Raw genomic sequence first — 72,089 nt, forward strand, 5'->3', positions numbered from 1 at the left:
AGAAGTGGGGAATAGATTTTGTTGGGCCCCTAACCATGACTGCCTGCAAAAAGAAGTATCTTCTGGTAGCCACTTAGTATGTCACTAAGTGGGCTGAAGCTATTGCCCTCCCCGCTGCAAATGGTAAGGCAGTTGCAAATTTCATATTTGAACGTATCTGCACAAGGTTTGGGACACCCATGGAAATAGTATCTGACCATGGGAGTCCATTCTTAAATGAAGCAGTGGAGTTGCTCATGGATCGCATGGGTATTGATCATCGCACTTCTAGCATCTATCATCCAGCATCCACAGGACAAACGGAGCAAACCAATGGCCTCCTTTGTAAAACCATGGGGAAAATGGTCACAGGGAATAGGAGCCAATGGTATCAGAAGAACACCAAAGCCTTGTGGGCTTACATCACCCATAAAACGTCTACATGTCACACTCCTTTTGAGTTGGTGTACGGTATTGAGGCAGTTTTACCACTAGAGATAGAGATTCCGGCCTTGAGATTGGCACGAGAATAGAGGATGATAGAAGATGAACAAGTATAGAAGCTACATGTGCCATATGGCAAGAAGGTCATCAACAAGCATTATCTCAAGCCCTTCTTTGTTTGTGATGGTCCCAGACATGGAAATGCTGTGCATTCCCTGCCTGGGGGGGGGGAACTGTTATGGATAAATTTAACCAAGGTAAAAGGAATAAATATATGTGTGTGCTTGTATGTGTGGCAATAGTATAATAAAATATGGTGTGCATAAGGCCCAGGGTTGAGGTGGTAGGGCATGACCATGTGCCACCCTTCCATGTAAGAGGATCTATAAGGGGTGTTGTACATAATCCATGGTAGTTATATTATAAAATGTTAAGGTGGCATGGTTCCTCCATGTGCCAGCCCTCCACCTAGGCGGTCCCATGCCTACATTTAGTGAGACATGGACCAAGGACCATGGGAGAAGTAATATAAAATAGGTGGAGATGGATATTATATTGGATTATTCCCTCCATGTAGTATAGGCCCATGTGGGGGGGGGTGTAGATAGTCCAAGAATGCAAGTTAAATAATGGGGAAAGTAGGATGAGGTGGCAAGATTCCTTGTGCCAAACCCCTCCACTTGTCCTCCTAGATGATTGAATGTATTATAAAATTGGAAAGAGACCAGGGGAGTATCTTAGACTTGGGATATGGGGGTTGATATATATGGAAAAATGAGGCCAAGGGTTGTCGCACACAATTGAGAGTGCGTAACCGCCTAGCTCACATGGGAGACTTTTCCACACACACCATGCACTTGGGAGGATGCATTTATTAGGAGAGACCTCCTCTCTTGGCTATAAAAGGAGGGGGCTATTCCTTGGTTGGACATGCTCATTCTTGTAAACCCACCTAGCTAGTACTTTGATTTCTTCCCCCCATCTTTCCTTTCAAATAAAGCATGACCCTCCTCCCTTGATGTCTCCATCTTTACGTTCCTTGTCCCATCATGTACATGCTCCTCTTCCCCCTCTCCCTTCCCCCTTGTAGCGTAGTCCCTCTCTTCATTCCCACCCAGCCTAGGGTCTTTTCCTATGCTAATAGGGTGCAGGTTTTGCTTATTGTGGATGTTTTTAGTTTGTCGGACGAGGGGGCTTACTAAATGCTACAATGGGAAAATTTATTTGCAGGGCAAAGAGGATGAGTAGAAACGTATGTGTGTGGGAAGAAGCCCGAATTGGTCTCTATGATATACGAATTGGAGGTGGTCAAGCCTTATTTGGCCAAGTTGACTAAAGGTGGTGCGTATTTGTTTTTTATTATGAGGCTTTCCGCTTTCATAGCTTAAGTCCTGGTTGGCATTTGAATGCGATCTTTTGAGTGATGCTTATTCGGTCTTATTTTGGGAAAGGGCTTCTTTTTGCTTGATGTAAGTCTAAAGAGATTAGAGATCTGCTTGAGTTATTGGCTTACTTTTGTTGGGGCATTGGTCGTGGATTTTCCATGGGATCATGTTTTCTCGATTGATGGATTTTAATACCATGAATGTCAATTTGGGTCAAATTTCAAGGCCTGCCGAGGTGGCTGCAAGGAGCTCTAGAGCATTTGGCCTTATCCTTGGGAAGGTCTTGCGTATTCCTCCCTCTACTAGAACTATGGTGGAAATAGAAAGGGCTTTGATTCTTTGGGAGAAGTCAATTGAAAAGCCGGACCTTGTCGATATTTATTTGTCGAATGTAATGATCTATATGCAAGTTGTTGGATTTGGTCCATTCTTAGACTTGTTTTGCTTGCAAGAAGGAAGGGAGGTTTTCTTGGGCAAGTTGCCAAATCGATTGTGTCGCCCAAGTTGGTACTAGCTAATAAAGACTAGATGTTGAAGGTGGAAATAGTAGCTTCTTGGGTTATGTTGTTCACTCATGCATGTAGAGAATTATGTTGCTATGGAGAAGCTAGCCCTTGCTCCTCCAACTAAGGGTGAAGGGTTGTGCAATGAGATAGAGGATCCTACTAGTAGTAGAGAAAAGTATCAAAACTCATTGATAGAGAAGTTTCATCTAAGTTGCAAAGTGAGGAAGGATGGACAAAAGTAATTAGAAAAGGTGGCCAAGGGAGGCATAACCAAAAGATGCCCTAGGGGGGGGGAAACAAAAAACTTGAATGCCAAAGGTAAAGACACGGTGCATAAAATGCCAAGCATGAAGAAAAAGTGAGATGGACAATCACCATGCTTCAACCAATTTTGCTTGCATAAGAAGGAATGGATGTGGATTAAATATGTTCTTGTGGGTGCATCATGTATCGAGCAAGTAATATCTCCCCCCAACACCCCCCCCCACACACATAGGTCATGTACGAAGGACACAACCGTCCTTGGCCTATGGTGAGAGGCAGCAAGGGTCTTCTCAAAGGAATCGAATGTGGGAAGCCAACTCGAGTGGGTGAACATCCAAACCGCCGTGATGGGAGATCCCACTCACCACGCTCTCAGTCACTTGTCCATTCATGGTGGCATGCTACCTTGGATGGGCGAGTAGTCCGGTAGGGTCCATGGCTAGGGTCAAACACACGCACCCTCCCAACACACACACTAGGACACCAAGCCTAAGTAAGGAAGGCTGGATTCACACCACCTGGCAAAAGATGGTGTGAAGGGCTGCCACCCAAGTTGGCCCAATAGGAGGGCTTTGGAAGATTTGTGTCTGGCCCATAAAGGCCACTCCATGGCCAACTCTCCAATTGCTACATGATTGGCCCATTCCCTCTCCTCCGACCGCCACACCAATCACATGCTCAGCTTGATGAATCCTAGGTGGTTCAAACCACCATGCTTAGTGGCCATCTCCAATTCTTATCCTCTGTGTGTGTATAGTCTCATCTTGGCCAACAATTTTGCCGCTCTTGGCGAGCAGACTTATTGGTTATGGGCGTAACTCTTGTCGTTTGGGTGTGTTGATGTGAATTCCTAGGATCGACGTCTGATGATCTAGTGAGAGCCCTGCCATGTGGCCTAGTCTCATTCCCGCCAAGTTTATGCGGCTAGTGGCGAGGAGACTTGTTGTGGACCGATGTGTGATGTGACCCCATGAGGACCCCATGAGGGCCGGGCCTTGTTGAAGCCTATTTGAATGGACACATCCCCTTCACTACTAGAGAGTGTGTGTTCAGCTGAAGCTATGGAACCTGAATTCCTCATTTCTCCAAACTGCTTAATCCCTCAGTGACGCACTCTTTTTCGTTCTGCATCACTTGCCCTTCTTCTTCAGCCTTGCATCCGACCGCTCTTCACCCAGTACAGATTGGCCTAGCCCGCCACGAAGATGGGTGTCGTTAGCCTTCGATTGGCAAGGTTTGGGCGTAAGAACGCGCCTTTCTATCGGATTCACGCTGCTGACAGCCGAAGCCCTCGTGATGGCAAATTTTTAGAGAGACTTGGATTTTACAACCCCCGTCCAGGTCAGCCTATTGATATCAGAAATCTCATCTGTTTAATGGGTCAAAAGGACAGAAGTTGATGGGGCAAAAGGTTTAAACTGAGCGTGTTATATTTGACGTTTTATTCTCTAACATCGTACGTTCTTTGCAACGACTGAAATGAAATATCTGTCCTTACCTAGGAGTCTTGCTTAAATTATCCCTTTGTAGGAATATGGTGACTGTCCCGGCAACGGAACCACTGAAACCAGCCTTCAATAAGCAAAAGGGCAGTGATCTTCTTCTACTTAGTCATAAACTTCATAAATAGCCACAATGCAAGCTTCAGTCAGTTCAACCACTTAGCACAACTTAGAAACAAACTTCAACAACAACAAAGGTGAGGCTAGAATGCCCCTGCTCAATGAAAATAGTACACATTGCACCCATTGGCCCCAAATGCCTTGGCGCTCCTTGGCGCTCCTTACTTTAAATATAGTGTACTATAGTTAGGAAGATCTTTGGTGTCTCTCATGCTTGAGTTCTTCTTTTGCATTCATCTATTTTTTACATAGGAAGTCCCCACATGTTACACTGGTATCAGAGCAACATGGTTCCTTCTGATGTGAACAAGTTTGGAGGGACTCATGGCAACAAAGCTCAATAATGGGGACTTAGGCAACAGAGGGAGCATGTTGGGAATATTATATAATTTTGTATTTTGCATCTACCCCGGACTAGTGGTAGTACCATACTCCATTAGCTTCTCCCTCCCTTCCTTCATCGCATATCGGGCTGGCTCCTGTCTTCACCCATGTGCGTTTACACCTTGCGGCAAGGTAGGGGGTAATTTTTTCTTTGATAGTCATTATTGTAGTAGTTGATGGGTCTATTAGTCTTCCATTATGGCCCCATAAGCATAGTAGCTTTCATGTGAGAATTCAGGAGCGTGATCATCTCCTTGAGCAGAATCGGCTCCTTTCTAAGCAGCTCGAGCTTTTGCACGAGCAGGAAAAGAAGACAAAGGAGAATGCAACGACATTGGACCATTTCCAGCTTTTGTTGGAACAACAACACATCGGGCTAGATGTTGTGTCAACTTGGCACATTGGAGATCCAAGCAGGTGAAACTGAGAGCAATTGCTCTTACAGCATCAGCAGTTTCTCACAGCCTAACTCACAGCCTAACTCACAGTTCCTCCCAATCTACAGCAGCTACGGGTGTGAGTCCTGTAGACAATATCCACCCATCTTCCACATCTTCTTTTCTACTATGAAGCTTTAGTTGCAATCCAATGATATTGCACTAAGTTAAACTATCCAAGACTATGGTCACTAGGAAGGATATTCTCCTCTTGTGATTTCTCGCGCTGTCCATCACCTGCTTAGGAGTCTTCCACCCCTGAGCACAGTGTAGTGGACTATCCTCCCGCAGTACCCACCAACGGTTTTGAAGCAATTTATACATTGGCTTTGCTTGGGTCTACCAGTCCAAGGATTCAGTTTCCACAGTAGCTGCATACAGTTCCTCAGGGTCTTTTGCCCATGGAGTTGTTGCAACCATTTACGCAGCTAGCTCCCCAGGGGTCTTCCATCCCTTGGGCCAGAGCTCAGTCAGCACGCTTTGATGATGAGCCTCTTGGGTCTATCACTTATGGGGATCATCCAATTCAGCAGCTTATTCTCTTGGTGTTCCCTTCGGAGGGGATCATTCAGTCAATATGGTTAGTTTGGATGGGCTTTTTACTCGTCTAGGAGCTTGACTATGTCCAGTTAGTGCAATCCTATACTGTCCCCTTCTGAATTACAGCAACCATTTGAACATGAAACCCTAGGGCACTCCATGGAATCCACTCTCGTGTCAGTATCAACAGCCACACACATGGAAGATTCCAAGCATTCCATGCTTTCCTTCACCTTCACAAAGGTCTGCGACTCCCCGTCAACTGGCATCTCAATGTTAGACATCATCACGGTGTCGGCATATTTGACCTCAGTAACACATGGAGATGTCACCAAGAACAATTCTTCGATTGCCACATTAGCTTCGGCTTTAGTTTTGTGTCACCATCTGAATGTGAGTCGGACTACTCCTTGTTTTTCTGATCCGCCTTCTTCTTTCTACAATCCTTTGTAAAATGGCGTGGCGTGTCACAATAGAAGCACTTCTTCTTCTGCTTCCTCTTCTTGGAAGTATCCTCGTCATCTCCAAAGTCATCCTTCTTGGGCTTGCCATGGTTAGGCTTGCCCTTTCCTTTGCCAACAACGCCTTATCATCGTTGTCGTTGTTGTAGAGCTTCTTCCTAGCTTCTTCCTGGAGCAATAATGGACCCAACTCCTCAAAAGTCAGAGATTTGGTCCTCTGTCATGTTGTCATAGTCCTAATGAAACTTTTGAAACTCCGAGGTAGCCTCCTCAGTACCATCAAGGCCAACTGGCACAAGTCCACCTTTTGACCAACCGATGCTAGTTGGTCCCTTACCACCTTGACCTTCTTCAAGTGGTCATGTTATGAATCTCCTTTATCCATATCCAATTTGTAGAGCTGATGGTGAAGAAGCAAGATCCGAGATGTTGTTTGTCTCATACAGATCTTTCAAAATGGCCCACGCCTCTACTGACGTGTCGGTCATCTGGATGTGAGGAAGCACAGAGTCCGCTGTAGTCCCTATGATCAGTGCCAGGGCATGGGCATCTCTATCTTCCCAAGCTTCGGGCTCCTCTCCATCTACTGGTATGAGTATCTTCCCCTTGTTGTCCACCACATCCTCCGGATTTGCCTCCGTTCCCGTTGTTAGTTTCCATAGCCACTGAATGACTTTGGATCTTCACCTTCTAGATTGGGAGTGCTAAAGCCTAAAAACCCAAAAATGGTGGCAAAGAGAGTAAAACAGCATGGCAATATTCCATTCAGGTATGTGTGTCCTAGTGGATGGACTAACCAAGATGGTATAGCTTATCCCAACAACTAAAAGTGTTGAGCTTGCACACACTGCTTGATTTGGCAATCGGTGTTTCTGAAAGCTTGATACTACCCTAAGTATAAACTTAGGGAATCATCACGAATTAGATTATCAAATGAAACGAACCAATGAAAATATGGAAGATCTGCTTTGTGACGTTACCAAGACAAAAGTGATGGTAATAAAGACTGTACAGCCAGAGGTTATGCCTGTTATCGTGTGTAGAGAGAAGCCAATTGAAGTGGTAAGCACTTTCAAATATTTGGCCATTGACATCCCATCCTAACGATGGCTGGAGCAAAATGCATTTTAGCCAGATGGGAAAAATACTATGAGTTTGAAAACATGTGCGAAAGAAGTGATACAAGAAGATGGGAGATTCGGACGATACTCTTTGATGCACTTGTTGTACAAACTGCGTTATACGGGGTAGAAGCATGGGGAGACAGTATGTTCGATTCTACATGGAATGACACGAGGAAAATACAAAAAATGTTTCTGCACTACCATCTGGGTATTAAGTCCACAACCCTTTACTCAATGGTGCTCTTGGAAACTGGAAGAAGGCCATTGGAAATTACAGCAATGGAACGGGTGTCAATACCTCACAAGGATAAGGAATTGGACTTTTATACAATCATATGATCTCTCTCTCTCTCTCTCTCTCTCTCTCTCTCTCTCTCTCTCTCTCATGACGACACTTGACTATGCATTGAAACGATATGAAGCAACCTCAATCATAGACGGTTTCTGTGTGGGAACCCGGTTGCCTGACTCGGACCATAAGCCACTGCATATTAGCATATGAGTTCACTCCAGCATCAAAAGGTTGCACAACACGGATACAACTCATTAGTCTTTCAAGATGAACCCGGATAAAAGGGAAGAATATGCGGGTAAGCTTGAAAACTTTTGAAGAGAACAGCCACAATTGCCTAGTGCTAGAGAAACATGGGTACACATACGAGATGCCATGTATACAGCAGCCAGTCGGACAATGGGCAAACTGGTAAGAGTAAGAAGAACACAAAAGTAGCTGCATAACACATGGTTTGATGCTGAGAGTAAAAGAGCTCGAAAGAGACTAATGAACCTGCCTGAAATGTGTCGTGAATGGTCCGATGCCCAAAAAAATAAAAGATTTGGGTACACAATAAGAGGAAATATTATGATATAGATAAGGAGACAAGGGAAAGGGATGTACTAAACTATACAGCCCAAGAGAGCATGGACGAATATAAAAGGGAGAGACGCATGGATATAGTAGAGGATTTTACAATAGAAGAGCTTTTGGCCTACATTAAGCAGCTGTACACTCATACAAATGCTCTACCCATGGCCACAATTAGACAGAAGCATGTAACACAGGAAGTCATCACCTCTAAAGAAGCAATGTACGCATTAAAGAAACTTTGGAATGGCAAAGCATAAGATGCATCACACATATGTTCAGAAATGCTGAAATGGGGTGGTCCCAATGCAAGAGCATGGATACTTAGAAGGCTTAACCAAGCGATAATCGAAGGACTCCCTAGAGATTAGCAAGCAAATTGGATCAAAGCATTCCACAAGGGAGGGGACAAAAAGCATCTCACTAATGACTGCGAAATCATGGTCAGGTGCAGTATGGCAAAACTCTTGGGTAGTGTGATGGAACATAAAATCAGCACTTGGGCTGGAAAAGCAGGCAAAAGGCCAACTGGACAGGCTGGTTTCAGACCCAAAGACAATACAATCGATCATCTTGTTACGCTTAGGGTCGTAAATGGAAGAAAGCGAACTATGAGGGGCTGCCCTATTGTGTTGCTTTGTGAATTAAAAAAAAACATGTGACACTGTACCCGAAGATAAACTCTGGGCGAGAATGGAACAAATTGGAGTACCAGCACCATTAAGGGTGGCAGTAACCGAACTATACCAGAAAGTATGGTGCCAGCAAGGTTAGCTGTGTGATGGATTGCCTTGATGTCTTTTGTAAAGCTTCAGGATCTTTAATTAATCATTCCAAAACAGGGTATAATACTCTCAATGGCAAGGAACAAGGGGTTCTTTAGCAGTTGGGATGTCTTAAAATTCAAAAGGGTGCAGTATTTAGACTCAACAAATAAATGAAAAATATCCTCCATGGAGTCCAGACATCTCTGACATTTGACATCTCCCTTTCCTATTCTGAATCCTCTAGCATTAGTCCAAACTGCTTTATGGAGAATAAACGAAGTAAGACAAGACATCTTCTCTGGAACGCTTTTAACCCAAATTCTGTTAAACCTGGCATACCAAACAGCTCTATCATCCTTCAATTTCCATCTAACGTTGAGGGTCCTGAAGAGATCATCCATGTCAACAATAGGAGTTGGTATTGGAAGTATGGAAGAACATCCTACCCAACTGTATGCATACACAAGACAAAGCCTCCTTTCTAGCTAATTTCTCCCTTCCATAGGTCCAACCTTCCCATGACCAGTCCCTGATTTTTATTGATGAGGGAAAATTTCCTTCTAATTTCCTGCCATGTCTTCCATCTGAAGAGTTCTGTAATCCACAATTGTCTCCAAGATTGAATCCCCTTCTTCAAAAGACCAGCTGCCACAATAAACTGTTCATCTGTCAGTATGCAACATCTGAATATTGTTGAAAACCATACCCAGTCAATGACCATGAAAGCCCCTTTACCAGAGAATTGTATAAAAGCTTTTATATCTTCAAAAGCACCCCACATAGACTTCCACAGTGAGCTTGCTTTGGCCTTGCAGGATTCAGGGTTGAATATAGCTGAAGTAAGAGGATAATTTCTCCGTTTGGGAGCCCTACAGGATCTGATGTGTCTCATATTTCTCAATAAGAGCTGAGCCCAGTCAATTTCTGGATGTAGTAGAGCTTTGATTATCCAAGCAGCTGAAGGTTTTTTGGCAGCAGTTGAAATATCTATCACACCTAGCCCCCCTTCTCCCTGGGCTTAATACAATAACTCCATCTTACCTTAGAGATTTGGTTATTTCCTCCCCACAAAAATGATCTACACAATCTGATAGATCTGTCAAGCCCAGTTTTAGATGGAGACCAGAAAGAAAGATAAAATATAGCTATAGGGTAAAGACAGTGGTTGAGTATCAATCTCCTTCCAGCCAAGTCTCAAGACACAAACGCTACTGTTTTATCTCTGATGATCATTCAAAGTTGCCTAACTTCATGCAGAGGAGAACTACCACAGCTGGTCCTTCAACTCAGGTTCCCTCTGCTGCTGCTGGCCCCTCTACTCAGCCTCCTTCTGATGGCCTCTTCACTTAGGTTTCCTCTGCTTCTGCTGGTCCCGCAGCCCAGTTTCTTTCTGTTATTGCTGGTCCTTATACTCAGATTCTCTCTGCTGCCCCTTCAACTCAGTATCCCTGTGCTGCTGTTGATCCCCCTACCCAGCCTCATTCTGTTGGCCTCTTCACTCAGTCTCCCTCTACTGCTTTTGGTCCCTGCACTCAGATTCCCTCCGCTGGCTTCTCCACTCAGATACTTTCTGCTGATTCTGTCCCTTCCTTTCAGACTCGGAGACTTGCTGATGCTGTCTTACCTGATCAGCTACAGGGTATGGATGAGATGTCTATTGACCCTATCCAGGGTGTTTCTGCTGCTCCTGCTAGAAATTTTTCTGAGGTTATTGCTGCTCCTGCTGATGCTACAGCACACACAACCGACTCCAATGAGGAATCTACTAGCTTCGTTTTACATGTTTGAGAAGCATCTCTCAATATATATTGACGAATCTACTTGTGTTGGTTTATATCACTCTTGTGGTAAGAGAGGAAGTTCATTTGTGAACAACACTCCATTTTTGGATGAGCTTTGAAGATGTACAAAGATGTTTTGAATTCATATAATCACTCTTTTTCTGCCCACAAAAAACAAAGTACTCTCATGGATAAGACACTACAAACACAAGCTGTTACATTTTTACAGTTATTAGACCTTGTAATGACATGGCAATGCCATGGCCCACATGGCAAATTTTATTGACCCATTGTAATCATAAGCTGCCCTAGCTGAGGTTAATTGATGTCATATTTTAAAAGTGGTTCAGAAGCGATATCATTGAGTACGCTAAATTTAAGCATTAATCCATAACACTCTTCCTTAATGCTGAATTGGATATCTTGCAGACCCAGCATTTCTCTGTACTATTCAAATTTCCTGCCACCGAAGGGCTTTATAAAAATATCACCAACCTGCTTAGTGTGATATAAAATCTCATGTGATGCAATATTTTTCCTGATGAAATGAAAGTCCATCTCAATGTGCTTTGTTGAAACACACGACTTTTTGTCAACATTAACACTCAATGATGTGTCCATACAAGTATGCCAAAGGACATGGAGGAAGCAAATTGATATATGAATAATGCCCCATGCATGGGAATAAGCCAAGTACAATGCGTTGCCCTCAGAACACTCCACATCTGCAGCCTGAGGGCTGCTTAAGACTGGCATGCTTCAGCTTCTCTGGCATCTCCCTTCTTTTGCTCGGGCCTGTCTAAGGGTTGTATGGCTTCTGAATGGGAGTACAAGGGCTCAAGGTCTCCATCTGTAGTGGAGGAGAGCTTGTCTGTCCCCCTCCTTCCTGCTGGCCAACCAGCCTCCTAGACAGGTCGAATAGGGTCTGTAAAGGATCTGACAAGGTCTGGTATCCCAGACCCAACCTGGGTCTATGACTGTAACATGGAGAAATCCTATTCACTCTTTCTCCTGCTCACCACTACCTGAATGCACAGAATACTTTGATAGCATAGTGGCACATTGATAGAATGTTCAAGCCGATCATACTTGATTTATCAAGCAATCAATCAAATACCTACACCAAAGCACAAGTGGAACTGTGAAGTGAGTGTGACACTGTTGAGGGAGGAATATAAAAGGGACCCCCAAAGAGAGAATAAATAACTGAATCTTTGTATGCCCAATAGGGCTTAATCCTCACTGAAGAGCTGGAACTGAGGACTGCTATGGGGCATCCCTATCTGCTGCTGTACTGGACTGAATCGGGCTAGGGAACACTAAGAAGGGCCTGAAGAGGCTGCCAGACTGCTGCAGCTCTCCTGCCTTGATCCTGGCCCATAGAACTGCTCTTGGCTGAAGGCTGAAGCTTTGAAGGAGCTCTCAAGGTGGATGATGAATGGGCTGTCTTATATAGGCTTTCAGAGCAGACTGGACGACCCCGTCAACGCCAACCGTTGACCTGGTTGTCTGGTCAATGTCAACCGTTCAAAAGTCAACGTTGATAAAAAGTCAACACATTGCCTTTGGACAAAAAAGTCAACTCTGCATTTTTGGACCTGTGCTAGCATGTCATGGGCTGTGGATGCCTGTGACATCCCCTTTTGCTGAAATTAGAACTAGGGTATGAAAAAGGCCTCCCAATATGCTGAAAGGAGCTGTCTCACTGTGAGTTACCTAGCTTGTGAATCTTGATCTGATGGAGCTGAATACTTGTGTTACGCTCTAGCCGAGGTAGCATGACCTCGGAAGAATCAGTCGACATTTCCCTTAAGGATCTACGTTTGTAATATATTTGTTTGCGCTTCATGTAAATGATCGGGAGGGAATTAATGTCAAGGTCCTAGGTGAGGGCTGATAGCACCAGACTAGGTGGATCTAAGGCTAAGGGCCTAATGCAAGCAATGTGCCTAGGGGCAAAGGAAATTAAAGTGTCCCAAGAGAGGGGTGAAAAGATGCATTAGGAAAGGCCCTATGATGATGACATGTGGCATCTAGATCCATCTAGGGAGATGGGGCTTGTTGGAGTTAGTGAGTGAAGGAGAATGTACCTTCACGTGATTTCGACTTCTCTGAGAGCTCTCACGCTCTAGCGAGGATTTGGCTGGGAGGAAATTCTGTGGTGCTACTCTCGTGATTCTGCTGTAGTAGTAGGAAGTTTGTATCATTTGGTATCAGAGCAAAGGTTTGGCTGCCTTTCTCATGGAGCCACGATCAGAAGATCGATGAAAGCTTATGCTTATGCCTCGCGATGCCCAACTGTGGACAGTCCTTAAAAAAAATCATGAAATGGTTCTTCCCTCGGTGATCGGTGCAGAGTGTGAGTAGGACTCGAATAATTCTGACCTGGGATAGATGCAATTGCCAGGCAATGCACAAATGAGGCAAGATGCGAAAAGTTTCCAATCTTTTAACGGTCGACCGGAAGGCGACTGCACTAGAACAAAAGCACAGAATATGATCCAAGCGACACCAGCAACATTGCAAAGCACCTGCGGGAAGATTGCTGCGATGTCTCGAAGCTGAAAATCACTAGGGATGGAGAAGCGAGGAGCGTACAATGACCATTACAAATCTGCAAACGCCAGAGCAGCGTTATGACTGTATGGTGGCTCGATAGCGAATTAGCCCGTGGATTGATGAAACAGATAGCGAATTAGTCCTTGCATGTGCGACAATTAGAAGCCACGTGTTTTCTGGTTCGGTCGATGAAAAAAAAGAAAAAGGATTGTTTGTGGTTACGTAACTAGCCCGTAGGCTGAGACAGATTCCGAACAGAGAGTAACGCTTTGGCAGAAGAAGCAATAGATCGTATCACTTGGTATCCAGGGAGTTACCTGGAGGCTGCAGGCTTCGGCACATCTGCGCTACGTGAAGACTCCAGGGGTTGCAGATTTTGCGAGTGTTGATATCCGGCGTTGTGATCTGGCACAGTATCAAATCGGGTGGTAGGAGCGAACAACCAGGGAGCTTTCTTTGGCATTCGTCAATTTTGTGTTTTTTTTCCCGACCTTAGTCTTTGTTGATGCTCCGCTTGCATGAAGAGGTTCTTGTGAATATTTAGTCTACATGAAGGTTCGATGCCATAACAGGGTACATAGCAGACTTGGGATTTTTTTGACTTCTTCAAATTCCGGTGGGCGATCTGGGAGACTATGCTTGTGCATATGCCTTTGTGATAAAGTCAGTTTGTTTGCAGGAATTTCCCTAGTATAGGAAAGGCGGTATTTTATGCTTGTGTCAAATGCTTAGTCAGTGTGCATGTGGGATTGCAGGTATTCCCTAGAATAGGGAATTGTGTCAGAGTGCCAGCATACTGAATTTTGTTAGTTTTTGTAAATACAGTGTTCTAGCGGTGTTTAAAAAAAAAAAAAAAGAAAAGAAGAAAGAAAACCAAAACACCCATTGACCTGAATGGAAGCAGAAGAAGGAGCTTCCAGGATGGACCTTGTAGAGTCAGGAGTCCGGCCAACCCAGCAGGTGTCGCGCCCAGTAGCTCACACCTTATATGGCAGGATTGCATTACTTGAGGATGCCTTGCAGCAATTATTAGTGCAACAGTTACAGGCAAATGCAGGACAGTTTGAACTTAGAAGAGTGATACACAGTATGTCTGCCAGACCTTCTCGAGAGGAGAAAGGAAAGGTTCCAATGGAACCGGAGTCTAGTGTCCCTACGGTCGAGTCTAGGAAGGCCAAAGTACCCAATATTGCCAATTATAGGCCGGAAAAGTATTCTGGTCGGATGAATGACCGTAGTTCTGATGTCATTGAGACCTAGTTACACAAATGGGACAAGGCGTTCGCCATTTGTGAAATCAGAAATGATATCAAGAAGATCCGCGAGGCCACCCACATGTTTAGCGAGGCTGCGGATTGGTGGTGGATTAAACAACAGAAAGATGGTATTGCATCCACTACCTGGGAGGGGTTTAAAAGAGAATTCAGAAAACACTTCTTACCTCCTGACGAAGCATCCCGAGCTTGGGATCAATATAGAAACCTTTGTCAGAGAAATTTGTCAGTGGCATAATACACTGATAAGTTTCGAGAGAGCATAATGAAGGTTGATGAACCCCTACTTTAATCAATCCAGGTGAAAGATTTCATATTTGGATTGAATGATCGGATTAAAATGGAAGTTCGGGCTAAGTATGCGAACACGTTGGATGATGCAATAGCCATAGCCGTGAACTATGAAGATGCCAAGGGCAGCAGGCCAAGTGGGTTTGTGCAGGTCGGAACCCAGTATGGGTACTAGAAGAAATCTGGGTTTAAGAAGAAGTGGATTAGTAAAGGGAGTGGTTCTCAGCCGAGTGGTCAAGCCAAGCAGGCGAAACCAGCTGAAACTCCTAAATCAAGTACCACCATTGGAGTGAAGAGGAAAGTAACACCAATGGCAGCCCGGGCTTGCTCAAAGTCTCCCTTAAACCCAGAGCAAAGAGAAAAAGCGAGGAGAGAAGGCTTGTGTTTTGGTTGCCTTCAGCCTCATTAGTGGAAAGATTGTCCACGAAATAAGGATCATCGGATGGTTGAGATGGTAGTCTCAGAATGCGACGTGGAAATGGAGGGAAGTCCCAGAGCGGAACAGATGCAGATTCAGCTAGCGGAATCTTCTCAGAGGTCAGTACCTTGTTTGTTATGTGTGTCTGTTGCTAAGCTAGTAACGAGTGCACTTGATAACATCCTGTCTAAGCCCGCAGCAACGGGATATACAGCCTTTAATGATACAGAGTTAATTAAGATGAAAGGGCAAGTGGCCAATCATGATGTCATTGTGTTGTTTGACTCGGTGTCAACGTACAATGGGATTGTAGGCCATCTTTTGATGGTTCTAGTGATGCCCTATAGGCCATGATATGTGCCTTGTAAGCGTAAGTGTAGGCACTTATAGTGTTAGTGCCTTCTATGCCACATAGGACACTTAGTCCCATGTGACACCTAGGACACTTAGTCCTAGGCCTAGATACAAGTACTTTGTACTTGTGTTTAGGAACCTTATCTATCAATCTAAGTTTGACGTGACTTCTCTTCGACTCGTGTTGTACCTGCACTCTCACTCTCTCCCTTCGTTTCGCATCTATGGTGGTATCAGAGTAGGTTTTGCTCGTCTTCCAGCTCTACTCAGCCCCCGAGTCCTCCATTGCTCTTTGGGAAGTCTGCTGCCCTACTGGTCAACATATCTTCAGCACCTGCAGTTTTTCGAGGTCACTTGTTCCGTACTGCATACAGTACCTTAGCCGTACAGCCCGTACATGAACATGTACATCGCCGTCGCCGTACAACTGCGCGTCACTGTACTGTGCATCGTTGTACCGTACTGCATCGCCGCATTACACGTCCATACTGCACGTTGCCGTACTCCATCGTCGTACATCTCCTTCACTGTACCTGCGCATCGCCGTACAACGTACGGCCGTACAACCGTACACTCGTTCTCGAACTGGCCGTACAGCCGTACACTGTGCTTGAGCTGTCCGTACAGCTGGTACTTCCCTCGATATTGCAGTACAAGTTTTGCAGGATATTGAGTCAGATTTGCAGGACATTGGGTCACATTTGCGAGATTCCAGCAAAATTTGGGGCTTTCCCACATTTGCTCTCTTTTTGGCCTATTTGCCCTAAATAAATTTGGGGCTTTTGCCAAATTTGCTGTTTTTTGCATCAGATTTGCATACATTGGGTCACATTTGCAAAAATTTCAGCAAAATTTGGGCTTTTTTGAATTTGCCCTCTTTTTGGCCTATTTGCCCTCAATAAATTTGGGGCTTTTGCCAAATTTTCTGTTTTTGCAGTGAACATTGCCTGTCACAGTCACATTTGGGTCAGATCTGCATTTGCCCTTTGATTTGGGTCAGAAATTTGCAGATATTTGCTGTCATTTTTGGGACAGCCAGCTTTTTGCATTGATAGCCTTGAGGCTTTTGGGTTTTCAGGTCTTTTACAGGTTATCACACTTGCTATGGCTGGGAACAATCAAGATTTATTTGGAGTTCTTCGTGAAGATGATAAGTTGGATGGCACCAATTATCCGATGTGGTCTTATCTCATGAAACATATTCTTGTTGCAAAGCATTTGTGGAATATTGTTTCTAGGGCTGATCTGAGGCCAGCCAATGCTACAGTGGTTGTTTCTACTGTTGGTCCTTCTGCAGGTGGTACTCCTCCTGATGCCTCTTCCTCTAGCACTCCTGCTGCTGCTCTTCCAACTCAAGAATAGTCTAGATGGGATGCAAGAGATGCAAATGCACATTCATGCATTGCTTTATCATGCAAGAGAATCATTATTCCACACATCTGTTCTTGCAGGACAGCAAAGGATGCTTGGGATAAATTGGCTTCTCTATATCAGATTCGCAATGAAGCTCGTGTTGCATATTTGAGAAGGCAATTACAGGAAGTGAATATGAATGAAGGTGAGTCAATGGATGCATATTTGACAAAGGTCAAGGACCTCATGGAACAGCTTGCCAACATTGATGAAGTGGTGCCAAATTCACAGCTTGTCAGTACTACATTGAATGGACTACCAGATACATATCAAGGGTTTGCTACAACCCTTCGATTAGTGGCCATGGGTAATCCAGACCACTATTCTTTTGATCAGCTAGTTACTTTGCTTTTGCAGGAAGAGCAAAGTAGAGCTAACAGACAAGCCATTATTCCTGATCATGCATTTGCTTCACAGCAGACAGGGAGAGGCAAGGCTTCCAAGGCTATGGGCAAGCCGAAATTTGCGCACAGCAGCTGCAATTCCTCTACGCATAGCAGCTGCAATTCCTCCCATGCATCTAAAAATACAGCAGATAAGGGAAAGAAGAAAAGATGCAACTATTGTCGCAAGCCTGGACATGACATTTCAGAATGTAGGAAGCGCATTGCTTCGGAGAAAAAGAAAGCAGGATTGACAGTTAATGCCTCACATGCCATTGAATTCCATGAGCCAGCAGATGCTTCACATGCACATGCTCTTCAGGATGATTGGGCATGGGCTGTCCATTGCTCATTTGATTCCTCCAAAGCTGATGCACTCTTTACTGCTAATGATGCTCAGTCCTGGTACTTTGATAGTGGAGCTTCCAAGCATGTCACATCTTGCAGACAGTTGTTTCATTCTCTAGCTGATGCACCTCGAGGGGGGACTGTTACATGTGCCAATAATGCTTCATATGCTGTAAAAGGAGTTGGAGATGTGCAGCTCACATCCATTTCCAGCCATCCTGTCACTCGACAAATGTTCTTTTTGTGCCTGGAATTGAAGTCAACTTGATTCAATTTCAGCAATTGCTACTTCAGGTTTCAGAGTAATTTTTGATGGCTACAGATGCCTAGTATATGATCTTCATGATGACAATGCCATAGCTCTAACTGGCACTTTGCAAAAAGGGCTTTATCACCTTGATCATCATTCAATTGCACTTTGTACTGAAGCATTGGCTATTTCAGATTCACAGCTTGCTGAAACTCATCTTTGGCATGAGAGAATGGGCCATCTCAATTATAGAGCTCTTGCAAAGCTACATTCACAGCAGATGGCAAATGATGTACCTTAGACTCACATAGTTTCTAAACATGTGTGTGAGGGTTGTCTTTTGGGTAAGATGCATCGATTTCCTTTTCAAAAGAATTGTCCAAAACTCTCACAAAGGAAATTGCAGCTAGTACACAGTGATGTCTGTGGCCCAATGAGGACAAATGCCATTAGAGGATACAAGTATTTCATGACTCTCATTGATGATTTCACAAGGTATTGCTGGGTATATCCTTTAAAGGCCAAATCTGAAGTTTTCTTATGTTTCAGAGATGGCTGAATATGGTTGAGAATGAATCAGGATGCAAGCTTGTCACCCTCAACACAGATAGGGGGGGTGAGTATATGTCAAAGGAGTTTGATGCATTTCTATCCTCACGGGGCATTATTCACTCATGCACTACTCCTTACACTCCTCAGCAGAATTCTGTTTCTCAAAGGAAAAACAGGTCCACAATGGAGATGGCCAGATGCATGCTTAAGGTCAAGTCTTTGCCCAATAAATTTTGGCTTGATGCAGTAGTGTGTGCCAACTATGTGCCGAATAGATCACCTACACGGGCATTAAAGACTATTACACCTTATGAAGCATGGAAAGGCAGGAAGCCTTCACTTTCACACATGAAAACGATGTGTCATTGCCATTGCAGCCCATCATCATTGGCAAGTGCACCAACTTGACATCAAGACTGCCTTTCTTCATGGGGATCTGCAGGAAGAAGTCTATGTCACACAACCTCCTGGCTTTGAGGTTGTTAATTCTGAAAATAAGGTGCTTAGAAAAGCCCTTTATGGTTTGAAGCAGGCACCCAGGGCATGGTATGCCAAAATTCATGCACACTTACTATCCCTTGGTTTTCAGAATAGTCCCACAGAACCCACTCTTTATTTCCGTGGGAGTGGATCTGATTTTTTAGTGCTGGTTTTATATGTGGATGATATGCTTATCACGGGCCCAGATACTCAGCAAATTGCAGCTTTCAAGGCTGATTTGCAGCAGATTTTTGACATGTCAGACATGGGACAGCTCCATTATTATTTAGGCATTCAGTTTGCTCATGTTGAGGGGGGTATCATGATGTCTCAGTCCAAGTATATTGGACAGCTCCTTGATCGTTTTCAGTTTGAGGATTGCAAGCCAATCTCTACTCCAGTGGACCCTGGCTTCAAATTCTCAACTCATGATGGGAGCCCACCATGTGATATCACTTTTTATCAGCAGGCTGTTGGATGCCTTATTTATTTATGTCACACCAGACCTGACTTGAAGTAGGCAATATCTCAGCTCAGCAGATTCATGCACATGCCCAGTTCACAACATTGGCAGGCAGTGAAGAGAGTCTTCAGATATCTCAGAGGCACTCAGGATTTAGCCCTCTTCTATGGTGATCAGGGTTCACTTACCATGCATGCTTACACGGATAGTGATTGGGCAAGATGTTCCGACACCAGAGTGTCACATACTGGCAATTGTTTTTTGCTTGGCAATTCATGTATTTCTTGGCTTAGCAAGAAGCAAGTGAGAGTTGCCACGTCTAGTTGTGAGGCTGGGTACAGGGCAGCCTTCACCGCTATAGTAGAGTGTGTTTGGCTTTGACAGTTACTTACAGATCTTGGTATTTGCCAGACATCCTCCACTATTGTCTACACTGACAGCCAGAGTGCTTTGGCCATTGCGCGTAACCCAGTGTTTCATGCGCGTACCAAGCATATTGAAGTTCACTATCATTATGTTCGGGAGCGGTTGTCAGCAGGAGACATAGAGTTGTCCTATCTTCCCACAGAGGACAACATCGCAGATATGTTTACAAAGGCACTTCCTCGTCTCAAGTTCGAAGTCTTCCGACAGGCTTTACACTTGGTTCCCTTTGTTACATGATCTGACATTCCTTGTACATTCATAGGTGGCTATATCCTTTTGGATGAACATGTGCCACCATGACCAGAAACTACCAGGTATTCTGAGACGTTTCCAGAGTACTTCAGCCCATCTTATGGAGGGGGGTTTGTAGGCCATCTTTTGGTGATTCTAGTGATGCCCTATAGGCCATGGTATGTGCCTTGTAAGCATAAGTGTAGGCACTTATAGTGTTAGTGCCTTCTATGCCACATAGGACACTTAGTCCTATGTGACACCTAGGACACTTAGTTCTAGGCCTAGATACAAGTACTTTGTACTTGTGTTTAGGAACCTTATCTATTAATCTAAGTTTGACGTGACTTCTCTTCGACTCGTCCTGTACCTGCACTCTCACTCTCTCTCTTCGTTTCGCATCTACAGTGATTAACTCCAAGCTCGTGAAGAGGCTGAAGTTAAAGACTAGCCCATTTGACTATGCGTATACAGTCAGGATGGCAGATGGAAGTTCAACTGAAGTATGGGACTAAAGGGTTACCCAATTGGAGCTTCGTATTCAGGACTATGCTGAGAAGCTTGATTTTGAAATGACTAAGCTTGCTCATGCAGATATAGCCTTGGTATGGCGTGGCATTCTAGGAAGAATCCAACCATTGATTGGAAAAAGCACGTATATCAATTCAAGATGAATGATGTGCTTTATGTCTTACAAGGTGAGAAAGATGTATCTCAGGGACCGTTGGTTTCCGTGATGGAAATCCGAAAAGCTGAATAAGAGTTTTTATTCCTTTATACAGCATTGGTAGAGCCGGTTGATGATTCTTCGGCTAGCACTGATGTTGCGCAAAGTGGTGAGATGGCCAAGCTGGCTAATCTAATAGCAGAGGAGTTCTCTGAATGTTTTAGGGATGAGTTATCTTATGGGTTACCTCTAGAGCGGAATGTTCAGCATAAGATTGAACTGATCCCGGGGGCAAAACCTGTAAATAGACCTTCCTATAGAATGAGTTTTACTGAAGAGGCGGAGGTGCGTAGACAACTGAAAGAATACCTCAAGTTGGGGCAGATTTAACCAAGTTTCTCACCTTTTGCTTCGCCAGTGATATTAAAGAAGAAAAAGGATGATATGTTTCGCCTCTGTATAGATTACAGAGCATTGAATAATATCACTGCTAAGCACATGTATCCGATGGCTCGGATTGATGATTTGCTAGATGCATTACATGGAGCCATGATTTTCGGCAAGATAGATCTCAAGTGTGGCTACCATGAGATCCGGATTAGAGCCGAGGATGTGTATAAAACCGCTTTCAGAAGTAGGTTTGGTCATTATGAATTTTTGGTAATGCCCTTTGGACTTACCAATGCTCCTGCTACATTCGTCATGCTTATGAACGATTTACTACGTCCGTATATCGAAAAGTTTGTAGTACATTTTATTGACGATATTCTAGTGTTCAGTAAAAGTATTACTGAGCATCGTGAACACTTAAGAATAGTGTTCAGTACTTTGAGGAAAGCCAGTTTTTATGTAAATAAAAAGAAAACTATACTGTGTATGGTTAGGCTTGAATATTTAGGATTCATAATTACTCCAGAGGGGATAGAAATGGATCCAAAGAAAGTGGCTGCAATACTGACTTGGCCAATCCCTCAGAGTCTGACCGCTTTGCGATCATTCTTGGGATTTGTCCAATTTTATAGAAGGCATATCAAAGGATATTCCGAAATAGTATCGCCATTGACTGATCTGACCTCAGATAAAGTACCTTTTATATGGGGACGGAGTCAACAAGAAAGTTTTAACACCATAAAACAAGTTGTGGTCACAGGACCGGTGTTAAAAATAGTTGATCCCCAGAAACCGTTGTTCCTGGAAACCGATGCAAGTGGCATTGCGGTAGGAGCAATTCTCCTTCAAGAGGGAAGGCCAATAGCCTTTGAAAGCAAGAAGCTTTCTCCCTCTCAAAGGAATTGGCCAACTCATGAATTGGAGTTGTATGCTGTTATCCATGCTTTGAAAACATGGAGGCATTATTTGTACGGTTCAGAGTTTTATGTGGATGTGGATCATGATACTCTGAAACATTTTTGTAAACAGTGTGACTTGAGGGGCCGCCAAGCTAGGTGGGCAGAGCTCATGCAGGAGTTTAATTTGATGATTTGGTACCGAAGAGGGAAGGATAATGAGGTTGCTGATGCGTTGTCTCGCATTATGCACAATATGAGTTTTATGGTATTAGAGAGTGCTCTAATGACCGAGATTAGAGAAACTCAAAAGGTGGACGAATTTGTCCAGAGCTTATGGCCTAAAGCTCATGTGTTTAGACCCGGGAAAGAAAAGGATGACCTGGCATCCAGAAAAGGCCAAACATATGCAAGATATACCATAAGGGATGGTATGCTAAAAAGAAATGGCAAGGTAGTAGTACCTAGTCAGAATGATCTCAGGCAGAGTGTCATTCGACAATGCCATGATAGCCCATGTGCAGGATATCCAGGAGTCGAGAAGACATATGATCTCGTGAAGCGAGATTTCTTTTGGCCAAAGATGAAAAAGCATATTCATGATTATGTGACACGGTGTTTTTCGTGTCAGGTAAGCAAGGCTGAGCGGATGAAGCCACCCGGACTTTTACAACCCTTGGATATACCACTAAGTAAGTGGGAGAGCATTTCCATGGACTTTATTGTAGGACTGCCTACGACACAAGGTGGTTATGATTCTATCCTTGTGGTGGTTGATCGTCTAACCAAGATGGCTCACTTCATTCCGACTAGAGAGTCTGTTAGTGCCCCGCAAGTGGCGGATTTGTTTATTAGACATATATTTCGTCTGCATGGATTGCCTAGATCCATAGTGTGAGACAGAGATGTCAGATTTACCGGTCATTTTTGGACAGCGGTATTTGAGACACTAAGGACTGAGTTGGGAATGAGTAGTGGGGATCATCTTGAAATGGATGGTCAGACGGAGAGAGTCAATCAGATTTTAGAGGATATGCTGAGGGCATATGTGTCATTGAGGCAACATACGTGGGACAAGTGATTGCCATTATTAGAGTTTGCGTACAATGATAGAAAGCATTCCTCTACGGAGTTTAGTCCGTTTGAATTGAATTATGGCTATAGACCAGCAAATCCAACTACAGTTGGAATACCTCAGAGAGTGCCTAGTGCCGCGAACTTTGTGGTTCAGATGCGGGAGATGCTAGCACTTGCGAGAGCTAATATCCGACAGGCTATGGATAGAGCCAAGGCGTATGCGGATGAAAACCGGTCTATAAGAGAATTTAAGGAAGGAGAAAAAGTTTTTCTCAGAGTTCCTTTGCACTTGAAGTCGTTAACTTCAGGAGAGTGTGCTAAGTTATCACCTCGATACTGTGGGCCGTGGTTAATTCTAAAGAGAATAGGCAAGGTAGCCTATAAATTAGAATTGCCACAGGGTTGCAAGGTGCACCCGGTTTTTCATGTTTCTCGTTTAAAGAAATTTTTGCATACTGGTGACTCACTAATCGAAGGTGTGGTTTTGTTTCAGGAGATAGAGGATAATGCAAGGCGCAAACCAACAAGAATTCTAGACCGAGGAACAATGCAAGTGCGAAATCAGAAGATATCCACGGTGTTGGTTGCATGGCATGGTCAGCCTCTATCAGAAGCTACCTGGGAATCCGTATACCCGTTGCAGAGAGTGTTCCCAGACTTTATCATCGAGGACGCTGATGTCTAAAGAGGGAAGGAATGTTACGCTCTAGCCGAGGTAGCATGACCTCGGAAAAATCAGTCGACATTTCCCTTAAGGATCTACGTTTGTAATATATTTGTTTGCGCTTCATGTAAATGATTGGGAGGGAATTAATGTCAAGGTCCTAGGTGAGGGTTGATAGCACCAGACTAGGTGGATCTAAGGCTAAGGGCCTAATGCAAGCAATGTGCCTAGGGGTAAAGGAAATTGAAGTGTCCCAAGAGAGGGGTGAAAAGATGCATTAGGAAAGGCCCTATGATGATGACATGTGGCATCTAGATCCATCTAGGGAGATGGGGCTTGTTGGAGTTAGTGAGAGAAGGAGAATGTACCTTCATGTGAATTTTCGGATTTCGATTTGTGTGAGAGCTCTCACGCTCTAGCGAGGATTTGGCTAGGAGGAAATTCTGTGGTGCTACTCCCGTGATTCTACTGTAGTAGTAGGAAGTTTGTATCAACTTGGTTCATGAATCCTGATCTGACGGAAGTGAATCCCAAGCTCTTCCGGTAAGGATACTTCTTCCGGGATGATGATGAGGGAAGGTTAACCATATTGGTGATAGGGACTGAGGAAGACTCGTTGTGAGAAAAACATCCTTGTCCTACTGTAGTCCTGACTCGAGCCCTTTGAACTACCAAAATCAAAGGTCGTGGGCAGAATATCCCTAAGCCAAGAGATAAACTTGGACCCATGGCCTGGGATCTTGATATCCAAGCTGTGGTTCTAATAATCAATCGAACTTCAAATTGATGCCACTATTGTGTCCCCAAGATGATATCCATTGCCTGAGTAGATGCAACCTTGAGTGACTGACTGTCTACCCACCCTGAGATCTTCCGAGTGGCTGGGGTGACTTCGATTTTGCTTTCCACTTGCTGTCCCAAAAATGCGCCACTTAAGGCAATGGTATCCGTTGGCATAAGAGTCAACTAGGCCGGCTTAGCTGCTTTGGTGAATGATGTCCTTGGAGCTCTCCCTGAATCTGCCAAGATGAGGACCTTCTGACCACCGATTTGTCCATAAAACTGGAACATTGTGGGAAACTTACACCCTTCTGCTGATCTTCAAGCTCCTCGATGACCACTGATGTACAACCTCATAGGAGTTGAAGCTGTGGATGAACCACATCCTACTTGAAGCTTTTGGAAGTGTGGGCAATCTTGCTTCTTGTGGCCTTGCACATGACAATTGAGCCATGGGTTCTCTTTGGTTAGGTCGCTTGTGTCGCTGCATCCAAGTACCCGCCATAGCCGTTGCTGTCCTTTTCTAGCTCTTCTTCTGCTGCCCATTCCCACCATGACTTGGCGTGGAGTCCTGGGACTTTTATTGTTGACTTGCTTTGGATCCGTGACCCTTGTGCATGAGCTCAAAATTTTGAACAAGCTCGTATGCACTGTCATAGTCCCGTGGCTTGAAACTACGGACAACCACTGGATGTTTGTACACAGCCCTTGAAGAAACTTGCTCAGCTTGTGGCTTCCTCCAGCTGCAACTGATGGACACTTGGGTAAACTTATTGACGTAATGATTCATTGTCTCTATGTCCCCATGGCGCAGCTCAAAGAACCGACTTTGCGGTCTGTCTAGGTATTGAGGTGGTAGGAACCATGTTCTGATATCATTCATGAACTCACGAGGTGTCTTCTCGTTTGCATCATAGTGGTCCTTGTGCCAGCAGGTGATCGCCTCGCCTATGAGGTGCATCGATGCGAAAATGCACCTTTGTGGTCGTTGATAGGATAAAATCTGTATATATTTTTCTCCACATAGATTGTGCATGAGGGTAGACACTGAACACATGATAGTGTTAAATTGCGGGTTGTGTGTGAATAAGCCAATGTAACTGGCTGCACATGTAAAAGACCTTTTTATTTTGAACTGGAAAGACTAAAAGTTCTTTGCAGGGACTTATCAGGGAGATGATGAAATGCAATGTGGTTGTACCAGACTTCCAGAGCAAGGGTATCCAGTGTGTGGTCAAGTGAAATGTTTTAGGGGTCATGAAAGTCAAGTCATGACGGGTTTTTTTTTTAAAAATTTTCCTAAGTCACTGTGGTTTTGCATGTTACGGGAATTTGATGTGTTTTGGTGCCCATGTCAAGGGGCTTTTCATGTGTGTGTATGGGGGAGCATGCAAGCTTTAATGTGCATGCTAATGTGTGTGGGAATTGTGTGACTAAAGGTCCAAAATGTGCATTTAATGTGATTTGGGAGAAATGTCTTGAGAGTGGTAAAATGTCACTAGTGAGGTGGCAGATTAGGCTGAGGTGGCTGGACAGATTGAGAAGGCATCGTGCTCATACATGTGGCTACGTAATAGAAGAGGGAAACTTCTGGTTGATGAGCGAGCATGGTACGTGGAGTCTTGGGGCTTGCAGATTAAGGAGAAGAGGAGTCGGTGAGGGACGGACGAGCTGTACGAAAAGCTGTGTGCATAAACGAAGGGCTGAGCGCCTATGAAGAATACGGGCTAGTACGTGATGAGAAGGGAGCTTTGGGAACAAGCGTAGCCTTGCATCGGATGGCGTGCGTTGAATGAAGGCTGGAAAGAGCCGTACGGGTGGTACGGAATCTGAAGTGCAGGTTTTGTACGGGCTACAGTACGAGATTGTACGGAGGTGTTTTCGTCGATCAGTACGGACTGGTAGTACGGTGCCTTGATTACAGGTTGAACAGGCACGTACGGGTCATTAAAGATGGCTTCTACGAGCTGTACGGAAGATGGTCGTCATTAAATGCAGACTGTACGGATTTCTGTGTGGTTGTACGGGCCTGCTGTCGTACATATAATTGTACGGCTGTTTGTACGGTGAATATACCTGCAGGTTTTCAGATGATGGTATCCGCGAGTTCTTCTTTTGAACAGCTTGTGGCCTTGGGAGTCGTGCTGGCCATTGAGCAGTGGGCTGTGGGTTCATAGTGTTTGAGGCTGACTGCTTTCTGAGTTTTTTTTTTTGGGGAAACTTGCAGTTTTAAGTTCAGTTTGTTTCGGGCTGTGTAGTCTCTCCCCTCTTTCAAAGAGTCTAGGTGTGTTCTAGTCAGATTGTGTGGGAGGTTGACTTGTTACTTGTGTGCTTTGGATACCTGCTCTGAAAGTCGGTGCATAGGCTCTACCTTAAGAGCTACCATATTATAGTACTGATCCCGAAGAAGTCCTGAAGATACGATTTTGTCTCTAGAGTTGGATTCTGAAGAAGTGGATATAATTGTATGGGGGTCAGCAATAAAGTACTGAGTCATTTTGTGTTTGTCTGAGGATAGTCTTGTTTTTCTTTTTTTTTCACATCATTGTGTTGGCGATCCTGCTGGGGACGGTCTTTGTTTTGGTGAGTGAAAGTCCACCCAAGTCAAGGAGTACTCAGTGATCTTGGAAAATGGCTCAAGATTTTGCAAGATTTTATGGTTTACCCAATGAAGACCCCGAAAAGTTTATTGAGAGTATGGAGTTCACAGCTCTTGTAAAAGACAGAAATGCACCCGAAGTGTTGCTGCAAATTTTATTTTTTTGCTTGATGGGAGAAGCCCGTACATGGTTGCAGGAATTTCAGGCCAGTTTTCAAAATGAGCAAGGAGAACACAAGAATCTCACTTATGGAGAGGTAAGAAGTGGTTTTTTAGCACTGTTTGCATGTACCAGGGATGCAGATGGAGTATGGAGGGAGTTATGTGCTTTGTATCAAAGGAAAGACCAAACTGTGGATGATTATGTGAGTAGATTTATGGTCATGTGGAATAAATGGCAGGCAATTCTTTTGCCAGAAGTACCACCTCGTGTCATAAAGAAGGATAGATTTATTGCAGGATTAAAGCCTGAGATACGGGTGAAGGTTGAGGTGAAGGACCTGCCAACTTTTGAGGAAGCCCTGAGAGTGGCTAAGGAGAAAGAGAGGAAGCAAAGAAGGATGATTCAGTTGGAGTATGGTGTGCCCATTGTTCCTTCTGTTATGGAGATGCCTGTGCAGAATGTAATTGAGCCAGTGAGGCCAGAAGAAAAGAAAGAGGGATCAATGAAGGATGAAATTTATGAAATGGCTGAATTAATGAAGAATCTCAGTTTAAACCTTATGGCAGGAAGAGGACGAGGTCGGACTCCAGGTGGTAGAGAAGCAGGTAATGCATCCAATTCAAGTGTTCAAGCACCTTTGCAAGCCAGGAGAGGACGGGGAGTGTATGCTCCGTATGTGCAATGCTTCAATTGTCTAGATTAGGGACATTATAGTACACAATGTGATAAGCCTCCCAGAGTTGGCGGTGATGTGTACCCACTTCCTTCAAATTTAAATGATAGGTCAACTGATCATGGAGTGGAGATAAAAGAGCCTGGACCTTCAAGTAGTAACGGAGTAAAGAAGGTTTCTTTTGAAGATAAGGGGAAAGGCCAGTTTGTCAGCGTGCTTGGATTGGAAGAGAGTGATTTGGATGTTTTGCCTCTTGGGAAGAGAGACAGGGATGAAGAAGGAGAGCCAAGTGTTAAAAAGAGTAAGCAGGTTGAAGATGTTGTTACTTACCAGAGGAAAAAGGTGAGGAAGCCCAGACAGAAATACAAAACAGCTGATTATCCCTTGGGGAAGGAGCAGGCTGAATATGACTTGATTGCTGATTTGTCTAACAGAAAGGTGGATATTACTTTTGCACAGATGGTTGGGCTTTGTCCAAGGCTGAAGAGAGAATGGAGGAAAGCTGTAAATCCAGGTAAGAAGAGAGTTGTGCATAAAGTAGCAAAAAATATTATGTCTATTTCGGAGCTTCTTGATATTTGCCCTTCGGTGGAGGCATGGCATAAAGGATATGAGCTTGGAGAGGCATACATTGATGGAGGTGCCCAGATATGTGTGATGACTCAATCTTGTGTTGAGAGGTTGGGTTTGGAGGTTACTGATCCTTCTCACTTCCGAATAAGAATGGCCAACCACGACAGAGTGAAGAGTTTGGGGGTAGTGAAGGATTTGGATGTGGAAGTCTTCAATGTGCATTGCAGAATAGATTGTCATGTTATGCCGGCAGGTATGGGTGCTTACCCTCTCATTTTAGGCAGACCTTGGTTGAGGAAAGTGGGAGCTATTCAAAATTGGGGGAAGGGAATAATCTCAATATATACATCTAATGGTAAAAAGTTCAGTTTTGATATGGTAAGTCATGCTGAGATATCAAGCCCAATTGAAGAAGAAGAAAAGCAGAGTGAGACCACGAGTGAAGAAGAAAGTAGTACTACTTCTGACAGTGATGAAGCTCAGGTTGCTTTCATTGAGGGAGTGAACTTTTTGGATACAAGTGAGCAGTCTGAAACTGTACATCAGTTAGAAGAGGACAGATTTGAAACAATGGAGGAGTTTATGCAATCTAAAGAGGCACCTATCCCAACACAGGAATTAGTATAGCAAATGATTAGTCCAGATCTTACTCTGAAAGAAAAGGAAGAGTATTCAGCCATGTTGCGCAGGTATCCCCATTTATTTATCACATCGTATGAAGAGATTAGAGGGTTTAAAGGGAAGCCTTTGAAGATTCAATTAAAAGAAGATGCAAGGCCGGTATTTCAGAAAATGAAAAGATTGAGTCCTGAGCAAGTGAGAGTACTTCGAGAGGAGGTGGTCAAGTTGCTTAAGGCTGATATAATTTTTCCCATTGTACACTCTGACTGGGCCAGCCCTGTGGTTATCGTACCAAAGAAAGATGGACGATGGAGAGTATGTGTTAATTACAAACCGTTGAATGCTATGACGAAGAGTAATCACTATCCTCTCCCACATGTGGATGACATACTGGATAAGATAGCCGGTCATGAGATGTATAGTTTATGTGATGGGTATTCGGGCTATTTTCGGATTGCAATTGCTCCTGAAGACCAGACAAAGACAACTTTTATTACTCCCTGGGGCTGCTTTTCTTATAAGAAGATGCCTTTTGGTTTGAAGAATGCTCCCTCGCATTATCAGGAGAACACAAATGAGGTACTTGCCCCTTTTCTTGATAAATTTTGCGAGGCTTTTATTGATGATATTTGTATTTTTAGTGATCGGAAGGATCATTGTTCCAAACTGGATCAAGTACTTGGGAGAATTGATGATAGTGGAGGACAGCCTAATCCCAAAAAATGTAAGTTGGCATGGCCAAGTATTAAAGTATTGGGTCATGTTGTTTCTGAAAATGGAATAGAGCCAGACCCTGAGAAGATCAAAGCACTGGTTACTCTAGCACCTCCAACAGAGACAAGGCAGTTGCATACTTTCTTGCAAAAGGTGAAGTATCTTTCCAGATTCATTTCTATGCTTTCTCAAGTTTTGTATCCATTACAACAAGCAGTGAAGAAGGTGCTTTTGCAATGGACAAGTGAATGTGGAGAGGTTTTTGAAGCAGTCAAAGAGATTGTTGGAAGAGTGTCAAGTGTTAAAGCTCCTGATTTCGATAAGACTTTTTATGTCAATCCTTCAGTGGGGCCGGATGCATTGGGAGCCATTTTATTGCAGCAGGGAGAGCAATCAAGGTATATGAGGCCTGTGTTTTTTGCTAGTAGGGTAAAAAGTGAAGCAGAGAAGAAGTATTCAGCTGCTGAATTGGTATTAGCCAGCTTTGTATTTGCATGTAGAAGATTTCAAAATTATTTACTGCCTCATTCTTTTGTGGTACTTACCAGTTGTACTCTGTTGCCACAACTTGTGAATGGTATTAATTTTTCACGAAGTATGGTGAGATGGGTAACAGAATTGCAGGAGTATACTTTTACTTTCCTGGTAGAGAACTCAACTAGAGCAACCCTGGCCGATTTGCTAACTTACAAAGATACTCCTATTTTAGTCAAGGAAGTGGAAGATCATACTGAAAGAGTGCAGGAAAAAAGCTTAGAAGACAGCTATACCTTGTTCTTTGATGGTTCTTACAGGAAGAGTATTGACAAAGCAACCGGTGGAATGGTTGTCTATGATCTTGATGGTAAGGTAATTCGGAAATCAGGTTTTCCCTTGAAGGTAAGCAGTGATAATGAAGCTGAATATGCTGCTTTAGCTGAAGGTTTGCAATCATGTTTGAAGATGGGAATAAAAAGATTGATCATAAAAGGTGATTCAATGCTGGTTGTAAAACAGATTCTGGGGGTATGGAAGATAAAGCATGAACATTTAAAGAATTGGGTTAGTATTGTTAAAAAGTTACTCAGACACTTTGATGCATGGTTGTTACAGCATGTGGATAGAAACTTGAATCATGAGGCACATGATGCTGCTTGTGGAGAGAAAAATGTTCAGGTGTGTGTAGTAAAAGTTCAAGAACCTTTGTACAGAGGGAGAGAGTATCTTTCGAATGTGGAGGCTTTCTTGCTCATAGGAAAAGTGCCAGAAGAGGTTCCGAAAGAAAAGAGGTATAGATTTGTTAAGACTTGTGAGCCTTATTGTCTTATTGACGATGTTTTATATATGCAGGGTGCAGATTTAGTCTTGAGAAGAATCCCATGGCAAGTTGAGATCATGCATGTGCTTGAGGCAAATCATGAAGGGATTTGTGGCGGACATTTCGCATTCAAGACAATGCTAAGAAAGATACTAATGGAACGGTATATCTGGCCCTCTCTACAGAGAGATATAAAGCATTGGTGCAGATCCTGTTTACAATGCCAACAGATGGGAAGAAGAGTATTACATCCAGAGCTGAGAAATCTCATCATAGCATACAACATATTCGAGAAGTGGGGGATTGATGCAATCGGTCCACTTCCCATGACTTCAGGAGGTAAGTGTTACATTCTCACTGCGGTAGAGTATCTTTCGAGATGGGCAGAAGCACGGGAAGTTGCTTCAATCAATGCTAAACAAGTGAGCAAGTTCATATATGAAGATATATGTTGTAGATTTGGAATGCCTCTGGAATTGGTAAGTGATAAAGGGCCTGGATTTAGGAGTGAGCTGGTTGACTTGTTGTGTGATAAGCTCAGAATTAAGCATAGATATGCTACTCCCTATTATCCTCAATGTAACAGTAAGAATGAATATTTCAACGGAGAGTTGATTAATATGATGAGTAAGATCATGAAGATGTATGGGAAAAGCTGGGATCAAATTGTGCCACAAGCATTGTGGGCTTACCGAATAGCGGTCAAGGAAGGTACACAGTTTTCTCCTTTTCATCTTGTATATGGAAAAGAAGCTATGTTGCCATTGGAAGTAGAAATTCCAGCTCTGAAGTTGCTCATGAAAATGGATGAAGAACCTAACACCGAGTATGAAAGAAGGTTGGTTGAACTACGGGAAGCTCAGCTTGATAGAATGAAAGCAGTTGAACACTATGCTCAGACTCAGGAAAAGAATCAAATGAAAGCTAATCTGAAGTATAAGGATAAGAACATCAAAGAAGGAGACTTTGTATTAAGATATGATAGTAAACTGGATAGTACTTTCAAGACTAAATTTGTGACAAAGTGGGTGGGTCCTTTCAGTGTGTTTAAGAAGTATTCAAATGGATCATATCAGTTGAGTGATTTGGATGGAAGTTTGCACACCAATCGAGTGAATGGGTACCGGTTGAAGAAGTATGTGATAAGAATAATGCAAGTGTCAACATGTGGGCCAGTTGTGATGGAAAAAGATGCATCCAGTGAAGTTTTGACTGAAGATATACTTGCTGCAGTACAGTTTATGTTGGCTTCAAGCTGTCAAACATGAATGTTTGCAGCTTTTTGTGTTGGGCTAATATGATAGGATAAAATCTGTATATATTTTTCTCCACATAGATTGTGCATGAGGGTAGACACTGAACACATGATAGTGTTAAATTGCGGGTTGTGTGTGAATAAGCCAATGTAACTGGCTGCACATGTAAAAGACCTTTTATTTTGAACTGGAAAGACTAAAAGTTTTTTGCAGGGACTTATCAGGGAGATGATGAAATGCAATGTGGTTGTACCAGACTTCCAGAGCAAGGGTATCCAGTGTGTGGTCAAGTGAAATGTTTTAGGGGTCATGAAAGTCAAGTCATGACGGGTTTTTTTTTTAAAATTTTCCTAAGTCACTGTGGTTTTGCATGTTATGGGAATTCGATGTGTTTTGGTGCCCATGTCAAGGGGCTTTTCATGTGTGTGTATGGGGGAGCATGCAAGCTTTAATGTGCATGCTAATGTGTGTGAGAATTGTGTGACTAAAGGTCCAAAATGTGCATTTAATGTGATTTGGGAGAAATGTCGAGAGTGGTAAAATGTCACTAGTGAGGTGGCAGATTAGGCTGAGGTGGCTGGACAGATTGAGAAGGCATCGTGCTCATACATGTGGCTACGTAATAGAAGAGGGAAACTTCTGGTTGATGAGCGAGCATGGTACGTGGAGCGAGCATGGTACGTGGAGTCTTGGGGCTTGCAGATTAAGGAGAAGAGGAGGAGTCGGTGAGGGACGGATGAGCTGTACGAAAAGCTGTGTGCATAAACGAAGGGCTGAGCGCCTATGAAGAATACGGGCTAGTACATGATGAGAAGGGAGCTTTGGGAACAAGCGTAGCCTTGCATCGGATGGCGTGCGTTGAATGAAGGCTGGAAAGAGCCGTACGGGTGGTACGGAATCTGAAGTGCAGGTTTTGTACGGGCTACAGTACGAGATTGTACGGAGGTGTTTTCGTCGATCAGTACGGACTGGTAGTACAGTGCCTTGATTACAGGTTGAACAGGAACGTACGGGTCATTAAAGATGGCTTCTACGAGCTGTACGGAAGATGGTCGTCATTAAATGCAGACTGTACGGATTTCTGTGTGGTTGTACGGGCCTGCTGTCGTACATATAATTGTACGGCTGTTTGTACGGTGAATATACCTGCAGGTTTTCAGATGATGGTATCCACGAGGAGTTCTTTTGAATAGCTTGTGGCCTTGGGAGTCGTGCTGGCCATTGAGCAGTGGGCTGTGGGTTCATAGTGTTTGAGGCTGACTGCTTTCTGAGTTTTTTTTTTTTGGGGAAACTTGCAGTTTTAAGTTCAGTTTGTTTCGGGCTGTGTAGTCTCTCCCCTCTTTCAAAGAGTCTAGGTGTGTTCTAGTCAGATTGTGTGGGAGGTTGACTTGTTACTTGTGTGCTTTGGATACCTGCTTTGAAAGTCGGTGCATAGGCTCTACCTTAAGAGCTACCATATTATAGTACTGATCCCGAAGAAGTCCTGAAGATACGATTTTGTCTCTAGAGTTGGATTATGAAGAAGTGGATATGATTGTATGGGGGTCAGCAATAAAGTACTGAGTCATTTTGTGTTTGTCTGAGGATAGTCTTGTGTTTCTCTTTTTTTCACATCATCGTTCGTAGGCACAATTGAAAAATAGCTTTCGAATTGATTGAGCCACGAAATCAACACTAAAGGTTCGGTCTTACCATCATACCAAAGAAAATTGAGCTTCCCGGAAAAGAAGCTTTGATGGGCTGCTGGACTCTCTCCCTTCTTTCATCTCCATGTGGGTGGATTAGAGAAATGAGAAGTTGCTGATCCCATTCTTCCTTCTCCTCCTGAGCGGTGCACTCTCTAAGCTCCCTGGCTTCCTGAGCTAGGGTATCTGTGAGCTCCTTGGCTCCTTGGGCCTTGTGTTGTCTGAGCTCCCCCTCGCATTGACCAAGCTCCTTGGATTCTTGAGCCTCACGCTCTTTGAGTTCCTTGGCTTACATAGCCTCACGATTGCGTTCTTCTTTTGCCGCCTCGTGCTCTCTGACAGCCTGCTCACAATCATCCCGCATCTCCTAGAGATGAACCATGCGGGTAAAGAGACTCTCAAACTATCGTTGCTGCATCTGCATCATGGCCATCCTAGCAGAAACTGTCATCAGGGCCTTTGTGGCCGGGGTCTATTGTGGAGAGGCTTGGGAAGCGGATCCTAGCTCCCCACCAGTGTTGGACGTGCCACTAGTACCCATACTGTCCTTTCCGGCTCTCAAACAGTGGGTTGTCCCTGAACTGCACCTCCCTATCTCAGGAAATAAAATCTGAAGCTCTGATACCAGTGTAATAGGGAGAAAGCCTACTCACTCTTTCTCTCTCCTGCTCACGACTACCTAAACTGATAGAATAATGCACCCAAAGCACAAGTGGAACTGTGGAGTGAGTGTGAGACTCTGAGGGAGGAATATAAAAGGAGTTCCAAAGAGGGATTAAATAACTGAATCTCTGTCTGCCCAATGGGGCTGAATACATTGAAAGAATAAGAACTGTAAAAAGGGCATAAACCCTCACTACAAAAGGAAAAGGAACAGTACTGTATAGAGGGGGAAACCCTCACTGAAGAGCTGGAACTGGGCTTCTATGGGGGAGTCCCTGTCTGCTTCTGTATCAGACTGAACCGGGCTGAGGGAACACTAAGAAGGACCTAAAGGAGGCTGCTGGACAGACTCTCTTGCCTTGATCCTAGCCTGTAGAACTGCTGTTGGCTGCAGGCTGGAGCTCTGAAGGTGGATGATAAATGAGGCTCATAGGGGTTGCATTATATAGGCTTTTAGTGCAGACTGGCACGCCTTTGAACATCCTGGTTGGGAGTTGTGCAACCAAGGAAACATCGGGTTGTTCCATTGGGTCAGGGTTTGGGCAACCAGGGTAGTACTTTTCCTGGAGCAGCAGGATATTATTTTTGGAGAAAAGGTGCAGCTCATTTCTGTATATTTCACATCAAATGTTTTAGTGCAAAGCATTTTGCAAAAGGTATCTTTTATCAAGAAACCACATCAGCTTTGAACAGCAAAACAACTATATTGAGGACTTGATGTTTCTAGGGAAAAAGCCCACAAAATGTAGTCATATGCAAATAGGAGTAGGGAAATTTGTATAGACTGGTAGAAGAAGTTAAGTTTGCACAAACCATATGGCTACCACCTTTACTTTGACGTTGGATGATTTTTCTTTCTTTCAGGAAAGGATGGTCACAAACGTATCGGGTTGAACTTTGAAAGAACGAAGTAAGTTGGTTACCTTTCTTTTTTGATAGTGCTTGTTTGATGTCTACAAATTATTACATAGTACATAGTAGATCTTCTGAAATGATATTGGCTTTAAAATATTGGCCTAAATCATGGCTGTCTCTTCCCTTCGCTCTCTGAAAATCTGCAGGAACTCTGGGTGTTGGTCTTTATATGCTTGTATAGTGAGGTTGCCGGTCAAATGTGATCAAACGTTTGTAGAGTTAGAATAGTGATCTCTGCTTTTCATATCGGTTATATGTACTTGGGACAGGTATTGGTTGTCTGTCGGAGCACAACCATCAGATGTTGTCCGGCGGCTTTTCTTTATCGTTGGCTTACTGCCAAGACCCCCTGTTCCCCGGATGCCTAAAAAAGAGGGTATTGTTAAAAAGAGTGAAGTTCCCGGTTTGACTGCTGCCCTGGAACAACCAACAGATTCTGTTGCAGCATCAGCTGAAGAGTCATCTACATCATAGTATATAGTATTTGTTTATCTCAAAATTGAGGTGTATGTTCTAGGAAGTTTTCCTGAATGTTCCTGGAGGTTTGTATTAGAGTTTTAAAACTTTATAGCTTACTTTACCAAAGCTGTGGTAGGGCTGTAAATGTAGTGGGCTGTTTACACTTTTACCAACACAGGCACTTTGTTTACCTCACCTGCAATAAGGTTACTGTTTGAGATTTGTGTTCGAGCAAACAAACCTTGTGGATGAAAATTGATGATGCTCAGAATTGGTCAGGCTCAACTACTTTGTATGTAAAGTTTTAACCATTGGTTGTTGATGTTGATGTTGCATTCCTCTTGGATCAAATATCTGTATTTAATTAAGAAGCATTGATTGACTTCTTTTAAGCTGAGATTCAAATGTCGTCAGGATATGCAAGAGGAAACTGCATTTATGAATAATCTGCTGACTTAATTGACTTGGTGTCATATGAGACCAATGTGAGTTTATCGACATAAGCGTATTAGCATAGAAGTGCAAAATCTGATGTGTGGAGTTGAAAGGCTATAGATATTTCTAGGGGATTGTTGCTGACTTTAGCTGCTTAATCTGCTGTCACATTGATCTGATGCTGAAATTGCATACCTGATTGTATGTGCCAATTATGTTAGAGTACCAGATGTGAAACCTTTTGACATAGCAAGGTTTCGAACACTGTTTTTACTTGAGTTGCCTACATGTTGAAGCGATGAACAATTTTATTGTTGCTGATAATGCTCATTGATATGTTGCATGACTGACTCCATGAAATGTCAATGCACAGCTTCTTTGAGACTGGCTTACTGTAATATTTGATGAATGAATGTTGGCATTCTGTAAGCATGATGACATTTTGACCTCCGTTGATATAGAGATTGATTGTTGCTTTGTGTTCACTGAGTTTCAATGAAACTGCTCATAATCTAGGATATTGACGAAAGAAATGTCTTCAAACTCGTTGAAGTCTCACGATGGTATATTTGATGTCCAAATCCATTGAAAAAGCTATATCTAGATGATGGAAACTAATGTCCATTGATTGCGAACATTCATCCTAGATTGCATTGTTAAAAATGATATGTAAAATAGCTATGATCTGATGGAAGTATGTGATATCTGGATGGAAAAGTGCCATGATTGGCTTTTAATTATGCGAAAGATCAAATGTTTGCATTCTCACATTCTGAAGCTGGATGTAAATTTTGATTGAATATCCATAGACTTGGTCTTGCTCGCCAGTAGGATATTGAAGAAAAAAAGTCTTCACGTTTGAAAATTCTTGCAGATTGACTGTCTTTTGCATGCTTGTGGCAAATCATGTTGTTGACTATTGGAAAGTTTTACGGCATGTGAATGCTCTTTGCAATATTTTGATCACTATCTTATATCATTTCCAAAATTCATCTGTACTATCACCAGTAAGATAAAACAATGTATATTCCCTTTTGCATGTGATGTCATAACTTTGATTAGAACAACCAACCATGTTGCTTCATAATTTGATTGCTTTGTATGTGCAATACCTGAATGCATTTGTTTTGAAGACTGTCATTGATAGTCACAATGACAAATTCCTTTCTTGATTGGCTGAGAAGACTGTGCTTCTTTACTTAAAGAATAGCTCTCATTTACTTGATGAGAATCTGCAAAGTTGTCTTGTCTACACTAAGGATTTTCATAATTGAAAAATGATTGCAATGTTGCAGGTGCTGAAACATACAAACATGCATTTGGTGCATTTGCATGAACTGCAGGAATTCACAAACATTAAATTGTCAAATTCAGCATAAGCTAGGGGTTTTTGACTAAGCATTGATACTTTTGACACTATCATTTGTTGCACACAGGACTTAGTGATTGGAATGAGTTGTTTGAATATTGCATATTGGTGCAATGTTTCTAATTGCTATTGCATTGTCTACATTTAAACTAGAATCTCTCTTTGACTTGAATCCCACTGCTTTGGTTATAAGACTAATTATCTCTTGGTACATGGGTTACATATCTCCAAAAGATTTAAAAAAGCCAAAATAGCTTTACAAGAGTCGCATTTTCATGCTGAACATGGTGAAGATGGCACTGAAAGATGACCACAAAGGGTTTAGATATTTGTGAAGCCATGTTCAAACTTTATTCGATTTGGATGAAAAATGGCTAAGATAAGGGCTTCTAAAATGTTGGGGTAATTAAGATACCTATTGTTAGAGTAGCCATATGGTAAAGTTATCAAGTGTGGTAATTGAAAGTAGATTCTTTTGTGGAGCTCAACATTTTGGTTGACATCAAGGAAGATGTAGCTTGACCGTTCACTAGGCTTCAAAAATTGATTGATTTTGATGCAAGGTGCATGTGCAATGGACATGGTGATGTGGCATTTATGTGCACATGAAGTATGCTCGTGAAGCATTGTGCTATGTGGCGCTATGTGATGACATAGTACTGTGTAATGGTGTAGAAATGTGTGGTCATGTGGCAATGAGTGGTCATGTGCAATGTGGTGGTGAAGAACAGTGTGCTTAGATAGAATAGATATGGTACGGCCGTGTGCTTATGTGGCATGGGTGCCACATGTCTTGTTGAGGTGGTAGGTGTGACTAAAGCTTGTGAGACTTGTGAGTGCTCTTCATTTTATAAGAATGTAGTCTATAGCTCTTGCAGCTAGCGAGGTGGGGTAAGGTGGGCCACAATTGAGTTGTGAGAGGAAGAGGGTGAGGGAGAGTATTCATTGTGGTTGCGAAAATGGACGATTGCTCTAATATCTAGTGTATTGAGACAAGGGTCAACCACAATTGCAAGCAAATGAATGCAAAGGAGAACAGTCAAGTCTCGAGATTTTGAAGAGGTTAATTTTGCCAGATTTTTTGGATTGGAATCCTAGTGCAACTTGCCAATTGTAATTGGAGAGATTGTATTGATGTGTCTATGGGTTTGGGGTTTTTGTTTAGAAAATCTGAAAGTATGGAGATGAGAAATAGACGCTTAGGTACTGGCACAACAAAAGAATATGGGTTTCAAGTAGGAAGCAAGTTGCTATACATGAAGTTGATAACACAGACGCCTCACTTGATACTGTGCACAGCGTGGTTGATGAGACTATGGCTAGAGCTGTTAATGCTAATGCAAGTCAAAATGAAGCTCCATAACCATATTCAGGACTATGGCTAGAGTTGTTAATGCTAATGCAAGTCAAAGTGAAGCTCCATAACCACAATTGGACGCAATGTCGTCTCGGCATAATGCTCACGAGAGTTTGAGTCAAGGTGAAGCTAGAGTCTTTGTTGAGACTTCTCGAGCAACACAAAGGAGAGCAAAAAATAGTGGGATTGAAAAACATAAGTCCGCCGATCCAAAATGGGAGTTTGCAAGTAAGGCATGACATCTTCTCAAGAAGACTTTTAACCCATATTCTGTGGAACCTGGCATACCACATAGCTCTATCATCTTTCAAATTTCCATGTTATATTGAGGGTTATACAGAGATCATCCATGTCAGTAGTAGGAGTTATATTTTTACACATTGCAATCATTGATAAAAATAAAAAATTTTAATTTTCATTGTGACATTTTTTTATTCAAACCTTTCATCGTGGCACTTTCCAAAGATGGGTGTCTAAGCTTGGGAATAGAGCAAATAGAGCTGAATGCAATGATAAGAAGGAAAAGATCTCATCATCACGATTATGAAAATATTTTGAGGATGCCATGAGGATAATAATGCCTATCATTATTGCACTGAGAGCTCTAGATCAGGCCCCAAATGCTGAAAATCTTGGATGCACTTTTGGAGCATACATTGATTGCTAGAGCAATGAAAAATCTTGGATGCACTTTTAGAGCATACACTCATTGCTAGAAATCAGCCGATGTGTTTAGACAAGCAAAATGTCAAAAGACCCCATTAATGCAGCTAAACTGAGGGACCGTACCTTTATTGAGGGTTTTTTGCAAGAACCCATCAAATTCAATCAATTGAGAAACACTTTCTCTAGCAAGTCTAGGTACCAGGAGTAGAGAAAAAAGTGTTTATCGACTCTTGCCCCCATCTAAACCCGTAAAGACTAAAGCACAAGTAGGAGATAATAATAAGTGTATATGCCAGATCGTCAATTCAAGAGTGAATATGCCACCATCATAGACCTACGTATAGAATTGGTCTTACATCTGGCATGGATACAAAACTTTTGATGAGTGGCTCTTTAGAAAGCATGATCATTAATTAGTCTACACCAACAATGCCACTTGATTAGGCTCTTTTCCCTTGGCCTTCTCATGCAAGCGCTTAGGTTTTCATCAAGATGGTTACATGCTTATTTGATGAGAAGATCAAGACTCCTACTAATAAGGAAAAGTTCTTAGAAGAGTTCAGTTGACCAAATACAATTGCTGGTTGCATAGATTTAGCAAGGTGACGTGCTAAGTCTAGTCCTTATTTTGATCAAACTTTGCCCTTAGTTTTTGGGCCCCATTTATGCAACTTTAATGTTATTGAGTGCCCTGACTATGGCCTCATTCCTTGAGTGGCACCACATTAAATGATATATTTCACAACAACCCATCTTCTTCTTCCATTGGTCGCCTACCTATAGCAGTTCAAAGCGCATAGCAGCCCACCTCTTTGAATTCTGGAGCTCCATGAGGGACAACAATAGTGCACATCAATAACAGTAGCAGCTGGCCATCTTTCAGAGGTATAAACATAGCCATGGCTCACCATCTTCATTCACAACATTCTCACTCAGTTTGTACAGAGAAAAAGTCATCTCTCTTCAGGTAGCAATGCGCTTCTCCCTCGGTAGATATGGGTTGCACAATGGTTTTGGGACATGGATTACTCTCATCCACATGATGCACAGTAGGCCTTAACAGCACCTACCTGTGGCCTAACACTGGACACTTCACATTTATCACAGTTAGAAAATGGAAAAGGGATATTAATCTCTCTACACATCAAAGTAACCAAATGGGACCCCATTGTCTCCCGATAAATATGAGTTCTTTAACCCTTCACATTAAAAGAGATATGTATGCAATTGTTCAGTGGAATGTAAGTGAAAAAAAAGTATCCTCATCTCTTTATTTGTTAATATTGTACTGTGCGGATGCAATTTTCTTCATGTTTCTTTACGATTTCTCCTCATCTCCTCGCATTCTAACCCACAATAACTTCATTTTGATTTGAAAGAAAGTTTTTTAAAAATTTCATTCACACATTCAAAGAGAGATAACTTCAAGAAGTTGCTTCTATCGATTGAATACACAATGGTGTCTCTACTATCAACCCAAGTATAAACACAGGAATGTTGTGTCCTACCATTCAACTATGCTACTACTATGGGGTGCACACATGAACATCCAATGCATCATAAACTCTATCATCTCACACTATCTTCTAGTTCAGTGGAATGTAAGTGAAAAAAAAGTATCCTCATCTCTTTATTTGTTAATATTGTACTATGCGGATGCAATTTTCTTCATGTTTCTTTACGATTTCTCCCATCTCCTCGCATTCTAACCCACAATAACTTCATTTTGATTTGAAAGAAAGTTTTTTAAAAATTTCATTCACACATTCAAAGAGAGAGAACTTCAAGAAGTTGCTTCTATCGATTGAATACACAATGGTGTCTCTACTATCAACCCAAGTATAAACACAGGAATGTTGTGTCCTACCATTCAACTATGCTACTACTATGGGGTGCACACATGAACATCCAATGCATCACAAACTCTAGCATCTCACACTATCTTCTAGAGTACGCCATGAAAACCAAATGAATGGGGTAGTTGAACCTCAATGTTGATGATTCCAAAAGACTAGGCCTAAGAAACTAGATCCATTTAAGCTAAAGATCGTTGCCACCTCTCTTTTGACCAAGCCAACATCACGAACAGAGGCAGCCCTATATTTCTTGCACATCTCCATCATCGAGCACATCGAGGTAGCACATTATGTAGATTCCTTACCACCCACACTCCAACAAAAGATTATGACACCACACAGGTATGTAGTGATGAATCCAATAGATCTATATTGTGCACAACCCTCCGAGCTTGAACCCATCACATTTTGTGCATACCATACAAATTACGCCATAGAGAAGAGCAAGAGGCCAAGGGATAGACATATAGGCACATATGTTCTCCATAATTTTATTTACCAACAATCAACTAAAGTGGTCCACCTCACACAATACCATACAAGACATCATAAAGTGTCTTAATCTTTTATTTCGGCACAAATGCTCAACTAAAGTAATCCGCTTCACACAATGCCATCCAAGACATCATATGGAGGGTTTCTTCTTCAACATCCTCCTATGTCAAGTGCCCTTATGGACCGAGGCTTTACTCATATCAATAGCACAATCATACTTTGATGAATGCCACATCTGAGGCATCATCAAGACAAAGGATGATTTGGAAATGTATATCACCGAAGACACCCAGTGCCAGTGTTATGGATAAATTTGACCAAGGTAAAAGGCATAAATATGTTTGTGTCCTTGTAGGTGTGGCAATAGTATAATAAAATATGGTGTGCATAGGGCCAAGGGTTGAGGTGGCAGGGCATGACCATGTGCCACCCTTCCACATAAGAGGACCCATAGGTGTGTTGTACATAATCCATGGTAGTAATATTATAAAATGTTAAGGTGGCATGGTTCCTCCATGTGTCACCTCTCCACCTAGGTGGTCCCATGCCTGCATTTAGGGAGACATGGCCCAAGGACCATGGGAAAAGTAATATAAAATAGGTGGAGATCATGGATGTTTTTATCGAAGCTATACTTTTATATTAATATAAAATCTTGGCCAAAGTTTATTAGGGTAATTTTTTTAGTTTTACTATATTGACAAATCATAGTAAGATTATATATTTTTCCTTTTAAATTTCTAAGTAAAATATGTAGATCTTGGCGAAACTTTTAAAACTTTTCTATAAAAGGTTCAAATCTTGGCGAATTTTTCAAAATCTTATTTTTATTAGGGCATATAAACTTTCCATGCCAATATAAAAGTTTCACTTCTTAACGAAACTAACACAAAAAGTTCATCCATGGTGGAGATGGATATTATATTGGATTATTCCCTCCATGTAGGATAGGCCCATGTGGGGGGGATGTAAATAGTCCAAGAATGCAAGTTAAATAATGGGGAAAGTAGGATGAGGTGGCAAGATTCCTTTTGCCAACCCTACACTTGTCCTCCTAGATGTTTGAACGTATTATAAAATTGAGAAGAGACCAAGGGAGTATCTTAGACTTGGGATATGGGGTTTGATTTATGTGGAAAAATGAGGTAAAGGGTTGTTGCACACAATTGAGAGTGCATACCCACCTAGCCCACATGGGAGATTCCTCCACATACACCATGCATGTGGGAGGATGCATTTATTAGGAGAGACCCCCTCTCTTGGGGCTATAAAAGGAAGAGGCTATTCCTTGATGTGACACGCTCATTCTTGTAAGGCCATCATGCTAGTTCTTTGATTTCCCCCATCCTTCCTTCCTTTTAAATAAAGCACGACTCTCTTCCCTTGATGTCTCCATCTCTACATTCCACCTCCCATCATGTACATGCTCCTCTTCCCCCTCTCCCTTCCCCCTTGTGCCATAGTCCCCCTCTTCATTCCCACTCCTCTTAATCCCTTTTTCCCACCCATGTTAATGCTTCTCCCCTCATGTTCCCTTTCCCTCTATGGCCCTCGAGCATCGCCATGCCTAGCATTTAGCCTCATGCCTTGATTTCTTTTCTAGTTAATAGAATTGGTGTGGCTGCTGGGATTCGAATCTCCACGTATTAGGATCATGCCACCTTCTACAACTTGGTAGTTCTCATATGCAAATTCTCTCTTCCCACCTCCTCTCCTTTCTCTCTCCCCCCTCTCTCTCTCTCTCCTCCCTCTCTCTCCTCTCCCCTCTCCCCACTTTGTCACTCGCATTCTCTCTCTCTCCCTCACCTCCTACCTCCCACTCTCTGCCTCACATCACGTCGTCGCCTTGCCATCTATGTGCTGCCAATGAGCGTTGTGCACGATGTTGCTTCACCATCCGTGCACCATTCTCAGGCACTGTGCCCTGCTACCTTGCCATTCGCACTACCGTACGCCTCGCCATCCATACCGCATCCATCGTGCCGCTGTCGATCTTGCTATTGTCCTTGCTTCTACCGCAACCTGTGCCACAATGCCACCACCACCTATGCTTGTCACAGAGCGCTGCTCTATGCCTACGCCACTTGCATCTGCTATTGCTATCTGTGCGCTGCCTGCGTGCTGCTCTCTATCCTGCTCGCTATCGCCATCGTCGATCCCGCTGCTACCTCTGCCTGTGCTACCACCTTTGCGCTCTGCACGTCGTGTTTGCATGCCTCGCTATCCACTCCTCCATCGCACTTCACGCCCGTTGCTAGCTCTATGGCCTCCTCCTCCCTACTTTGCATCCTATATCCTCTATGGCAACAAAGCTTTTGGGGGCCGTATCTTTTTGTTAAGGTGGAATTTCTTGGTGCCGCAAAAAGGAGAAGGGTTCAATTCTCCGAGCTCTTTACGACTGGCTAGTCAGAATAAAAAAGTATTCTTCCTAGGTGGAGAAGACACGTGAAAAGGGAGTCTCTTCTAGAGAATCCTCTCAAGCGGCCGACAAAATGCCAGAATCTAGTTTTCATCTAACTCTGTCCCTTTGAAGGTCAAGAAGAAAAGAGTGTTCAAGAAAAAGGTCAAGGTCCAAGAAAATCCAAGGAGCTATTACTATGATTACACCAAGGAGCTAGGGTTCTCTGAGTTGTTATGTAATAACATGCATTTATATGGTTAAGATGTTCTGTCCTCGGAACCCGTTTGTTCCTAATCAACCTTTTGTTTAGCATCATGAACTTGGACACAAAGTGAATTTTCAACAGAAAATTGTGAGCTTGTTGGGGCCAGAACGCCTTGCTCAGGTTTTGGCTTCCCCTCATCCACTCATCCTCCCAATCCTAGATTATTGAGAGACTTGGGATGTACGTGTCTTGGTGCTCATATGAAATTGGTTTGGGTCTTACACTTTGATGGTGCTTATAGACCCTCGACAAAAGCGACAGGGGTAGGAATGACCTTGACTTCACCTAACGGAGAAAAGTTTTTGTATGGTAGTCCCATGGCAGCAGACACTTGCAATCAAGCTAAATACTCTGCACTCATTTTTGGCTTGCAAAAAGCAAAAGAACATCAAATCACTTAGCTAGAGGTATGCGACGACTCACAACTAGTATGCCGACAAGTGAGCAGTGAGTGGAAAGTGAGAAGTGAAGCCTTGACAAGCCACCATCAACAGGCTACTCAGCTTTGTCAAAACTTTGAAGAGATTCAAGTGAAGCATATTCCAAGAACTCAAAATAGCATCGCCGACTCACTAGCATGAGCATCCTATGAATCAAAAGGAGATACCTCTTCAAAGGAACAAAAATGCCGAACCTCACCCCGCTAGAAGAAATCTCATGGAGACTACAAGAGCTTGAGGATTTGGAAGGTGATGTGCAAGCCTTGCATTCCATGGAAATGGCTTTCCTCTTTGCTTTGATGAACAACTTGATGCGATGCCATACCCCCAATCTTCTGCAATGGTGTCAGCTATAAAATTTGTTTACGAACTCTTCTTCGCCATCGACTCTTCCTGTACGGAATATCGCACCACTCCCAATATTTCGTTTCCAGCTTACATTTGCTTTCTAGAAGTCTCTTCCCCACACTTCCATTTTAAACTTCCACTCCCTATTGTCAATATATAATCTTGTATTTTCTTACCTCCTCCAGTGTATTCTTTGATCCCCTCCTCTTTTCCAAGCATGGCTGACATTCCTGTGTTCTGTGGTCGGGTTGAATATGAAGAAAATCCAAACGAGTATCTTGTGGCCTTCAAGCGCCCTTGTGTGTCTCTCAACTTTCTTACTGAAGATAGATGGTTGTTGGTTCTTCCCACATTTCTAGAGGGTTTGGCTCAAGTGTGGTATGAGAAGCAGCCTGAGGATGTTCGCCAAAGTTGGCCGAGGTTGACAGCAAAGCTATGATCGAGTATTTTAGCAAAGAAGAGGAGCCAGAGAATGTGTACCTATAGGTGGCAAACTTGAAGTAGTCAGAATGTGAGACGGCGCGTTGATATGTAGATCGAGCGACCGTGCTCCTGGACCATTCAATTGGCCATGTAGGAGGACAACGTCGAATTTCAAGCTAGAATGACTCAGCATGTGCTGGGCTACCTTGTAGCAGGAGCAAGTGATGAATTTCACCTCAACCTTAAATGGGAGAATCCAGAGACCATGATGCGAGTGCAAGAGATTGCTCAAAAGTTTGACAACAGTCTATGACCCCGCTTCAAAGAAGATGGTTGTCCCTCTGCAACCCCCTCAATTCTTGCAACAACCACTTGGGGGGTCCAACTCAGGGGCATACCCCCACCCCCCATCAAGGATGTATCCATCGCCTCCACCTGAAATGTATGGTCCTCCCTTAGATGCTTACCCTCAACAAGATGTATATCCTCACCCTCCGCTTGGAAGATTTTCCCAGCCTCGCCCACGAGCCCCCCTCCTTCCTACTCCCCTAGCCCCTCCTACTAAAGGACCCGGAGTTAATGACCTTGCCAAGGCCCTGAATGGTGATCTTCAGCTTGAGATGGTGGGCATCAGAAATCAAGCCAGTCGCCCTCCAAGAGAACGTGCCAATGTTGTGTGCTACGAGTGCCACCAGAAGGGTCATTATCGCACCAAATGTCCTAATATTCCAAGGGTGAATCTTCTAGGTGAATTAGGCTCCGAGGATTCTGACGTAGAGGTCCTTGACCTCGGGAAGAGAAGTCATACCACCTCGGACCCCTCTCCAATCCGTGGACCAGGCCACCCTAGGAAGAAGGTGTCCTTCTCAGGCCCCCAGATGCTGAGATGACAGACTCACCAACAAAGAAGGCTAAAAGATCTCGTAGGAGTAAGTGGTCGCCCTCGGATTTCCCTATCGGCTCAGGGCAAGAAGACTATTTGGTCGTTCGGGACCTCGCTCATCGGTCTTTGAGCATCACGCTTCGTCAACTAATAGCATTAAGCCCTAAGGTGAGATGTGAGTTGCAACAAGGGCTCTCAACAAGGAGGAGCAAGAAAAAGGGAAAGGTATGAGAGATTTCTTCTATCTCTGAAGATGTTGATTGACACGCGATAGAGTAGATGTCATAATAGATAATTGCCGTATCAAAAGTGTGTGTGTTGATGGGGGAGCCACATGTAATATCATGGTGTCCCGTATCATGAAGAAGTTGAATTTGAAATGCACAAGGCACTCCTCCACTCAAATCAAAGTAGCAGACGACTCACCACCTTGGGAGTCATTGAGGATTTGCCCATCACTATCAATGGGTTGACCACCACTGTCAATTTCTATGTAGTGGACATTAAAGATACAGGCAGGAGTTACCCAGCCATACTCGAGAGATCGTGGTTGAGAAAGAGTGATGTAGTTAGTTATTGGAAGACGGGACAAAACTAGATACTATCATGAATATTGCTTCAAATTTTTATGCTTCCCTTCTCACTACAAAGTCCAGACATGACTGACAAATATATTTCCCATTTGAGCTTGTGATAGTTAGTGAAATAAGAGATGAGGATCTCTCTTGATTTACCTTTCATTAACTTGAAATTTAGGAAAGCTTTAATTTCCCTTCACAAGGTTAAGTGCCTAGGTTCAGATGGCTTGGCACCTTCTTTTTGGATTGCTTTCTAGGAGGGTATCAATGATCATATCACTTCTACTCTGCAAGGCATTTTTGATGCTGGTGTTATGCATGCCAGCTTTGAGCTCAACCCTCTTTGAACTTCTCACATGCTACACATGGTGTACACTTTCCTTGAGCACTCTACTCTTGGACATGTGAAAATTGACGTTAAACCTGTGGGAAGTTCCAAGGAAGGCTAAAAGGGCTAACAAGAGGTGGGATATGGATGAAGAGAAGGGATATAGGAGGGGGGATGGAAAGAAAGGGAAAGGGGGGCATACATGCCCATATTGTGGGAGGTTGGGGGAGGGGGAAAAATCATACAAGTTGTACAAAATGGTGTACGGGCATGTGTACGGGCATGTAAGAAGGTGGTGGAGGGCAGGACAGTGCTATACAACGAGGCTATGTGGAGGGGATGAGGGTTAGGATGTATGGGATAGTATAGTTTGCTGTACTTACGCTTACGTATGGATTTGGAGAGGTGGAAGAGATGTGTGATGCAAAGGGCAACAAATAGGCTAGGGACCCGGATTGAATTACAGGGTTAGCAAAGAGCATCAGTGTCTTGGTTTTACTTTGTTTCAATATTTCAAAAAATATAGTAATTATATAATCAATTGTTGCACATTTTGCTACATTAACATAGAATATCTTAGAGTAAGTTACATTGAGCTCCTTTAGAAGCTTTGTGTTTTCTTGCAGAGAAATTTACATTACTGATTGCACTCACAATGAGGACTTACTACTTGATTAAAGTAAACATCTATGGAATAAATGATTACTCACCTATCCTAGCTACTTGATCTGGTTCTCATCTGTTGGCCTTATATAGGGCCTGAACTACCCCACAAATTGGCTGGCCCAGTCTGTCATTTGCCAATTGAACTCTTAGCTCGACGATCAGAGCACGCCTTGGGGCCTATAGAGGTCCCATCTCTTGTCCATTTCTGCCCATAATTAGGGCTAATAGAAGCCCCTTCTGCCTCTCCAATGGGGCCTCAACTGTAGTCTCCCCCATCTCTAGTGCCATGCTATAGTTATGTTTTAAAGGTATTACTGTTCACATCTTTTGTTTATCAATTGAAAGAAATCTACACAATGTTGGATGAAGTTATGACAACAGTTGATAACATCATCAACTTGAGTCATAACTTATGAAGAAACTCGATAACATCATCGAGTTGTGTCATGAATTATGACAAAACTTGATGTCATGACTTATGACAACTTGATAACATCATCGAGTTGTGTCATGTGTCATTTCTTAACTCAGTGCTATTATGAACAACAAATGATAAAACTTGATAACATCATTGAGTTGGTGAGGAAAACATAAGAAGTATGTTTGTGGAAGTTTAAATTTGATCTCCATCCCCCATGACAAAGGCATCTATATGTCTTGATAATAGCATAAAGTGTACTCATGCCTCATGTGATAGAAGTTGATGATGTTATCAAGTTATGTCATAAGATATTAAAACAAATAGCAATGAGCTATAATATGAGTTAGAATGGGAAATTAGAGCTATATTCATGCTAGGATCATTGCTTGGTTCTTGTGGGTCATATGTGTTGGTTAGATGGGAATTTCCATGTAGAAGGAATTATGTAGTAGGTAATGACCCCCTAACCTTGCACCCAACTTTTGAGTGCCTTATGCATCAAATTTGAATAACATGCTAAGGCCAAATCATGCGTAGAATATTTGGGCATTGTAGAGCTGCTCGTGCTCTAAATTTTAAGCCAAAAACCTCCCAAAACGGAGTCCTGGTTCAAAAGTTATGGCCATTAATTTTTACTATTTCTATATTTGTTATGACAAAATTCGATGATATTATCGAGTTATGTCAACATCATCGAGTTTTGTCATAACTTATGATAAATTTCGATGATGTTATCAAGTTATATCAGAACTTATGACAATTCTCGATGTTGTTATTGAAATCTGTCACAATCATGCCAAAATTTGATGACATCATCGACTTTCATCATAGCAGCCACTACAACTCAAAGCTATCATCAAATTTAGGGTTGACTTATGACATGGATCGATGATATCATTGAATTTTATCATAATTTGCAAATTTTTTTAGGGTTTATGGTACTTTTGGGGCAAAAAGAGACCTGCAAGACCATGTTCAAAATTGTCTTTTTCACAAGTTTTTCCTTGAATCGCCTCTCTTTTTCATAAGGTTTTTTTCTGATCTCCTTTCTAAGAGAGTGACCTACGATCTTCCAATCTTGATTTCTTGTCTTAAAACTTGCCTTATTTCTCTCAAACTCCATTTACATCTCCTAATCTATCTCAAATCCCCTACCTCATAGATGCTACCTTCTTCCATACACAGGCTTCCTATCTCGTAAGAACAAAGACAAACAAATTTCATTTTGCTGCTGTTGCTGAAGAAGAACAAAGGCAAAGATTTTTTGTTTTCTTTCCAAGAGCATGGCCAAGTACTCTTATCATGCTGTGTTAATAAATCTTTCATCAAACTCGATGATGTTATCAAGTTTTGTCATATGTTATGATAAAAAACGATGATGTTATCGAGATTCGTCATAAATTATGATAAAACTTGATGATGTTATCAAGTTTTTTCATATGTTACGATAAAAAACGATGATCTTATCGATATTCGTCATAAATTATGACAAAACTTGATGATGTTATTGAGTTCTATCCTAAGTTATGACTTTATTTGCTAACATCATCGAGCTGGGTCTTGCTTTCCATAAATTGTTAGAAAATGCTTGATGGCTTCTTTTTTAATGTATTGGTATTCCTTCCTTTGACCCATGCTACTAATTCTTTATGCAGCCAACAACCTTCTCTCAAGTTCAAATTGAAAAAGCCTCCAATTACTAGGAATAAAGATGAATCACTAGAACGAGACAGTTCAGTTCCAACAAAGCGTACATATTCTCAAAAATCTGATCAAGGAAGGCAGCATCACGATGAGTTTGACTCACCAATTGGTGGAAAGGGTATGAAGGAAAGGGCCCAAAAGGAGGGCAAGGACATTGAGTCGCCTCTTATTGGGAGAGGAAAGGCTCAAGGACAAAGGAGGCAGTAGGCAAGGCTAAGTTGAGGCAGCTCTAACACCTCCTCCCAAGAAGAATGGTGCACATCAAATTAGCCCACAATACGATTCGCAAGAGGAAATGTCTTCTTTACCTAAAAATAAGAGATAAAAAAGGCAATTTTCCTTAGAAGCATCTTCTCCTCACAGGGACATGGGAAAGAGTATAAGCCAGGAGTTTGCTATCAGGATTGAAGCAGAGGATATTTCAGATGAAGCAAAGTATTTTACGCGAATCAACAGTGGTCACTAACAAAATAGGTATCAGGTACTAGAGCAGTCTTAATCATCTCAAGAAATAAAGGCATTACTGAGTTTGGTACACCAAAACCCTTGGGTGTTCTTACTAGTTCTTGGTATGATGAGGATGACACTGATACTCCACACTTTAGTCTTACAAATAAAGGGAAGGTATGTGATGTTGTTATTATGGAATCTCTTTTTGGTGAAGATGTTTCTACACCTATGGAGTTTTCAAGAGCAGTAAGTTAATGTATCAAAGACAACAAAAGCATTATCACTGAGCTACTGAAGCATATCACTTTTACTCTCTCTCAACCTAAGCAAGTGTCGGATTTACAACTCCAACAATCAAGACATCTAGATGAAGATATTGCAACCAAGTCCTCGCATGCTGCTCAAAGGCAAATATCCACTGTAAAATTTGGAAGACCTGAGACAAAGAAGGATGGCAAGAAAAAACATGCGCAATATGGTGAAGATGTGTCTGTCACAAAGGTCCTTGGTGTTGCTTTGGGATTTGGAGCTGTAGACTCCAAACAAAATAGAATAAGGGAAAAAATTCAAAGAGAACATCTTGTGTCAGATGTCAAGAATTATTACATACATATCAATAAGCTTCACTGACCTGTTATTGATGATGACACTAGAACAAGAGTATTAAAAATTTGTGCACCTCATCCTTTGCATGTCCATAACCTAAAGACTAGGATGAAGATCAATCCATTTGCTAATGTTCTTCCATTACTTGTAATGCTTCATCTTGCACAAAGTCCAACAAAATGTGACTTTGATGCTTGTTAAGTGGACCAATATGACTACTATTGCATTGGTGGTGGTCATTCTGCACAAGCCAAGAGAGAGCTAGTACTTGAGTTTCCTGACTCCCCATATTTTAAGAACTGTGAATGTAAGATATGTGCAGGTCATAATTCAGTGGAGGCAAAGCTCTTAGCATGGGACCATTACATTAGCAATGACTATAGATTGACTATGACGTTCATTCAACGGATTAGATTCTTTCAAAGTGAGTATGTGGAGTGGATTGCAGAGCATGGTACCCCCTTCCATTGAATTGAGGAAAATTTGATGTTTTGAAACTAGACTGGTACTTGATGAAAGTGAGGCTTCTAATGCCTTATGAAAATATAATAATTTCTTCCAATTGGGATTTATAAATGATCCAATTTGGGATTTAGTGGATCAAATCTTTACCCTTTGGGACATTAAAGAATTGAAAGGTCGAAAAAAGGCTATCCAATGAGGTGATGTCCTACAAAGGGAAAGATAAAAAGGTTGATGTATCTTTGAAGTTGGTTCCTGATCATATGAAAATAACTCCTTGGAAGTCAATGCAAGGATTGATGATGATAAGGTGATAACTTCTATTTTATCCTGTGTTATGGGCAAGGAGCTCTCACTTGATGAAATGGAAAATGAGTTTTACGAGTGAGTATTTTCCAAAGTTTTCATGAAACTTTATTGTTGAAGTATTTCTCTAAGATATTGATTTATTAAGGATGTTAACACATGTGTCTTGGCAAAAACAGGCACAAGAATTATATGAAAATGCAGGAACAAATGATGTTTTGCTTAAATTGTTCACGGGCTTTATTCAATTTGATTCCGGATTCCAAAGTGTCGCAAAGGTCCTCATGCCAGAAACACATCCACTTGAATCAATGTGCTAGTAAGCATCCTTATCCCTACAATAGCTTTCTATAATGTTTTCTAAACTTTAGCATTTATTATATATGTGTTGCAAAAGATTTATTTTTATGGCTGGTTTCTATAGGTATAAAGCAAATCTCACCCATGTACCAGGAGAAAGGATGGTGAGTTGTTTTGAGATGATGACAATTGGGTATTTCTTTGCCTCTGAGAAGAGAAAGGTTGGGATGCATTGTAGAAAAAAGAATGTTCAAAATGTATTTAAGCATCCTGCGGTGACAAGAAAATTGCATTTCTTAGACACATCCCATCATATAGTGAACCCATATTAGAAGCCCCAAAGGTTGATTAATGAGATGATAGACTTATTCTCTTTTGAGAATGACTTCATCTTGGACCTCTTCTCTGGTTCTGGTAAAACTATAGTTTGTGCTTTAAAGAAGGGTCAGAACTCTGTTGCAGGTGAGAAGGACCAAGGGCAAGCATCATTCATTATCCAATGGATCAATTTCATGAATGAGTTGCCTAATGCTAATCAGGCGGTGGGAGCTGCAATAGTTAATAGTGATAGGGTTCAAGCATCATCTCATCAGAGCCTCAACCTCCTCTTTATGAGATGAGGTTGGTGAATTTGCTGAGCTAGAGCATGAAGCTACTGAGAATTTTTTGAGAGAATGAGGCAGGAATGCATACAACCAAATAAAGTCACATTCTTAGTGTTATTACTATTTGGAGTCATGTGGTAATGCTCATGTTGAGTTGCTTGTTGGTGTGGCTTTGATTCTTCAAGCTATGGTTGATCCTTGCTTGATGATTTCTTGATGCCTTTGTAGCTATGGCACCGGCTAGTAATAGATTCTACGAATTGCGAGGACATGATTTGTTGTAGAGTTTGATGCTTCCTTGAGAATGCGTTCCTAAATAACACTATTGCGGATGAAGTGAGAACATTGCATGGCTTCTCAAAAAAAGATTCTCTTCGAAATCCTAGGATTATTGGTCAATATTTAAAAGTAATTTACTTTCTCATAGGTCCATCTCCAAAAACAATTGATTCTAAAAAGGGGCACAAATTTATGTAATGCAACTTTTTAAGATGCATTAGATACATATACTTATGTTTTTATACTTGACTACACATCAATATGATCTTCAAAACACATGATAGATTATGAATATTTATTTGTAGGTTGCAAGAAATATTTTACATCCAAAAATTCACCCTAAGATTTCATCATCATTGATGGTATAGAAATTTAATTCAAACCAAATGAAAGTGAAAGATATTATTATTTATATTTTAACCAAGAAACCAAATGAGCTCCAAGTGAAATATGTAGTAAATGGGAAATCCTTATGACAAATAGAACACCAAACAATTTAAATATCTTAAAACATGTCCATATGTCAAAATTCATATGAAAAACCAAATGTCTGACTAAACATCAACACAATCTATGCCTGTCTTATCAACAGTGGTAGCAATCTCCTCCTTGTACAATAGTTGAACTTATTCCAGTGGAAACACAAGTTTAACATACCTAGTGCATCAATTGGTATCCAAAGAAAAGGTCATATGCAGACATATGTAGTGGGTGTGAGAGTGGGACAAACAAAGAATAAATTACTTGAATCACATGAGGACTTGTGATGCACAGTACAGCTACCTAATAGATCTAGAAAATATCCATAGCAACGAAGTAGGTAACTTGATCATGGAGCACATGAATACCTTAGAGTCAACTTTTGAGGACTCATGAAATGGACATGGGGAGCCACTGTAATTGGTTCTCAAGACATCAGCTGGTGATTCTATATCAAGAGAAATTGGCAAGATCATGTATCACTATCAACAAGAATAATTTTGGTGGCCTTCATAGGGGTGAGTATTTGAATATAGTACACCTTAGAAAGCATGTTGCTAGGCTAGATGAAGCTTTACACCCAAATACTGATCAAGTTTGATGATTGTTAAATTGCTTTGAGGGTCACTATTTATAAACCCTAGATATCATGTGTGTTCAAGGCCTATTTACGAAATCCCTTATCTATAAATTTATTGAGAATAAAACAAATCCCTTTATATGATACCCTTCTATATGTGAAAAATGTGTAAAAAAAGGATTAAAAAAACTCTTGTTGAACCCACATGCTATGCTTACATATTTATGAGTGACAACCCCAAGTTGCATTGCATCATAATGTGATATGGTTGGTACACTAATCAACAGTAATAATGCTCTTTCTCTTCTTCCTACTCTTATTCTCTTCTCTTCTACTTTTCTCCTTCTTTCTCTAGATTCTTTTCCTACTCTTATTCTCTTCTCTTCCTTCTTTATCTGTTTGTTTCCTGCTCTCGTCTCTTCCTTCTTTCTCTCTTCTCTCCTACTCTTCTTTCTCTTATTCTCTCTTGTCTTTATCTTCTTCTTTCTCTCCTCTTTTCTCTCCCTCCTATCTTCTCTCCTCTCTTCTTTTTTCTCTCATCTCTTCTCTCCTCTCCTCTCTCCCTCCTCTCTTCTTATTTCTCTCCTCTCTTGTTTCCCTCCTCTCTTATCCTCTCCTCTCTTTCTCTTCTTCTTTCTCTACTCTCTTCTCTCCTCTCTTCTCTCCCTCCTCTCTTCTTCTTTCTCTCCTCTCTTATTCTCTTCTTATTCTCTCGTCTCTTTCTCTTCTTCCTCCTCTTATTCTCTTTCTCTTATTTCCATTCTCATTCTCTTCTCTTTTGCTTTTCTCCTTCTCTCCTCTCTTCCTCCTCTTATTCTGTTCTTGTTCCTGTCTCCTCCCTAAGCTCTTCCTCTTTCTCTCCTCTCTTCTCTCCCTCTTCTCTTTTCTCTCTTCTTTCCCTCGTTCTCTCTCTTTTTCCCTCATTGTTTCTTTCTTTCTCTCTTTCACTCTTACTCTCTTTCTCTCCTCTCCTCTCTTCAGCTTTCTCTCCTTCTTTCTCTCCTCTTCCTACTCTTATTCTCTTCTCTTCCTTCCTTCTCTCTTCTCTTCCCACTCTTATTCTCTTCTCTTTCCACTCTTATTCTCTCTTCTCTTCCTACTCTTATTATCTTCTCTTCCTACTCTTATTCTCTTCTCTCCTTCTTTCTCCCTTCTCTTCCTACTCTTATTCTCTCTTCTCTTCCTACTCTTATTATCTTCTCTTCCTACTCTTATTCTCTTCTCTCCTTCTTTCTCCCTTCTCTTCCTACTCTTATTCTCTTGTCTTCTCTTCCTACTCTTATTCTTTTCTCTTCCTACTCTTAATCTCTTCTCTTGTACTCTTCTCTTCTTATTCTTTGTTTGCATTTGTCCAATCCCATGAAATTAGACATGTCATCACCTCGTCATCACATCGCACATTCAGAGCCGCACATTCAGAGAGCGGACTCTCGGTAATCATGGGACTCCTCGTAGGAGGACAACTCAAGGGCTCTACTCTCTAGATGACTTTGATTCCACTTAGTCGACTCCTCAAGGACCTACCACTCAGGGGCCTATCCCTCGGGGGACTCCTTTGCTAGCAACCCATGGCTTTGTCAAGAGTCCTGATGACTTTGCAGTAGCCATGAGCGACTCGGAGGCAAAGAGATTTTTTTCTCTTCTATTCTAGAGGACCTCGACTGTTCCCTCTCCTGCACCCCTTCGGGGTAGATCATGGACATCAACGGCTTTTCCTACTCTCGATAACCATCCCCTCTTGCCCCTTTCAAGGGATCATCACCTGGGCATCACCATCGTAAGTCCAGAAAGAGTAGTAAGGGATGAGGCTACTATGGTGGCATGGGAGATATAGATGAGTCTGCACACTCCTAGTGCTCTAGGTCTCCTCCTATTCATGAGAAATAGTTATAGTCTGGTCCCTTACTCTCCCCTCTCACAAATGCTGCATCCCCCACACCACTCGCTCCCCTACTCCTCACTCCTTAAGTGCTCGCTCCACCCCTTGCTCTACCTCTACTAGTTCCACTCTATGCTCTGGCTTCTATGCTCTGGCTCTGCTACTCCATCCACTGTGCATCCTTTGGACTATGTTTTGCCTGAGAACCTATCCTACGAAGTAAATAGATTGTGAAAGTTGTAGAGGACCAGGTTGAGAGGTAGGTCTAAGCTACATAAGGAGGTTGATGAGCACACACTTCCCCAAGGATATATTCAAACCTTGGAATCAGCAGGACAATAGAGCCAAGGATGCCAAAGAGAGATTCCCTAAAGAGAAAATTTCCCAACCCTGAAGGGTATGAATTTGAGCGAGGTCATGCTTACACACATGGGGGAGCTCCTAAAGTCCTGTAGATACGACTTAAGGAAGGATGTTAAGTTAAGTAGGCCCAAGCTAGGGTGGGCAGACCCAAAAGATTGGAAGAATACTTCAAGGATAATCCAGATGTGCTCGCAACTCAGCGGACGGCGACGAGGAGACCCTTGGAGACCGTAGGTCCTTTGCACCTCGAAAGTGGTCGCAGATTTGGCAATGGGGCATGGGTGGTAAGTATATATTTATCTATTAAAAATGAAGTAGCCTCGAACAAAAGAAAGGAATTAAAGCTCTATACATACTACTGAATATCTAATATGTTCAGTCGTTCAATTTTTTTATCATTCATATCTAAATCCTTGAATTCGAATCCACATGAATCTATGATTGGTAGGCCTCCAAAAGACGAAGGGCATTCAAGATTGGAGCCTACCCTTGGTTCTCTAAGGAGAAGGAGGACGAAGGAATTTGCACTGATTGGCGGAAGGTCGAGGCATGTCATGTGAGTGTACTTTAGCCCTCATCATCATTATTTGAGTATCACTGTTGTCTTACAATCGACACTCTTATATTTTCTAACTTGTTTCATTCTTAGGGAGGCATGTTCAACCCATCTGGAGACCCTGGACTTAGAGACTGGATCGGAAGAAGGAGCGGAGAGTCTTGCAGAAGAGGACGTGAGTGATCAAGCCTATGCAGAGAGGTCGAGGGTGAGAAGGGCAAGGAGGACGAGGAGGGCGAGGAGCAATAGTAGGATAGTAAAATTCAGCACTTTTGCCCTTGTAGCACATTACTTTGACAGATTTGCCATTTTGGAGTTTGGAACTTTTGCCATTTTGTAGCGCATTACTTTGGCAGATTTGCCATTCTCAACTTTGGCACTACTTTTGCCATTTTGTAGACCTTTTTGGTAACATTGTAACATGATTTTGTACACCTCTTTTGTAACATTTAATCATGATTCTAATGGAAAAATATTTTGTGGGACAGGATGGGACTGAAAAAAGCCCCGTTCTGGCCCACAATTTTTTTAACTTCTCTTAAAATGTTGATATATACCGACGCCTATACCGACACTCCAATGTCAGTATATACGGACGGTAATACTGATGCCCATACCAACACTGATGTTATCACTTACCGATGCCCACACCGATGCTTTCTTTACGACGTATATGCCAATGTACATTCCGACACTTTTCACTTATTCTTAAAAAAAATATTTGTATTTAGCATCAATATCGGTGTTGAAAAGCAGCCCGTGTCTTGTATTGACATATCAAAAGTCGGTCTTAAAATTGTTTTTCCCATCCATCATGTGATTAATTGACTCCCTTTCATGTTTCCTTTTCACTGATTAAAAGAAGAGTTTAGAGGGGTAGTTGCTCTGCTGCTAGCTGTAGCTATTGGCATTCAATCCTTGCTAGCCCAACATCCTCTAGCTCAATAGTTTGCATGGGCGTCTCCACATCAACCATTAAGGTTGACAAGATTGGGTATCTGGGGGCTGCATCCAAAGCCGCTCGCACAGACTTTCTTACCAACAAAAATAAGGATTCATGAGATCTTTTCTTTGCATCCTGACCTTTTTGTCAATCTCACGGCTCTTAGGTGGACACGCCTAATCGTTGCATCCCACTTCTTGCACAAGTCAGCACAATCTAGATCATGCTCTTCCCATAGTCTTCTCATTTTTGCATAGAGCCCTTTAGAGGCTGGGAGCACCTTATTGAACTTGTAGGGACTGTCTTTTGACCTTCTAGCTACTGCTAGAGGTGTATTGAAGCTCCACAAAATTGACACATGGTCTGATAGACTAGTTTGGTCACAGCATTCACCTATCAACGTTCCTCTCATCCACCACCCTTCATTAGTGGCATAAATTATTTCCAACCTTCTTGCTCAACAGTCCTCTCCCTTGTGATAGTTGTTCTAGGTAAAGGCATCCAACCCACTAGATACTAGCGCCCTATGGTGAATGAGCCCCTTACTCAATGTGAGGTTGTTCCAGGCATCTCTCTCAGCCCTAGTCATGGGGGGGAGGAGGAAGAGTGGTCATCTTCTCTCTCTGTGTAGTTCTAGTCACACTGACAAGTAGCCACCTAGGGTCATCCAATGCCTGGGGAAGTTCCACCTACCCGCTATCTAAAGTGAGGAGTTTGAGGCATACAATGCTCACAAGCACTATTTTAAGTCCATCTTGGCTCACTGACACTGCCATAAGACTACCCTCATCATCCTTACAAACTTGGTGAGGCTTCCACCCCTTATTGACAAAAAATGCTGCACCACCTCTTCCATGATGCGGGCAATTGCTAAAAACTTCAAAACCCGTTCTTTGATAGCCAAACCAAAATGTATCGTTCACCCCACATTTTATTTCTTGCAACAAAACAAACTGCGGATCAATTCTCCTAATCAAAGACAGGAAACCTTTCTGCTTCAATTTGCCACAGCGACCCCTCAGGTTTTAGACCATCACCTTGCATTGCCAACCTTGAATATTGTGAGAGGACCTTGTATGCATCATTGAAATGATTCTCCTTACCTAACCCAGCATTCCTCGTAGCCTCCTTGTTTATTCTACTTCTTTGATCTTTGAGCATTAAGACATCATAATGTGTTCCACTTCTACCTTACTTTATGTGCACCCATGTGTGACTTTTTGTGATGAGGGTTGAATCTCAAGGAGGTTGGTGGTGGGATTGAGGCAATGTGTTGGGATAGAAGCACACGTAAAAGCACGATAAGGTCGTAGGGGATGGAGGGAAATGTACGAGGAGGAAGATCAAGATGTATATGGGAGGGAGAAGTTTTAAACAAAAAAGAGAAGGCCTAGGAGTAAGTTAGACAGGCTGGCCATTTGGGGTAACGGCTTCGGAAAGCTTTTACAAAAAAAACTGCCTCCGAGGCAATGTTCTTGAAGGAAGCAGTTGATGTGGCACGTGGGAGAGGATCCCTAACACGTGCGACAGGGATGGCATCGAAGTTACGTGGCTAAGCTGGATGTCGTGGATGCTGCCACGTGGCAGAATGAATGCGGTCGATGTGCGGGCGATTCGGTACGAGGCTCCACGTTCGCATGGGCGCCACGTGGATAGTTTGTCTGGCGTTGATGGGGGCGAGATGTGCTACGTGGACAGGCTGGATGGCGTCGATGGTGGGCATTTTATCTTACGCGATCTTGCCTTCAGCTTCAGTGGTTTTGTAGCTTCTTGCTCTGTGAGGCTATGTTTCCTCTGCGAAATGTCTACCATGCTGCCTGCTTCATCTTTCTCCTCCTCCTCCTCCTCCTCCTGTCTACCTTCCTTGTTTCCTTCCATCCTCATACGCCTTGGCACCTCCTCCTCCTCCCCTCCTTCGTCCCTCGCCCCCCTCAATCCTTACCTCGCCATTCCCCCCCTCCACCATTTCCGCTTCCCGCTCAGGTACTCACTCTCCCCCGCCTCTAAATTGCTCACTCGCTTCCGGATTTTATCATCCTCTGTCCCCGCATTATATTTTCCCAACTAAATTCTAATTCGAAATCGTAGATTTATTTGGAGCACGGGTTGTGTTCTGATTGAACTCTACAACTTGCGCATGCAACCCCTGCCTAAGCATGTGCCCTGAACCCTCTTCGTTTAATTTTTTCATTAGAGTCTCGGATTACGGAGGGTGGAAGCGAGCCTCAGATACGTTCGGAGAGTCCTAAGAAAAATAATATTGGAGAAGAATGCGACGCAGGCATTGCAAGCACAAGAGAAGGGAGATTATCTTCCGTCCGGAGCCGCTTACAGAAGTGCGGCTATTTTTCGCCAGTATGTCTTCGGATCTTTCTCCCGCCTCTTCAATGAAACCCTTCTACAGTTTTCGCACGATCATTTCCACGAGACTCGTGTGCACCGGGCTCTTCTTCTGCCTTCCTGCATGGATTCAACATTCTAATAGCAGTCCGAACGTCTCAGGAGCTATCTTGAAATGGAGAAGCGATTCAGAATCTTCGTATACCCGGAAGGAGCACAGCCTCTCGTGCACACTGGACCCTGCAAAGAGATTTACTCGGTGGAAGGCCGCTTCATTCAAGAGCTTCAAGAAAGCAATCGCTTCGTAACGAACGACCCTAACAAAGCTCATGTCTTCTTCCTGCCTTTTAGTGTTTCCATGATGGTCACGTATCTCTACACACCGCCCTCCAGAGACATGAATCCATTGCTTCAATTCGTGGGGGACTACGTCGACGTCATAGCAAGCAGATATCGGTTTTGGAATCGTAGTGAAGGAGCTGATCATTTTATGCTTTCCTGTCATGATTGGGTAAGTTCTGCTCCCTTTGCTTCTTCCATTACGCGAAATTTTCGGTTCCATAACAGTTTAGCAAGTTTAGGCTTGTCTAATCTCTAAACTTTTATAATAACCTCTCAGGGCCCCCATGTTTCAAGAGCTCGTCCACATCTTGAAAAGCACTCAATTCGCCTTCTCTGCAATGCAAACAAATCGGAAGGCTTTGTGCCGTTCAAAGATGCAAGTTTACCAGAGATAAACCTGGTAGGAGGATACACTCTAGCAGAGCTGGGAGGTCCTCCCGGTAGAGAGCGCCCTTATCTAGCGTTCTTCGCAGGGAGAGACCATGGGCCAGTCAGACCAATACTCTACAAGTATTGGGAGGGCAAAGACGACGATATTTGGGTGTTCCGGGATGTACCTCCCGAATATTCGTATCAGGATTTCATGAAGAAAAGTAAGTTCTGTCTGTGCCCGGGGGGGTACGAAGTGAACAGTCCAAGGATAGTGGAAGCAATCTACAACGACTGTGTGCCGGTGGTGATTGCTAACAACTTTGTGCTGCCATTCAGCGACGTTCTGGATTGGGACTCGTTCTCTCTAAGAGTGATGGAGGAGGACATACCCGAGTTGAAGAAGATTCTGCGGGCTGTGCCTATGGAGAAGTACGATCAGATGCAAGAGAGGGTGCGCCAGGTGCAGAGGCATTTCTTACTTAATCAGCCTCCCAAGCGCTACGATGCCTTTCACATGATCTTGCACTCTGTCTGGCTGAGGAGATTGAACATCAGAATCAACTATTAGCGTGTGCAGGTTGCTAATTCACGTTTGCCTTGGCAACCTTACTTCGATCCATGCATTCCAAGGGAGTTTGAACATAAGGCGGAACCATTAGCCCGTGTGACTGCCTCGCGATCTACCATGCTGTCGGGCTAGGGAGATTGAGCCAGTCCATTTAGGCTGCTAATTCGCAGTTTGCGCTGAGCCCGTGCAACTATGCTGATTCACAATTCGGGGGGCAGCTCATCGTCTGGGCTAAAATGGATAGCGAACATTAGATTGAATTATTAGCTCGTTGCAGGCTTTTAATTCAAAGTCGGCTGGCAATCGACGTCTTCGGCATCTTCTACATTATTTATCCATCCATGAAGTAGATTGATTCTGTGTGGAGTGAGTGGATCCAATTTCTTGCACAATCCAATTCTTTATAAGTTGAAACATTCTGAACCGTTTTTTCCAACGTATCGAAGCATCCGGCCATTCAACAAATGTGTCCCTACAGGAAATTCCTTAGAATCTCATCACAAGTTATGTGCAGCTTCTTCTAAAAATTAATCTTTTGTTAGTGTGCCAAATCTTGACATCTTGACTACATTTTATAGTGGAATGCCAGAGCTTCATGAATGAAACCGGATCAATTATGCTCCGCACTTGTAAGGGGCTTCAAGAAGTTTCGCGTTTAGAAATTTTGCAAAGATATTTTCGATCAGTCAGTGCGTTATACTCTCAAAGTTTCACAAGGATAACGTATCATAATGCATTCCCATGATACTTTAGATCAACGTGCTTTGTCTTCATCGAGTGCTTGGGATTGCTTGCGAGATATATGCAAGACATTTTGTCGCAATATGATTGTAATGGTAACTTCAGAAGTAGCTTCAGTTCTTCCGGTAACATTTGTATCCATAAACCTTCTTTAGTTGCCAATGCTACTGCTACAAACTCAGCTTCAGCAAAAGATAGTCACTGAAGTTTGTTTCTTTGATTGCCATGTGACTGCTCCTCCTGCAATCACAAAAGTAAACCCAGCAGTAGACTGTCGAGTATCTGTTCGCCCGCCCCCCCCCCAAATCTCAGACCATCCAATGAGTGAGGTGAGTTGACGAGGAGGGATGTGACATGTATACTGAATGCCAAGATTACGTGCGAAGCTTAGATAGCGAAGGACGTGAATGAGTGATTTCCAATGTTTGTAGCCAGGATTGTGCATGAAGCAAGAGAGGAAATTAATACTGTGACAGATGTCAAGGCCTGTGTTTGTCACTAAGTAACACAATTTTTCTATCAATTGACGGCGGTAAGGACATTGTTGCATGGACTGTTTTTCACTTTCAAATGTAGGACAAATTGCAAGAGACACTTTGCAAGTGACAAAGATGGGAGTGTGTGATAGCTTAATACTACTAAATTTAAATTGATGAAGAATTTCATCAATGAACTTAGTTTCATGTAACTGTAATGTGCCTTTTGACCTATTACGGTTCACTTGAAGTCCTAAAAAATTGATTGCAAATGCAATATTTCCTTTTTTGTTTGCTCAATTACTGTGATGTTAGAGCCTATTAATGGAATATCATCAACATATAATGCAAAAGTATTAGGTGTATGAAGAATGTAAATATTAGGTTTGGTTAGGAGGTGAGAATACCATGTTTCAAGCATAAAGTTGTTGAAACATTGGAACCATAGTCAAGGTGATTGCTTTAATCCATTGAGCAATCTTTGAAGTCGACAGACATAATTGTTCTTGATTGATTGTGTAGCTCACATTGGGTTTGTTGACTTCGGAACTTCAAGCCAACCATTGTTATATTATTGATTGAATTGTAGGCTATCAGGGCATGGTGTTAGCATAAGTGTACTCTTAATGTGTCATTACCTCCATGCTATGTATCCTATGCAATGCACATATTTAGTTTTGTTATATCTTATGATGGGCCGGTTGGGAACAAAGTTGATATCTTTATCGTGATAGTCATAAGTTCAAAATATACAAAGTAGGATGGGACAATTATGGATAGAGAGTGTGTTACAACTGCACATTGCTTTTAATCAAAATTTTAAACTGTAAGCACACCCCTCAATGTTATCATATACAAAGATGGTAGACACATGCATTTTATGGCTTAGACTGTTCGAGGTTTAATTTGTAAGAAAACAATACAACGTCTGTGCTCAACAGATAACAAGATCTCGTATGCAAGAGAGAAAAACATATAGTATGGAGAATCAAAAATTTGATTACTGTAGAACTGATACAATAGATGGCGCTGCCTCCCAACCGTGTGCTCCTGTGAAAGAAGCTTTCATGGTGAGCTGGAAACAGTAGAGGACGGAGGCTGGATGCTAAGGAATCAAGGTTGCTGTAGCCAGTGATGAAATGGGCTTGACGAGCTTACTCTTATATAGCCACTAGTCGTAGTTGGTTAGACCCAATTGGGTGACCAACCCAGTCCGCCCAAAACGGTCGACTGGGGATCGGTCCCGAAATAGGCCATCGACCACACGATAGAACTGTGGCGTAAAATAGAGCAATAATCCTATGGTCTCCGTTCGGCCTAGAGCTATCAGGGATCATCTGGGGCTCCAAACGGGCCTCGCAACCCAAGAGTGGGCTGCCCCGAGAAATGCTCCGTCTACCCTCAGTGCGGTCAGTCATGGGATGCCTTCCCGCACTTGCATGTAGCCTAGTTGGCAGTGTGCCAACTCCGTCTAGCCATCAGGCCACACATGGCCCCCATCTGGTGTCCAAACCAGGACCTACCGGATAACCGAGCTACTCAAGTGCCTTCTCCTCATATGGGGGGCTTACAAGTAGAGTTAGTTGGTTCCCGCGTAGTTACACGAGAGTGGAGCATTGATATCTAACATTATTGCTACCCTTGGGGGCTAGCATGCAATTCAATATTCAATAAACACCCAATGCACCAAAGCCTCCATAGGAAGTATCAAAGGAGTCTACTACACATTGTACAAGACAATTTATCCTTGTGGATGCATGTAGCCAATGGTCTTGATCCAAAGACAAATTTTCTTATAACAAAAACAAATTCGATGTAAATACAACTATATTTCATGTTTTCTTCTTCAATTATATAAAATGTATCATGATGTTTTGTTTAAATTATATGGAATGCCTAAATGCATGAGGAGCATGTTCTTATGATGTTTACTTCATGTGTTTTTTTAAAATTATATGAAAGTCTCATTATAGTCTTTTAAAATTTTTATTAAATGGTTGTAAATCATATAATTATATTAAATGTATCATGATGGACTTTATTATGATATGAAGTTTTATCATATTAAATGTAAGTTTCCTTATAATTAAATGTGTCATCATATGTTTTTAACTTCAAATAAATATCTCATGTTTCTATATTGTCTCATGCTCTTCTTCATTATATTAAATTCCTACTCATGGAAATTCTAATTCTTCTTAAGTATATTAAGTGTCTCATGATGGTCTTTTTTAAGTTTCATTGTAGTAAATGTCTGTTGATGCTCTTTTAGATTTCTTTGAGAGAAAATAGAGTAAGAGAATATCTAATTGCATTATAGGACTTAATGGTGATAATATGCTTGAATGAAAAGGATTTGAGAGTCTCCATAAGAAGTTATGTCAAATTTCATAATTTTACCTTTGTTTTTTATTTCACATAGTTAGCCTAATTTTTTGTTTTTCTTTTTAAAAGAGTGCTTCATTTTTCAATTTCTGTTGTCAAAATGAATTTGAGAGTGCACCAGTTCAAAATTAATGAAAATTGAAATACATGTTACACACACACACACACACGCACACACACGTGTGTGTGTGTGTGTATGCTTTTTAATTGCCTATGGGATCCTATGTCAATATAAAGGTTTTATGTGAATCCCAAAAATTACAAAGTCTGAAATTTGCAAAGTCCAAAAATACGTGATTTATGTGAAAATGCTCATGAAGGAATGAAAGATCATGGAAAATGAACTGACTGAGTTGGTTGAGCTTCTATGCTAGCTATAAAAAGCTTGCGTAGCTTTGTAGCTTCTCATAAGACAAGTGCGCCTCTAGCTTACACTGCCATCTTGTTCACACTTTGGTCTACATCCTTGGCTAGTGTAGCCTCCCGTACGTGATCGTCAAGTAGGCTTCTTGAGCTAAATAGCTATTGGCGCACTTCGTATAAGCCTCCCTTGCCACTGATGCCTCCCATATATGATCATTGTATAGGTAGTCACTACTTTGGTAAAATATTGGACTATGCGATGGATTTTTTAATGTAAGCAATGCCCTGACCGTAGCCACCTCCCATAGGTGGTGGTGGAATCGCTAGTTGCTTGGACGATAATACTATTGGTAGGGAAGACAGTAGCCTTGCATGAAGGGTGGCAAAAAATCCTCAGGGACTTTACGGATGGTGACATCCTAGAAGAACAGTCTTGTGATCAGAAAGTTATGCTCAGCTAGGCTCGAATCTTCCACTACTATTCTAACTCATGAGAGATGGCGAGACAGACGAAAAACTCAAGCCAAGACTAGTGGTAGAGCGCATACAACCACATTTATCAAAGACGTTGAGGTAAGAGGTAAAAACCTCATTCGGTATACTCACGCCAGTATGATTATTTACGTTTTGATTATGACTATGATTTGTGCAAAGGATGGCCTACCTCTACGGATCAGAGCATTGATACTACTAAAGCTCACAAGTATACGGAGAGTCTCTGGTACATACAAGAGCCATTGAGAGAATCCAAGACCACATACTTGCTGGTCGACACCTCAAAAAGCCGTGGTAAGTATATAAGATCAAAGGTCTATTTTTACGTATCTCTTTTTCACCTCCATATACGTAGCTCAATGTTTACTGAGGTGGCTCATGACATTTCTTGATCAGTATATTTGAAAATATGCTTAGCTCTATAAGTTTTAAATAGCATTCATTAGCATGATTGGCACCATCACTCACTGCCTCTTGTAGGTAAGAGCAGTGCTTATACAAAAAAAGCAATCAAACGATTGCTTATATAGTCATATATATGAATGCATGGTGGCTTTATACAACAGTTATTAATTCACCGAGATGTGTCTATCTTCACCAAGGCTTGTCTATCTTTCCATCCTATATGTGATTGGCTATAAAATGCTTGGGCCATGTGATTACTCCCATTATGTTGTTTTTTTGAATCTATGTGTGTGATAGGATATGAGAATGACTGTGACAAGTCTCTCTCTTTTTTTACCTTCGCTATATGAGAAGGAAAGGAAACAAATACCTTAGTAAAAAGAAGCATTTTTTCAAAGGGCAACTATGGCTTCTACGTAGGGATATAACCCTATATTATGATGATCATAGTCTTTATATATTGGTGTATTGACTAATTGACCATTTTTTTCTTCTGATGAGAATACCTTATAAATTATGAAAGGAATTTTCTCATGACCCATATTGGGGAATTTGTATAATGCTAGTTCTAGAAAGAGAAATACAAGGAGCATCTGGATACCTGTGACTCAAACATTGGGGTGCCACACAATGCACCACCATCCAAGGTCAATAAGATTTGCTATTATTCATATCTTATCGTGTTGTGACATTGATAACAAGTGGAGCTGTGCTTTGAAGCCTGCAGTCCCACAATCTAAGGTTCTAACTTGTCCTTGTTATGGATGGATGCAGGTGAGTGGAGCTCCTTCAATATCATTCGGTATTAATAATTGAGCAAAATTACATGATTTTTTCATAAACTTTCTTTGTAGAGATTATCTTATCACAAATTGTCGATTGATAAGTCTAAGATGGATAATGTTTGTCTTGAAATTGCACACACGCACACACACACACACACACACACACGCACGCATGCACGCATGCACGGACGGACACACGCATGCACGTGCATGCACACGCACGCACGCACACACACAAATGTAAAGAATTTAGAACACATCTTGATTAAGAATCATAGAATGGGAAATCGGAAGCCCTCCCCAAACAAACAAGAACAGTGTGAAAATAACTTAAGAACCATGAATAAGAATGGGACTAAGATAGAAATGCCATAACCACCCAAAGACTAATAGATGCGCAAAATTTTGAAGAGAGACTCCAGTTGCAATTAGCTCAAAATGAAATTGACATTGAGGATAACCTCTCATGGCAAAGAAATTACAGTTTTTTTCTATTTCTTAACCATTGGTCGGTCAAGAAATGATGTTTTGCATAGGATTTGCCTTAATGTAGAATTTTGACGTTTAGAACCTCAAAAATGACATATGAAGAATGCTATGTCAACAATATCTTTCACATATTAATATAAAGTTGATATTCAAAAGAGTCAAGTTGATCCATATTCTATGGTTTCAAAGTATTTCTTGAGAACAATGCATTCTTCATTGAAGGAACTTGGGAAATGCATCTCCTTCATGAATGAAGTAAACAAAAATATTTATAAAGCTTGTAAATCTTATTTGTTGTTGCAAAGAACTACTCAAATGGCATTCTCTTATGAATCACAATATGACCAAATGCCCAATATGAAGCATGAATATTTCAAAAATCTCATGAAGACCTTCATCACAACAACAAAGACAAATTGAAGTGCTCAGGACAAGGTGTGAACAAACATGCCAACATATATGGAGATGAGGAAGTAGGGTATGCATATGGTGAGACAAACTTTATGGAATCCTCCTCTACAATCATGAAGTTTATGATCACTCATAGTGGTGAACAAATGGATGCAAATGTTGCTGACTATATTTCAAAGTATGTTTCCTTTTGGAAATGTTTTGTACTTCTCAAGAACAACATTCATGCTGATGAGATATTCCTGATGCTACCATTGAAAAAGGGAGATCTACTCTCTTCACATTTTAATTTCATGCCAACTTCATTGGCAAATGACAAGATGTATCTGGATGTCAAGATCAACATTGAAGGCTTCCTCAAAGTTTTCAAGATGAAGGATGATACTCATATTGCTTGTGAGTCTCTTCAACAAGAGACATCACTTTTGGACACTAGAAAGCTTGATGATGATCAAGCATTTACAAAGAATGCCAAGGCAAATCTGATTGCGAAAAGTACTTCAACAAATGCACAATCAAACTTTGTGGTAGAAGACATGGACTCTGCCTTTTGAGCACTTTGTCTTTGAAATTTTTTAAATCATCACTTGGTCAAATTTTGAGGTTCTTTGCCTGGAGTAGTACTCCAAAAAGAATGTTATGCGTTTTGTCTTTTGTAAATCATCTGTGGTCACCATATGATGTAGGCCATGTGATATATGTTTGTTCTATCCCATTTTTGTAAACCTTGACCCTTGGGCACCTTTTCTAGCATGAGATCCTAGCCATTTATTTATCCTTGACCACCATGAGATGGCATGAGAAACTATGTGACTAGATGAATCCTTGACATAGCAAGAGGCAAACCCTTGATGGGGCATATGTTGGGATAAATATGATCAAGGGCTTTCTCTAAGGTGCATGTGTGCGTCTAGGGGAGTCACATGTGTGTGCGTGTGTAGTAGAAGCACACCTAGTGCTATGAGGTGTCTAGACCATGACATAAGTGATGATGTAAGTAGAAAGGCCCCACATGGGAGGTTCCTTTGATTTAGCCAGTTCCTATGATGTAGGGGTTGATTGCCACTGATGTAGGGAAGGTGCCTATGATCTGGGCCACCCTCTTCCCATTTCTATAAGAGAGAGTCACCTCTCTCACAATCAATAGAACACTCATTTCTATATCTCATGTGTTCTCACTCCTTGCCATGATGCACCTCTTCTATCCCACTCACCTCTTCAATATAGTTATTAAGGGTAAAAGAACCAAGAGGATTTTAAAAACCTATAGAGATAATTAATTTGGAGAGTTAAATCATAGGTGACTAAAGAATTTTGGGTAATTATAAATTTCCATACATTAGTTTTTTGGATGAAAGCCTTAGCTCTAACCCACTTTGAGCTACATCCTTGTGGGAATTGGCTATGCACACACTACATTGCAGTTCTGAGCATGGAGTGACCATGTAAGCACATGTACTTTCTATATATGTAGCTCTAGCTTTTTAGAGCTCCATGTTATGTGGGAATCACTAATGCACCCAAAGTGCACCTATGATTCCCACCACCTAATCACATGTACTTTGTATACATAAGTACATGTACGTCATATATGTGAATCGCTTGGGATTTGATGTGCATCATGGCAACATGTTTATGCAGCTAATAAAGTGGAATAGAATGAGATGGATAGGTTAATTGATGTAAGCTTGGGAATGAACTTGGCAACCTCATTTAGGTCCTTCATCCAGCTACTTGCAAACATGTTGTGTCAATGGCCCATGCATGCTAAGAGGCATGGGTCATTGTTTGCTTGGGTGTAGCCATTTCTCAGCCATTTTTGGTAAGGTTTAGGGACTTTTCTATATATAGGTATCTTGCATGACCCATAACTTATGCATTGCTCAACGGAATTCAGCAAGTTATAGTACGCATTCCAAACTTGAACATGAGAGCATTAAATTAAGGAATAAGGATTTGGAACCAGAACGTTAAAGCACTACAAGTGCTACATTGCATGTGAAGCATGCATCTTGAAGACACATGCTAGATACAACATAGGTCAGTGGTGCCTAAACCACCCCGGTGGTTGTTTGTGATTGAGCTTTGGAATAGTTTACTTGTTTCGTCTTAAACTAGACTTGGACTAAATGTGATTGTCCTAAGCTAGCCCAGTGTTTGGAACATCATGCAACCGTAGGCTAGTTCAGTTCAATCGCTAGTTATGTGATTGTCTTGAACCAACATGGTTGAATAGACATTAAACACTTATTTCATTAATTTTGGACTATTCCTAAAACTCCTTCCCAAATGAAAAGTTTACTTTATGAAAATGTTGTTCGACAATCAAAAGTTTACTTTTTGACTCCACGTAATAAATTTTAGAATATCTCTCTATAATGTTGCACTTATTAACAATTTCGATCAATAATTTAATTAAAAATAATACTTTAATTATACTTAAATTAATAAAAGCAATTTAAACGTATGAAAAAATTATATATATGCATGCATGAAAATATGTATATATGGATGCATGCATGTATGTATGTATGTATGTATTTATGGCCCATGCATGACATTAATTTACCATAAGAGTCCTCTAAAGTCTTCAAGATATCACAACGGTATTAACAAACACCTTTTGAGAGTTTAAAAACTCTAAAATTTGGTAGATATGGAGTCACACACAACGTTGCACATGCATGTATGGAACGTACATCTCCTTGGTTCATTGATCAAAGGCCATTGATACATATGGTGGGACCAGTGCACTACATTGTCCACGTGGCATGGACATGCCCGTAAGGATTTTATATTTATATTTATATAGTTAAGGTCCATGTATGAGATTAATTTACCATTCGAATCCTATAAAATCTCCAAGACTTAATAACGATGTAATAAACACCTTTTAGAGTTTTGGAACTCTATAATCACCAAGACTTAATAATGGTGTCAATAAACACCTTTCAAAGTTTCAAAAGCAAACATCGGTATAATCTCAAAGAACTTTATAAACACCTTGCAATAGTTACAAAGGTATTTTAAGATGTGTTCGCACTGAGTGAAGCACACATCTTCAAATGACGCATCTTGATGGAAGGGCGAAAGAGAGGGAAATAAGGAAAAGGGAAGGGAAGATGGAGAAGACATGGACTGGAGAGGGAAAGAGAGGAAAGAAGAGGGGAAGGAATGAAGGTAAGGGAAGAGCGAGGGAAGGAGAGAGGGGGGGGGAGAGAGAGAGAGAGAGAGAGAGAGAGAGAGAGAGAGAGGTGGGTGAGGAGGAGGGGAACAGATCGCGCTGCCGTGGTAGTGCGGAGTCGACGACCCAAAAAAACTACTAGTAAATTTTTTTTTCTTTTTATTAATTCATCGCCTACACGCTGCCGCGCTAGCGC

General features: G+C 42.0%; 2 protein-coding genes across 2 annotated transcripts; both read left to right on the top strand.

Annotated features, from left to right (window-relative positions):
- The first annotated feature begins 3,529 nt into the window (after positions 1–3,529).
- Positions 3,530–36,416, top strand: LOC147897600 (small ribosomal subunit protein bS16m/bS16c-like). Its single transcript, XM_087380547.1, has 3 exons — positions 3,530–3,919; positions 35,584–35,629; positions 35,904–36,416. Exons 1-3 carry the CDS (start codon positions 3,784–3,786, stop codon positions 36,106–36,108), a joined length of 387 nt encoding a protein of 128 aa, XP_087236673.1. The 5' UTR covers positions 3,530–3,783; the 3' UTR covers positions 36,109–36,416.
- A 24,324-nt stretch (positions 36,417–60,740) lies between these two features.
- On the top strand, positions 60,741–62,159 carry LOC147897601 (putative glycosyltransferase At5g03795). Its single transcript, XM_087380732.1, has 3 exons — positions 60,741–60,892; positions 61,040–61,388; positions 61,497–62,159. Exons 2-3 carry the CDS (start codon positions 61,053–61,055, stop codon positions 62,157–62,159), a joined length of 999 nt encoding a protein of 332 aa, XP_087236858.1. The 5' UTR covers positions 60,741–60,892; positions 61,040–61,052.
- Positions 62,160–72,089: the final 9,930 nt, after the last annotated feature.

Source organism: Dipteris shenzhenensis, chromosome 10 (assembly GCF_047967505.1).
Source record: "Dipteris shenzhenensis isolate YYH24624 ecotype China chromosome 10, Dip_SZ_1.0, whole genome shotgun sequence".
NCBI lineage: Eukaryota > Viridiplantae > Streptophyta > Polypodiopsida > Gleicheniales > Dipteridaceae > Dipteris > Dipteris shenzhenensis.

Bases quoted from the DNA above. Each gene is read 5' to 3' on its own strand.
- LOC147897600 (XM_087380547.1), top strand. From the start codon at position 3,784: ATGGGTGTCGTTAGCCTTCGATTGGCAAGGTTTGGGCGTAAGAACGCG. The intron at 3,920-35,583 runs GTCAGCCTATTG...TCTTTCTTTCAG, and splicing joins ATTTTACAACCCCCGTCCAG to GAAAGGATGGTCACAAACGT. The intron at 35,630-35,903 runs GTAAGTTGGTTA...TACTTGGGACAG, and splicing joins TTGAACTTTGAAAGAACGAA to GTATTGGTTGTCTGTCGGAG.
- LOC147897601 (XM_087380732.1), top strand. From the start codon at position 61,053: ATGGAGAAGCGATTCAGAATCTTCGTATACCCGGAAGGAGCACAGCCT. The intron at 61,389-61,496 runs GTAAGTTCTGCT...ATAACCTCTCAG, and splicing joins TGCTTTCCTGTCATGATTGG to GGCCCCCATGTTTCAAGAGC.